Source organism: Agelaius phoeniceus, chromosome 13 (assembly GCF_051311805.1).
Source record: "Agelaius phoeniceus isolate bAgePho1 chromosome 13, bAgePho1.hap1, whole genome shotgun sequence".
In the NCBI taxonomy this organism is placed as follows: Eukaryota; Metazoa; Chordata; class Aves; order Passeriformes; family Icteridae; genus Agelaius; species Agelaius phoeniceus.
Window position 1 is genome coordinate 8,005,158 of NC_135277.1, and position 68,098 is coordinate 8,073,255.

The following is a 68,098-nucleotide window of genomic DNA, read 5'->3' on the forward strand; positions in this document are numbered from 1 at the left end:
AAAACCCTGCTTAAAGCAGCTTAGAGAAAAGAGAAGAGCAGAACCAGAGTTCCTTTTATCATGGACATTTCAGACAATTCTGCTGCTGCCTGGAGATGTTCTTCTTGTGTCAATTTAATGTAGGAGGCCTTCTAGATGTGGCTAGGACTACTTAAAACAGATATTTAAACATTAGGCCAAAATGTGACAGCAGCTGACTTCCCATGCAGTGAGATTTAAACAACTCCTGTCCTACATACCCAGAGTAAATGGTCCTTCTGACAAGTCACCATTTCATAAAACTCAGTCTGCTTTATTAGAAAAGTTATAGTAGAAATGTAAAAAACCCAAAGTTACTACAAAAATCTATGTACAAATTCTGCAGGACTGCAGAGCATCTCCCTCCGAGGCTGCCAGGGCTGAGCAAGCTCTTCAGCTGAGAATTCCACATTGTAAACAAGTTTTTAGTGTTAAGAGGCCTGGAAGCAAAGTGTCTCCTGCTTCACAGTGTTCAAGCTGCTGAGGGAGCAGAGCTTCCTGTCAGTGCTGCCTCAACTGGCAGCAACATGGAGAATGTAGGCTGGTGCTTCCACACCTTACACACTCATGGCAACAAATCACATCTTTCTCTTCCTCAGACCTCTGAAACGTAACAGGGTTGCAGCCAGGCTGCCTTGTGGGGCAGGAGGGCTCTCAAGCTCAGCTCAGCAATACTGCTCCCTGCCCTGAGTCAGGTGAGCCTTAAGCCTGGCTCTAGAGCTGGTTTTTCCTCACATTTATCATGGCTGGGTAATGAGGCACTGGGCTGACATTGAGGCTGGCTCTAGAGTGGGTTTTTCCTCACTGGGCTGACATTAAGCCTGGCTCTAGAGCGGGTTTTTCCTCATGTCTATCAGGGCTGGGTGATGAGGCACTGGGCTGACATTAAGCCTGGCTCTAGAGTGGGTTTTTCCTCATGTCTATCAATCATGGCTGGGTGATGAGGCACTGGGCTGACGTTGAGGCTGGCTCTAGAGCGGGTTTTTCCTCACGTCTATCATGGCTGCGTGATGAGGCACTGGGCTGATGTTAAGGCTGGCTCTAGAGTGGGTTTTTCCTCACTGGGCTGACATTAGGCCTGGCTCTAGAGCGGGTTTTTCCTCACGTCTATCATGGCTGGGTGATGAGGCACTGGGCTGACATTGAGGCTGGCTCTAGAGTGGGTTTTTCCTCACGTCTATCATGGCTGCGTGATGAGGCACTGGGCTGACGTTGAGGCTGGCTCTAGAGCGGGTTTTTCCTCACATCTATCATGGCTGGGTGATGAGGCACTGGGCTGACGTTGAGGCTGGCCCTGCGCAGCTCCCGGCGGGCTTTGGGAGCAGCAGCAGCAGCCAGGCTCCATGGGGGCAGCAGCTCGTGGGGCTGCCCTGCTCTCAGCAGGGAGTGCTCCGTGTCCCTCTGCCGGGGGTCGCCGGGGCTGTCGCTGGGCAGCGAGGAACGCCTCCATGTCGAGGGCAAAGGGGCGTGCACCAGGTCCCTGCTCTCATCCCTGGCCCGAGGGCTCTCTTCAGAGGCAGCTGGAGGCACGGGCTGCTCCCTGAGGCTGAATTCCTCACAGGGGCCAAGCTCAGGGGCAGCTCTGTCCCCAGCCCCATAAATGCTTCTCTCCATCCCTGCTGGGAAAAATTGAGGGTACAGTGAGGAGAGTATCAGGACTTTCATCATCAAAATTAGTGCCTGTACAGCAGTTGCTGAAGGACCTGCACATGCACTGCTCTGGACTGCTCCCAGCTGTCACTGCCAGTTGTGGGAATTGAGCCTCCCTTTTAACTTGGCAGGAACAGCAAAGCCCGTGCCTGGGTCTCCTCTCACCTTTGGTCTGTCCAGGATGGAGGTTCATGTTACTCAGTCTCTGGTTCAGCTCCTGGTTTGCCCACATGTAACGGCTCAGCTCCTTTTCCAGCGCTTGAATCCTCGCCTCATACTGCAGCTTGCTGCTGGCCAGCCCCTCATCCATGTGCTCTACAAACAAAAACAAGGCTATTTCAGCCTGGGAGCTCTGAGAAAGACAAAAGCAGTAGCACTGCTGCCCATCTGGAGAGCTGGGGGTTACCACGGCTCTGCTGCAGCAGTAACTGCATGTTCTGCTCGTGCTCCTTCTGCTGCAGGGTGAGCTGGCGGTCCATCTCCAGCCGCTGCCGCTCCACGGCCGCCTCCAGCCAGTACACCAGCTGCTGCTGCTCCTCCAGCTGCATCTCCAGCTCTGAGAAGGCAATGTGCTGCCTGTGCTGGTCCTCTCGCAGTGTCACCACCTGGCCAGGGCCCAAGAGCAAGGAACTCTTCAGCTCCTTCATGCCTGGGAAGATTTCCAGCTCCACCGAGCCCCAGTCATGTTAGTTTGGTGGTACAGCCTACAAAGGTTAGTAGTGCTGGGATGTCAGAGCTGCCTTGTGGAGGGAAGAGCAAGGTGTGGCTGCACTGATGTGGCAGAGCCACTGCAGGGATCCATGCATCCTATAACTACTTAGCCCCTCTCCCAGCTAGGGTCATGGTGCTGTGGCTCTGTGGCCTTACTTTACAAGAATATGATGCAAAGAGAAAGCTTGAAACTGAGGAAAACAGGAGTGTGGTCAGGTCATCATTTCTGTTAACAAGTACATTCAAGCTGTGTTATGTTTATTATGTGCTCTGGGTGGCTAATAATGCAATCACTAACAGCCAGTAAGTGAAATACAACTGCCACCAGCACAGAGGGCAGTTGTGTCCCACCTTGTCAAAGTACTTGCAGAGCAGAGCTCGTGTCTCAGAGGAGGAGAGGTAGCTGAGCTTGGCCATGAGGTTCATCTCACACTGCGACAGCAAGCTGGCCGAGGCCCGCAGGACTCGCTGCCTGCACGTGATGGACTCATTCTTGTACTCAATGGCTGCATCCAGAGCCTCAATTGCCTCATCCAGCTGGAACAAGATCCGTTCTTCCTGCCAGGGCAGAGCTGTAGTTACCAGGGAGCAAAGGGTTTGCTCTGTCTCACCCTGCCCTAGCCTTGCTTGTCATGTCAACAGTGCCGGTGAGAGCTGGGACATGCACGGTTTGGGATGTGGGGGAGCATCTGCCAACAACCTCATGCTCAATCTTTACTTCTCTCCTACAGGCTCCTGCTCCCCAGCCCCAGCAGAGGTACCTCTGGGGACAGCAGCGTGCCCTGGCGCAGCTTGTTGTCCAGCTCCAGCCTCTGTTTGAGCAGCTGGTCCTTCTCCTGGCGCAGGCTGTTGATCTCCTGGCGGATCTGCTGCTGGTCCTGCGCGCTGCCGTGGCGCAGCTGCCCGTTCTTCTCGCTCAGCTCCTTCTCCAGGTGCTCCAGGCGGCTGGACACGCGCACTATGTCATCTGTCAGGGCCTGCAGCAGAGCATGCTCGAGGGGATCTGCTCCCAAGGCAAGTCAGGCCCTCAGCCCTGTTCTACTCCCTCTCTAGGTCAAGCGACCCCCCAAGCAGACCAAGGGCTACCAAACCAATAAGCTCAGACTCTTTCAGAGAGACAAGACTTCCTACCCACTTCCCAACAGCCGCTCATCCTGGCCTGCAGCCAGACCCAGGATGGCACCCAGGTCTTCCAGCCTCCACCTCTGCTGGAAATCAAGCAAAGGGTTGAGGTGTCACACTCTTGTCTTACCTGGCTGGAGCGCAGCCTTTTGCTCTCCAGGCCATTCTTCTCCTGCAGCAGGGCTTCCTTTTTGGCCACAATAGCTTCCCGCTTCCTCAGTTCATCTTCCAGCTCATCCAGGGCCTGGCGCTGCTCGAGAACTTTATCCATCTCCATGTCCAGCCACTTCTTCTGTTCTTCAATTTTCTGATGGAGGGAGAAGCAAAAGGTGTGTGTGCAGACAGCAGCAGCAGTGCCCAGGACTGCTGGACTAAAGAGGAGAAGGGTTGAGATCTGAACAAGGGTCCTTATTCCATCTCTGCTAACCCCCACAGCCCAGACTTTGCTGGTTTTATCCTTCCAGCTCCTCCAAGAGGCAGAGCTAAACTAAATTCCCAGCTGTCAGGGAGTTCTTAGAGGGCACATCTCTCACCACCCTTCTGCAAACAGACAAAACTTCTTTACCAATGCTGGGATTTAGATCAGATCCTGTTTCTGGGGTAAGAAAAGATCTTAAGCCCTCTGCTACTAGATGCAAATGACATTATGGATTGTCCTTCTCAAGGGCAGGATGGGCTCAGGTCTCTGTTTTCAGATGTCTCCCATCAGCTTGCAGTCTGCCAAGCATCCCCACTGAACAGGGAAGCAGAGGCAGGCTTGCTGTCTGTACCTGCTGCTGCTCCAGGCTGATCACAGAACCGTTGCTGCCGCTCCGCCGCTTCCTCTGGAAAGCTGCAATTTCCTCTGTTTTGATGCGCAGGATTTTTTGGTGCTGCTCATGCTTCAGTTCCAGTTCCTGCGTGTGAAAGAGCAGCCCTGAGCATGGAAGGAGTGGGATGTGTTTGCCCAGGTGCTGAGGAAGAGATTATGTTCTCCTCTAGCTCTTTGGATAGAGCTGTCTCCATGCTCTCCAAGACAACCACAGACCACATCAGAGCCCAGCCAGCATCACCCTCACAAACCCCACAGCAGCACAACTGCTCCTGCCCTCTCCTACCTTGACTCGGTGCTGTCCCTTGTTCACCTCTGTCTCCAGCCGCCGTTTCTGCTCGCTCTCCTCGCGCAGCCGCCGCTGCAGCTGCCCCTGCTGCCGCCGCATCAGCTGGATGTTCCTCTCCAGCTCCTGCACGCGCTTCTCGCTCTGCGCCGACAGCGACACCAGCCTCTCTGTCGCCTGCTTCTTCTTGCACAGAACCTGCCACGGGGTGAAACCCACCCTTGGCATCTCCTCTCTTTGCAGAGATGCCCCCAGCTCTGCCCTGCTCAGCCTCTCCCCCTCACCTGTGCCTTGCTCCGCACGGCCGCCAGGCGTGTGCGGTACTCCTGCAGCTTGCGCTTCTCCCCAGGGTCCCACGGCTCTTTGGCCTCCAGCTCCTGGAGCTGCTTCTGGCTGTCGCTCAGCTCTGCCCGCACCTGCTCTGCTTCCTGCTCCAGCTCACTGATCTTCTGGCTGTACTGCTTGTTCAGAGCCTGGGCATCCTTGCCTGCAACATAGCCCCCTCTCTCACAGCCAGGATCCTGACCCTTCCTCCCTCTCCCCAAGTATTTTTGGCCACAGAGACTGAATGTTCCCTTTCCCTCAGCCACTGTAGGGAAGGAACAAACCAGTGGGTTGGGTTTCTGTCAGCTGGAGGGATGGAGAAACAAGGCCCTGCTGCTTTTAGGAGAAGAGACTGAGCACAAGCAACACAGGCAGAGAAGATGAGGATGGAAGGAGAGACTAAGCACCACAACTAGGAGGAGGTTTCATGGGAAATGGGTGCATATTCCTGCCAGTAGCTCTGTACCTGTCTTAATGAGCTCCGTGATCAGCTCCTCCTTCATGCGGATGTTGATCGCCAGCTCTCGGATCTTCTGCTGTGCTTGCACCAGCCTCCACTCAGAGCCCTTCCCTGGCAGGCGCTCCCGGCAGCCAAGCAGTGACTCCCGCTTCCCATAGACCTCTGGAACACAGATTCTCAGGTCAGAAAAGTCCTATCTTAGCAGATGGGTGACAGAAGGACAATCTGATCTTGGATCTGTAGGCAGAGTCTGGCACAGCATTGCCCAGAGTCACCTGAAGGTTCCACCATAACATACACCCTTGCCAGACCCTAAGAGTTCAAGTTTCTCCCTAACAAAAGCAGCTAGGTTCCATTTTTGCTCCATTTTTGTCCTCTGGGCACATCCAGGTGGGACACCAAGATCTCCCAGTGAAGCACCACCAGCCCATGGAAGATTATCCAACAACCTACGGTTGCTACTTGCCTTTTGACAGCTCCAGCTGCTCCTCCTGAATTGAGAGGGCATTGCCTCCACTTGCCTCCTCGCTCAACTTGAAAATCTCTTTCTTGCTCCAATTTTGGATCCCATTTCTAGAAGGAGAAGCAAATTAATCAGCTTGGTCTGGGTACTCCTAAAGCTGTTCCCAGTAAGGACCCTCATGATCCACAGGCTTTAGAAGCAGATGGAAACAACAGGTGTGGTCAGGAATGATGGTAATGAGCTCCCCAGGGAGCAGTAAGGTGTATCAGCAGCATCACTGACCCCACAGGCAGCATTTGCCCTACATCAGACACGAGAGCTGAGCTGCAGAGGTGGGACAGCCAGGTGACAGCCAGGGACAGGGATATGGCACAGGGACAGCTGGCTGGGACAGCCCCAACTCACCGGCACTGGGACAGGGACCGTTTCTGTTCCCATTCCTCCATCTCCTCTCCTGAGGACAGTTCTGATGGCTTCTCTGAGTCCTGGCTGAGCTCCCTCCTCAGCACCACCTCTCTGACCTCAGGATCACCAGTTGGGTGCTGTGCATGGTTCGGGTGCCAGCCTGCCAGTTCCTCTTTCTGCAAGGAGGAGCTGCTGCTGAGCTTCTGGGCACAGAATTGGAAAGAGAGGAAACAAGCTGTGTGAGAGCCAGTGTTGGAAAAAGCAGCTCCCAGCTGAACATCACTGCTAGACATAAAAGCAACAAAATGGATTGAGTGTATTTTCAGGAGAACCAGTGTATTGCCAGACCCAGCTGCCTGTGCTTCTGCTCAAACACTGAACAATTCTGGGACTCACCCACAACATGAAAGCAAAAGCCTCAGTTTTGAAGCTGGGCTGTTTTTGCCAGAGTTGTAAAACTCTGGATTTGAACACTGAGCACAGTCCTCTGAACTACACCTCTGATAAGATCACATTGAACAGCAGGGCAGAAGCTCTCCTACAGTGGAGAGCAGCCAAGTGAAGAGGCAGCAGTTCTTCAGTGGCACAGCCTTATGCCCTCACCTTCTTGCAGAGTGCTCTTCCACTCTGCTCAGGAAGCAGCCCTGAGGGAACCCCACCAAAGCCATGGGATGGGGCAGCATCCAGTGGGGCTGTATGAGGTCTCTGGCTGGCAGTGACCAGGTGAAGATTTTCCAGCAGTCCTGGCACACACAGGTTTGGCATTGCCATCTCCAAGCGCACGTGCAGCTCTGAGATCTTATCCTGCTGCTCCTGCAGTTTGTCACTCTAGGAAACAATGAGAAAAATGTGGTTACATACATGTTGATCTGAGACCCACTGCAGAAAGTTAGGCTGAGCACCCCTGGGCAGGAAGGAGAGGAGTGGGACAGGTCCCGACAAAGAGAGCAGAGCCCAGAAATACCTGCAGCTTATACTGTTCCATAGCATCCTCCAGGGCAGCCAGGAAATCACGGTTCTCCTCCTCCAGGCGTTCCACTTGCCTCTGTAGCTTGGCCACCTGCTCATCTTTGATGGACTCACACTTCTCAGTGCTCACCTGCTCTCCAAAATAAAAGAGAGGCAGCCTCAGCATTTGTCCTTCTCTTCCTATCTCTGCAAGGACTCAACAGCTCTGCAGACCCAGATTCTTCCTATGTAATAAATCTCTCAGCTGCACCTGAGAGTCCTAGTCCTAGTTTTTCCCTGCCTGCTGTGAGGACCATGTCCTTCTGCCTCCCTAGAGCCTCTTGGACAGGTTACTTCTCCTCCTCTCACCCTCCTGACCCTTCCATCATGCTATGCTGGGGCTGCTGTGGCCACGAGACGAACCCCACCTCAGAGAGCTGTAACACCCCACTATTACCTGGCCTTTTGCCACTTTTGACCCTTGTGCCTCCTGTCCCTGGTCCTCCATGGAGGTGCTCTCAATGCCGCTGTCCAGGCCGGCCGAGGTCAGCTCGCTCCTCTGGCTCTCCACGGCGCACAGCCACTCCTTGACGCGCAGGATCTGCTCCAGGCTGAGGTTGCTGTCCTCCTGGAGCTCGGAGAGCAGGCGGTGCGCGGCGTCGGTGCAGGTGCGGTAATGGGCGCACTCGGCCTGCAGCCGGGCCGTGGCGTCGGGCGCGCCGCGCTTGGCGCTGCCCGAGCGGTGGATGGTGCGCGTCTCCGAGCGCTGCCGCTGCTCCAGCGCCTTCTGCAGGCTCTTGATCTGCAGGTGCAGCTCCTCGATGTGCTCCGTCTCCCTGCGGCAGTTCACCACCGCCTTGTTCTGGATGTTCTGAGCCCGGCTGGCATAGTTCAGCGTGTTGAGGCTCTCGTCGAAGTCAGAGGATGAGGGGCTGACGCAGGCTATCATCACGGTCTGGGCGTTCCCCCCCAGGGAGTCTTTCAGGATCCTAAGGAAGAGCACAGGGATTAAAATGGCAGAAATACAAAGGAAACAGGTTTTCAACCCTTTTCAGAGGTTGAGCCCAAGGAAAATAATGTCCTTGCTCTGTAGCTGGTTTGGCATCAGTGAGGTGAACGGAATCATTAAGCAGAGGATTAACAGTTTGCACCATGGCAAGTCTCCATCCAAATAACTCCTGAGGTTGGGAGCTCCCTGACTCTGTGATCACTGCTACATATATGCTGCCAGGGGTGCTGCTGGAGATTGCAAAGGCCACGTGCTCAAGCTAAGAACTAACTGTGGACCATTAAACAAGCTTACTGGGAGTACTTTTTATTCCCTGACTGGCAAGAAGAGCAGGGTAACCCACAGCAACACCTCATCTCAGCTTTAGCAGCATAACTCATGCAAGCCTCACTGTCTGTAACACTGCAACGACCTAGGCCTGCATTCCTATCCTGGCCTCATTGCTCCTTGAGATTCTCTACATGATGACCTGCAGAGAGGTCAGACCTGGAAGCTGAGCCCGTGAGACGTGGGGGGTCCTGCTCCCAGTGGTACCTGGTGATTTTGGAGTCCCTGTATGGGATGTGGGTGGTCTTTCTCCGAGGATCTCCCAAGGCACTGATGACGTTGCCCAAGGCCAGGAGGCCGCAGTTGATCTGGATACTCTCCTTCAGCCTCTCCCCTGTGTTTCCCGTCTTCACAATCCGCTCTGAGCCCGCCAGGTCCACGAAGTGGAACTTGGAGACCAGGACCTGTCCGGGGGCGGGCACGGCGGGGGGCTGGCGGTGCAGGGGCAGGCGGCCGGCGCCGCGCCGCTGCTCCATGGTCACCGTGAAGATGGTGTGCGAGCGGCTCGACTGCCTGTTGATGTGCGTGGCTCCCGTGTGCTTGGCTGTGTTCCCCATCTCCAGCAGGCTCAGCACCTCGTCCAGCCCTTCCACTTCTGACTCCTTCACCCCGCACAGCACTGCAAAGCAAAGGCAGCTGTGGGTGGGTATTGTAAAAGCAGGTGACCCCCGTCGAAGGGAAGAATGATGCATCTGACTCCACTGATATCAGAAGGCTAATTAATTACTTTATTATACTCTATTATTCTATTACACTATATTACACTACATCTAAACTGAAACTGCACAAGCACTCAACTCAACTGAACAAAGTCTTGTGACTGTCTCCTGACCAACAGTCAGGACACATGCTTGGCCCTGACAGGCCAAGGAAACAAAACACCATCACTCTGGGTAAACAATCTCCACACTGCATTCTACTTTGGCACAACACAGGAGCAGCCAATGAGATAAGAATTGTTTTGATCATTCTTTTCTCTGCTCCTCTCATTGCTCCTCTCAGATTCAGAGAATGTGGGGAGGGATGGGCTGCCTGAGGATGCAGCTCCTCTGCAGAGCCTGGTGCTGTCACCCTGCCTGTACTGGGCTTTGCCCAGACCAGCTTTCCAGATTAAGCACAGCAAACTGCTGCAGAAGACAAGGGGATGGAGGGGGAAGACCTGGCTCTGCCTTCATGGACAGATAACCCAGCTCTGGCCTCCAACATGAGGAGAAAAAGAGCCTGTGCACAGGTACACATACCAATGTTCCCCTTGTCATCCTCCCGGATCTGGATGTCTTTGCTGGCTGTATCCACCTGCAGCAAGTCCCGGAACTCCTCCTTGTACACTTCCAGGTAGGACACTCGGACCGTGTAGTCGATCAGGTCATTCTCATCGATGAGCCTGAAGGTCTCAGCCATGGCTCGTGGGATGATGCCCTGCTCATCCTCATTGATGGAAGCTAGCAAAGAGAGGCACACACCCATGGAGCATCCAGGGAGCCCACGCTGGCTGGGGACAGAGCTGAGGTCAGAAGCCTGCCTGCAACACACATCAGCTGGAAAGGAGCAGCCTCACAACTGTCCCAGAGCTCAGCCCTCGCAGCCTGGGTTAAACATGCCACGAGACCTCTGGGCAAATCCTACCCCACTGCTGTGCTGGATTCCAGCCCTTCCTCAAGAAGGAAAAAGCACCTCAGCATTTCAGTGAGTATCAGACACCATGCCTGCAGCTGCAGTGTGCTGTCCTTTGAAGCCAGCATGACTCCACAACTTTTCCCAACTGCGAGAAGCTTTTCTTTTTCTTTTTTTTTTTTTTTTTTTTTGCATTTGTAGCTTGCTTGTATCTGGCCACAGCACTCTACTGAATTTTAAATGTTTTTCCTTTTGTCTCCAACAGCCATGTAAAATGGCAATTCTCAAATTTGGTGCAATGATAGCCTGAACTGGGAGACTGAAAACAGATGTACATTAAAAGTATGAAACAATTTAGAGTTTACAAATGATGCAATTAACTAAAGATGACTGAAATGTTTACAGCACATCCTCTGTTAGAAATCACAATGCCATTAAGCCAGAATGAAAAAGTTGTCTTTTTCTTCATTTCCTCCATATAAAGAAACAAACAGGATTGACACTTGCAAACCTCCCTGTCCTTCAGGTTTATTTCAGGATCTAGGACTATCACCACCACCTCCAGAGCTGGTGGAGGACCAGATCCTGCCACTTGTCCTGCAGTGAAAGAGGAGAAACCTAGACACTGTGATCTCAAGGGTGTGGAGACACACCTCTGGGGGGTGGCTACAGCAACATACGTAGGGGGAAAGGAAAGGCTGCTGAGGGTGGGATGGTGGGGGGAGGCTGGCTTGAGCTGGAGGGGCTGGCAGGGTGGAAGGGCTGTTTGGGAGTGAAACTGGAAGTGATGGAGACGATGATGATGCAGTTGGGTTTGGGTAAAGCAAGGATGCTGGCAGAGAAGGGATGCTGGCAGGACAGGGATGCTGGAGGAGCAGGGATGCTGGAGGAGCAGGGATGGTGGTGGGACAAGGATGCTGGTGGAGCAAGGATGCTGGTGGAGCAAGGGTGCTGGCGGGACAGGGATGCTGGTGGAGTAAGGATGCTGTCGGAGCAGGGATGCTGGTGGAGCAGGGATGCTGTCGGAGCAGGGATGCTGGCGGGCACGGAGCCGCCGGTCCCGGCGAGACTCACCGACGCTGGCCTCCCCGATGGTGTAGGTCTTGCCGGAGCCGGTCTGTCCGTAGGCGAAGACGGTGGCGTTGAAGCCGCGGAAGAAGGCGCGCAGCAGCGGCTGGACGCAGGCCCGGTACACGGCCGCCTGCCCCGCCGCCTCGGGCAGCACGGCGGCGAAGCGGAACCGGCGGCGGCCCAGCTCCACCTCGCCGGTGGCGGCATCGCTCCGCAGGCAGGGCCGGTGTCCCCGCAGCGCCTCCCGGGGCAGCAGCGGCCGCACCCGCACCGCCACCCGCACCACCGCCGCCTCCGCCGCCATGGCCGCGCCCGGCGCGCCGCGATGGCGTCAGCGGCTCCTCCCGGCGGGCCGGGCAGGGCAGGGAGGAGGATGCGGGCCCGGGAGGGGATGCGGTCGGTCGGGAGGATGCGGAGGGTCGGGGAGGGAGGACGATGCGGTCGGTCGGGAAGGGAGGATGCGGCCGGTCCTCGCCGCAGCCCGGGGAGAGCAGCCGGGGGGAGCGGGAGACGCCCGCGGCTGCAGGAGTTGCGCGGCGGCTCCCCGGTACTCCAGAGAAGCTCCATCACTCTTGGGATGTTTCATCACTCACTCACTCGCAGGGGATTCCGTCCCTCGTGAGATGCTTCGTCACATGCGAGGCAGCGCTCCGTTAATCGTGAAGTGTTCCATCGCTGGTGAAATAAAGTTCGGCCACCCATGAGATGCTCCGCCAGCCGCACGGGACTCTCATCAGCCGCTTCATCCCTGACGAGACAGCCCAGCAGCGGTGACACTCCCGGGTGACATTCCCACGATCACCTTGGGGAAGGGACAAGGGGCTGCGTGGCCCTGCCGAGGCACAAAGTGCTTTGGGGTGGGGCCGTGGGTCCCTCCTGGGATGCGGTTTGGGAGCAGCTGGTGCCGACAGCTGGTGCTTCCCGGCCGCCCGCCGCGCTGGGGGCTGGCAGGGCCGGCTCAGCCACTGACGTATGTTCAGGACACTCTGAACGATGACAAAGTTTTTCATCCGGCTGCCTGCAGTTCCCTGTGCACCGCCCCTGCGGCTGCGGGGAGGGGTATGGGCCTCGTGGGTCCCCCGGGTGCCGTGGGAAGCGCTGGGCTGTCGGCTGTGCCGAGCCGGGCTGTACACACGGCTGGGACCGTGCGAGGGCTCGGCCACGCTCGGCATGGGGCTCCGGCTCCCGCTGCGCCGCAGCACCAGCTTCACCCCCGACCACCCTGCCCTCATGGAGGTGCCTGGCCCCGCTGCCCTGAAGATGGAAGCAAACGTCCTTGTCATGGGAGCAGACAACGTAGGGAAATCAGGTGAGAACTGACCGTGAACTGTGGCAGGCTGAAAACTGCAGCAGTGTTTGGAGGAACAGTAGCAGGGAGCAGCCCTTGGTGAGATGGGGCTGAGCCCTGGGGTGCAGCTGTGATTCAAGGTGGGGAAGCTGAGCACAACCTCGTAGCCAGCCGGGGAATGGCAAGGGAAGGTATTTTCCACTGAGATGCAGTTTGCTGATGCTCCGGATCGTGCAGATGCTTTGGTTCCTGCTGTGCCTCTGCTGCACTCACAGACCTGCTGGTGGCTGGGGAGACTCAGAGGTCGTTGCTGCTGGTAGGAGTTTACAAGGGCATGGTGCCTGACTCTGCTCTGGATTTAGAAAGGAGAATCCTCCAGGTTTGGGGTTATTCTGATGATTCCTGTCCTTCCGCCTGCAGCTCTGACCGTGCGTTTCCTGACCCGGCGCTTTATTGGAGAGTACGGAGACATGGGTGAGTGCCAGGCCAGGCCAGGCCAGTTCTCAGCAGGGACTGGGATCCAGAGACAACCCTGCTTCTGCCTGTGGGATTTCATTGCAGCCCATCCTCTCCTGCCTTTCTCCAGAGCATCTGCCTGCTCCCAGGGGCTCAGTGTTGTATTTGTTCAGTGATCTCTTTGCTCCAGAGCTGCTTCTCTGGGGTGCGAAAGGTCCAGGGTGGCAGCTGGTGACACCATGAAGATGACGATTTTTCTTTCTTTTTGGGGGCACAGAATTCATCTACAGCCACAACCTGACTGTGGATGGCCGAGAGATTCTCTTACACATCTGGGACGTCCCCAATTCCCAGGTGAGAGAGCTCCACTCCTAGCACCCCTTTCTACCCCAGGGACAAAAACCCCTTTACTGGAAGTTACCTATGGGGAATCACAGGCTGGGAGGTCCAGTTGAGCAAGAGTTTCAAATCAGAGGGTTCATAAGTGACTGAACTCTTTTCAGCTGCCAAGCACAGGACAGCAATGCTGCTGACAGGGTAGCAATACTTACCATTGCCCATGGCCCTCTGGCTGAGAACACTGGAGCTGAAGCACTGATGGGAGTACAGGGCTATGGTAAAGAAATAGAGGTGCTGCTCTGAGGTCCCCACAGTGTTATCACCTACAGCTTGCAGTGCTTGGCAGCTGGGTGAGGGTTAGGATTAGGGTGTGATGCTGAAAGCTGAATCGTCCCCCCTCGGTTAGTTCTGCCAGGTGCTGCTCTGCCCTCCTCAGTACTCCTCTTTCTCTCTGCCCTTTTGCTGTTCTCTAGCTGTCCCTGTCCTGACAGGCTCAGGATTGCCCTCTTCCATCAGGCAGGCCTGGAGGGAGGGAGCCCAATAAAACAACCCTTCCTTTTCTCTTTCCCCACAGGAGCAGGCAGAGGATGGCTCCTCAGAGGAGAAGCGAATCCAGTGGGCAGACAGCTTTGTCCTGGTCTACAGTATCTGTGACCGTGCCAGCTTCAACATCCTGCCCCTCAAAGTGCAGTTCATCAAGGCTGCCAAGGAGGGGCAGAGCCAGGAGAAGGTGCCCATTGTCATTGTGGGCAACAAGCGGGACCTGCACCACCAGCGGGTGGTGTCCAGCGAGGAGGGCCGGCTCCTGGCCCTCTCTTTAGACTGCGGTTTCTATGAGGTCTCTGCCGCTGAGGCTTATCACGGGGCCCTCATGGTCTTCCATGGACTGGCCAAGCTCATCCCAGACACCAAGCTGGCCATGAAGAAGGGCACAGGGATCCGGGGCATCGTCAAGACCATGTCGGCTGTGTTTGCCCGAAAGCGAACAGACTCCCTCTGAGTCCTGCACGGCTGTTGCTGCTCTCTGTGCTGCCCAGCTGGGCCAGGCCTCCTCGCTGGGTGCCCATGGACATGGTGTGTGGCTTTCCATAAGTATGACAGTTCCTTGCTGTCCTCCTCGTGTCAGGGTCTGCGTGTCCTGCCTCGCACAGCCAGTGCAGCTGAGGACTGTAGTGGGCTCCTCTTGGCTCTGCCGTGGGACAGTCTCATCTCTTTGCTCTACCAGCTCTTTAGGTGCCTCCTGCTTTCTCCTTCCATCCTCCAACACTGGAAACCACCGGGGGGATTTTGCCAAAGCTCCAGGCAGCAGCATCCCTAGCTCCTGCAGCAGGAGCTGCCCAAGCTGTCAGCAATTAGGGAGAACATCCTGCTCTTGTACAGCACACGACTCTCTGTCTCTCCACTCCTACTCTGGGATCCTTATTCCTGTTTAACCCTCATCAGGATCCTCTTCAGTAACCCTGGAGCACCCATGAGCTGGAGAGGTGGGGCTTTCTGCACTGGGGAGGCACTGGCAGTTCCCGTGTGTGTATCAGAGCCCAGGGCACCGTCGATCCTGGAGAATTTGGTGAGGGCTGGTGCCTCCCATCCCCCGTGCCGTGCTTTTGAACAGCCGTGCTCACAGCCCTCTCCCCCACAGCCTTTCAGCCATCCCAGCCGTTTGTTTCTCTTGTGCGGGCGGGCGCTGTACAGGCTGTGCCTGGGAAAAGCCAAGCGCGGGGCTCGTTCCCAGGATGGGAATTGCACCATGAGCCTTCCCAAGCCACTCCTTCTGTAGGGCTGCCTGTCCCCGGGGAGGAAAGGAGCTGGGGAAAGGGGCTCGCTGACCCCTCTGCTGCTGGGAGGCTTTTCCCTGCCTCTCCCAAACCCTTCTCTTTGTGCCCTGGGAAAGCAGTGTATTGGGAGAGGGTTTGTGCGTGCTGTAGGGACACTGATTTCTCTGCTGTGTTCTTCTGGAAATGCAATAAATTGTCTTTGGCAGGAAGCCCCGGCTCCTTGGAGCTGTGAATTTGTACTTGGGGCATGGGAAGAGACACGTACTGTGCTGGGCACGAGCACCCACTCTCCCAGTGGCAGCTACCCACAGGGAATGTAACAGGATGTTTCCTGCACCCATTCCCTTGGCCCTGAGTTGGGGGTCTCACCCCACCGTGTTCCCTTGGTTTAGTGTCTCACTGCCACAAAGGAGCTGAGCAGATGGGGTGAGTGGCAGGTGGTTTATTATTGCAGGTTTATTATTGCAGCAGATACAACAAGGTGTTGTGGGAAGCCAGGTGATCCTGTGGGAGAGGGGCTCCAGGAGCTCCACCTGTTCTTTTTCCTGACCCCACCATCCATCCCACCACCAGCTGGGAGAGAAGTGCCCAGGGCTTCCCACTCATGAATCCTGCTGGTTGGTGGGGATCTTCAGCCCCTCCATGGAGGAGCAATCTGTGCATAGGGATGTGCCCTGCAAGGGGGGATGGAGGGAGGAAGGATGGGGAAGCAGGCTTGCTATGGTGATATTTGACAGCTTTGCCATCCTCCCCTCTCTCTCTCTCAATGTGTAGCCCATCTAAGTTCACCCTGTCTGCTGAGCAGGGTCCAAGGAAGCCCAGTGCCAGCCCTGGGTGATCCCTTCTCCTGCTCTCATCCCTCTTTCCACATCTCCTTCACCTTCCTAGTCCCACCTTCCCCTACCTTCTCCTTCTGGCAGCAGGGCTTTTGTTTGCCTTTATTCCCCCATCCTGGCCTTGATGCACTCCAGAATAAACTATCCCATGGCCTGTCTACCACTTGAAGCTCCTGTCCTGGAACAGGGGTGTGTGTGGGAAGCTGGCAGGGGCCCAGGCAAAGCGTGCTGAGGGGATTGGAGAGGGGCTGGGATGCTTGTCCTGCCTGCTAGCTCAGTCCTTCTTGTAGACAGGGCTGTAGAGGCTGCCATAGTAGGCCCGGCTGTACACGGACTCGGGGCTGAAGCGGTAGGAGCCCTCGCTCACCCTCCTGTTGTAGGGGGAGAAGGCGGATTTCCGCGGGAACGGGTACTCGGCCTCCAGGGCAGGGCTGCGGTAGTAACCGTGCCGCAGGAACAGGGGGTCCTCGAGCCCCAGGAAGGACAGGGGGTGATGGCCACGGTACAGCCGCCAGTCACTCCTCAGCTGGGATTTCTCCTCGGTGGAGGGGGCAGCAGACTTGGTCTCCTCCTCGTCCTCCTTCTCCTTCTTCTCTTTCTTCTCCGTGTTGGTCTTGCTGGCCCTGGATGCTTCTTCTTCCTTCACCGACTGCCTGCGGAGCTGAGAGGTGGGGTGAGCACCCAGCCAGGTGGAGCCACCTGCCAGCCCTGCTCCACCTGTGCTACACAGCCCCCCCCTTAAACTGGGAGAACCTCAGGAGAAGCCAGTTTGCCCCCAGAGTGGAGAGGAGTGAGTGGCTTGCAGTCCTTGAGCAGCTGTGGTGGAGAAATGCTCCCAGGGGAACAACAGGCTGAGGTAAAGGAGAGAGAACAGGGTCTCAGCCTGAACTTTCCCCTTCCCGGGAATGTGGTCACACCTTGGCTTGGGCATGAACTGTGTGAAGGCGTCACCACTGTGTGACCCATTTGTTCTGTTGGGGGATGCACTGTCATGGCTATGGGAGTGCTCAAGAGGAGGGTGGCACTGAGGTGTCTTCATGGCATCTCCCCAGTCTGACATTGCCTGCAGCTGTGGGGTGCTCATGGCAGGAGATTGAGCAGAATGGGCTCTGCTGGAGATGAACAGGGCCTGGCTGGGGGCAAACTCACCGGCACATAGCTGTACAGGGTGCCCAGCAGATGCTTAGGGGCACTGACGAGGGTCCCCCCGAGAGCATCCACAGTCTCCATGGCCCTGGACAGCCTGCGGGGGGTGAAGAGGATCAAGCCCTCTGCCGCATCCCAGGCCACGGCTGGCACCTTCTTCACGCTGGAGATGCCCGAGGCGCAGGCGCTTTGCAGGTTGTGAGCCACGCTGCCCACGAGCCCGGGCTCCTGTCCCGCCTGCCCAGAGAAACCAGCTCAGCTCCTGGACCTGCCCCACCTCCAGGCAGGACAGGACAGGGGTGGCCCTGGTTTCCCCATCCCCTTTGCAGCTCTAAGCCTGAGAGATTTCAGCTGGCTGCTCTGCAAAAGCCACCGCAGCTCTTTGCAGCAGGGTCTCTCCCTGTCCCTGCCAGCTCCCCCACTCGGGGTCCCGGGGGACCCTCTGCTCGAGGCTGTGCTTCCGCTGCAGGCAGAGGCAAAGGGCACTGACCCCAACCTGCTGCTTCCCGTCCCCAGCTCCCAGTGGAGCCGATGCAGGAGCCTGTTCCCAGCCCCACCGGCTCAGACTGCCCCTCCCTGCTGGGACTACGGCAGGGGATTTCTCAGGGGTGTCAGAGGTTCAGCAGGGAGTTCAGTGCTGGCATCCCACAGCTCCAAAGGAGTTTTGAACATACAAGCCAGGGTGATTTTGCCTGGCACAGAGGCAGCCCACAGTTCCCAGCTTTGGGGAAAGGGAAGGGGTCTCCTGGGACTGCCCCACTGCCACTCCCCTCTTGCATCCTCCAAGCTGCATTTCAGGATTGAGCAGGGATAGGGGTCTGTCCCCAAAGGTATGGGGGAACAGCCTCCATGGTCCATGGGTAGGAGGATGCTTTGGAGCATTCCCAGCTCACTGCTCTGCTTTTCTCCATACCTTGGCGTGGTTGGTGTCTTTCTTGCCTGCCTTCTCCTGCTTCTGCTCGGGTGCCTTGCTGTGGCGCCGGGTCTGCCAGCCCGCGCTGCCCTGCCCATCACTGCGGGCCTGGGGGGCTGCAGGGGCACTCGGCTTGGCCAGGCTTCCCTGCCAGGGGAGCAAAAAGGCACCACTCAGAGGGAGCTGGCTGGTCCCACTCCGTCCTTTTAGCCTGAGGTACACAGGGGTGCACAGGGAATTCATTTGTGCATCTGGGGAGAAATCCTGAGGGCAGATGGGAGCTCTGGGATTTTGGCACAGGCCAGGGAAGTTGTTCCCACTGAAGCACATGGTAGGAAAAACACCTCCTTCTCCCCATCCCCTCTGGGTCTCTGCAAGGGCTTTTTGCTTTAGGAAGGATGTTATGGCAAGGCCATAAATCAACAATTACATGCTGGGAACCTGCTAAAAATAACTTGTCCCGCTAATGTGGTGCATGGTTATGTGTGAACATCACGCAGGAACCGCCAGCCCCAGCTTGTCCTGCTGAGCAGGGGAAGCGAACTCTGCTCAGATTTGCTCCAAGGAGCCTGAAACATCCTGTCTGAAAGCAAAATCAGCTCAAAAGAGGATATGGGGGAGCAGGAACCCAGCAGGTGGGTCCTGGCACTCACCAGGATGGGGATCCAGGAGGCCAGCTCCTGCCCTTTGGTTTTGGCACGCTGGAGGCTTTGGGTGGTTTGCTGGTAAGCGCGGTGGGACACGGTGCTGACCAAAGCACCAATCCGGCCCAGGGTGCTGGGAGCACTGGGAGCACTGGGAGCACTGGGAGTGCTGGAAGTGCTGGGAGTGCTGGGTGTGCTGCATGCACTGTATGCCCTGGGAGCACTGGGAGCACTGGGAGCCCTGGTAGCACTGGGAGTGCTGGGAGTGGTGGTGGTAGTGCTGGGCTGCTGCTGGGACACCTTTGGTGTTGACAGACGTTTCTTTTTGGGCTTCTTATCTAAAGGTAGAAGAGTACAGGCAGAAGAATGGTGGGAAGGTTACATTCTGGTGGGACAACCCTCCTAGGCAGCCTTCTGCCAAAATCCAGGGGCCGCCTGCTGCCCCATGCACCCCACAAACTGAGGAGCCACCCAGCCAGCTGTCACCAGCCTCCCTCAGAGGGGATTTGGGCATCAGGACTACCTGCTTCTTCATCCTCCTCTGGCAGCAGGTATTCCATCAGCTTCTCCAGCCCTCCCAGGGCTGTGTCGACCCCTGCAGCTGCCATCTGGGTCACTGAGTTCTTCCTTGTGTACTTGGCTGTTGTTTCCACTGTGCTCTTGGTGGCCTCATAGCCCTCTGCCGCCAGCTCGATGATCTTATCCATGGAGCTGCCAATGGTGCTTTTGGCACTTTGGAGGGGGCAGGAGATGGTGTCCTTCAGTTCAGATGCAAGCTGTGGGCAGAGAGATGGAGAACAGCCCCTCTGGTGTGCTTGGGGTGGCATAGAACAGCCAGAGGGACTGCAGGGACCCCAGCCATGTCCATGCCAGCAAGAGGGGCACAACAGCTCTCTCCAAACTGGGCTGGAGGTAGTTGGCTGGAGGTAGTTGGCAACAGGACATTGCTGACTTGTATTTGGGAGCCCCAGCCATCGTTTAGGCTGCAGAGGCCCTTGGAGGAGCCCTCACTTGGAGATGCTGCCTTGTTTCCCAGCCAGCAGCCTGTCACCATCAGAAGCAAGACTAGAGGAGATGTACTGTGGGCTTTTCAGAGGGGCTGGGGGGTCCCAGATTGTCCTGTGTGGATGCCATGGGACAGAGAGAGAGAAACAGCAAGCGTTTCTCATGGTGGCTTATGAGAACTTTTAGGGAGTTGTAAGGATGTGATAACTTTTTAAGTATAAACAATCTACAGGTGGTGTTTTTCTACTTCATCTTTCTGTTCTTCTCAAGGACGGTGTATGAGGAAAGTGTTTTTGTTAGTTAGCCAATCAAATAGAATGTATGGTATCACTCTATAAAAACTGCATGGTTCTCTTGAATAAAGCCTTCTTTGCTCTTTCTACAATACTGCCTCCTGTACTGCCTCCTGCCTGTTCCTGTGTCATTCTCAGTGCAAGAGTGGCTGTCCTGCCTGTGACTTACCTTGTCAACAGGGTACTGCAGAGCAGGGATCTTCTCCTCCAGGTGGTCCAAGCCCCGGCAAGCCAGGTTGTTGGCCACAGCGACTGCCATGGGCAAAAGTATGGTGAGAAAATCCCCCGGGCTGTGCCAGGCTCGTGCTTGTGCCAGCGCTGTCCCAGCAGGGGAAGCCCTGCTGGGCCCCCCTGCCACGTCCCCCCCAGCAGACGGACTCACACTGGGGCTCCAGGCGGCGCACCACGGGCTCCATGCCCCACATGGCCAGGGCGCCGGCGCCCTGCACGCCCCGCTCGTACACCTCGCACACCGAGGCCATCAGCGGGTGCGACTCCTTGGTGCTGCTGTACTTGCGCTGCAGCGTCTGGCACGTCGAGCTCACCACGGGCAGCTGCAGCACCCTCTGCAGAACGTTCTCCTGTGCATGGCGGGGGGACACGGGTGAGCCAACAGCAATTCCCTGAGGAGCGCCCCGTTCCCCGCACAGCGCTGGCTCTCGGTGGGTGGAGTGAGCAGAGATCACTGCTTTGTAGAGGATCAATGCTTTGTAGAGGAACAAATGCCCTCCTTGACCAGCCAGCAGTGCCCTCACTAGAATGCTGCTCTTCCATGGCCTCAGTGCACAGGAGACACACTGAGGACTCACACTTTGGCTTGCATGGGAAGAGATGGAGAGTATTTCTCTAGCCCCACTGAGGATCTCCCAAGTATGCTGAGTAAGGACAAGCAGGCTGGCTGCTGCCACTGAGGGAGCAGGGACACTGCAGGCAGTATCTGAGGGGGTTGGTCTTCACTCCTCCAAGATCCCAAGCCCAGCTGTTTAGATGCTCCCTCTGGCTTTCCACCCTGTAGAAACCTCCATGCTGGAGATCTGGGGACTAAATGGGGCACAGATGAAGGACAGGCACAGTTGGCAGCTATCACTTAGTGCTTACATCAACTCAAGGTTAACTTTTTTGAATCTGAACTATTTAATTTCAAGCAAGCAAAAAAGGTTTGCCCTTTGCCTTTGATGATGCTCCATACTACTGCAGGTAAAGATCCATATGAAGAGAACATGGGACATGTGAGACAGCATGAGGTGTGGCTGGTATTCATCCAGCACAGTCAGCACACACTACCTGGCCCCCTTGGCACATCTCTGCCCTTTTCTCTTTCCCTTTCCCTGCACCCACCTTGGCATTTCCATCCTGCAGAGCCTGAGCCTTCTTCACCGTCATTGTGGCACACCCACCTGCAAAGCAAAGTTGGGAACCGCAGACTCTGCCTGAAAGCAGGGCTGGGCTTGGGCTCCCCCCTCACTCCTGCACCCCCAAGCACAGCAGCTGGGCTGACACACACCTCCCGTGGGTGCAATGGATGTGGCATTGCCCAACATTTGACTTTTTACCAGTTAAATGTAAAACCAAAGCCTCCATGCAGCCCTGCCCTGCTTGTGTGCCTTAACACCCAAAGATCCAAAAAAATTAGTTGAAAGGCATGTAGTTTAGAGAAGTTATGGTAAGAGCAGGATAAAATATGCTGGAAAAGCAAACCCAGAGCAACTAGGATGCTAACAGATGTGCATGAGAGTAGACTCTGGCTGAGAAGGGATAGGAAGGCAGGACAGGAGCAGATAGAAAAGCAGTGGGTAGGGATATGGTGAGATGTCCAGCTGAGGTCAGCATCCCCCTTGCACATATCTGCTGCTCAAAATGCCAGCACTCATCCTTGTGAAAACACAGCTCCAGCCCCAGCACAGACCCCTTTTTCTTAGCAGCAGATGAAATTCTGGAAATCTAGAGAGAATGGGTGATTCCTGCTCTCACTCCCTGGAACCACTGAAGCTGTCCTGGAGCACCCAGTGGGCACAGACTACTCACCGAGGGCCAGCCTGTCCCCAGCAGAGCAGGAGCAGAGAGTGGTGTCTGCACTGTCCCCTCAGCCTGGTCCAGTGAGGGTGAGGCACCGTGCTCTGGCCACTACCACCACCACCAGGCCCCACCTCCCTGTTGCGTGGGCTCGGGAGCTGAGGGATTGTGGTGGAAACGGGCCAAGGAGCTCCCTGAAACCACCGTAACTGGGAACAGATGATGGCAGAAAATCCCCTTTGCTGCCTTCCCTGCAGAGTGCAGGAGCTGCAGCACAGCTGAACGTTCCAGGGTTTAACACCACTCCTTCCACAGAAGAGGAGGAGATGCCCTGGGACCTCACCACCTCGAAAGCAACAGATCATGAGCAGGCAGGGAGAAGGTGAAGAGTCAGGGTTTCCTAAGAGATTAAAACCTTCCTGTGTTTCTGTAAGCCCTGCTATGCCTCCTGATGGACCAGGGTATGATCCTGCTGGGAAACCTAACAGAGATCAAGAAAGTGGCTTCTCCCCAGGAGAGTTTACTGAGCACAAGGAGCAGAAGGCAGATGTGGGGGACATATTCTGCTTGAAGCAATCTGGTTTGGGCAGGTCTGCAATTTCTAAGATGATTCATGAGGCTTTTGGTGAGGAGGCTCTAGCTGTGGGTCAGAGCAGACACTGCATTAGGAAAGCTTTAGGCATTTGGGCTAGATGGAGAAAAGATCAGTTTGGAAATGATCTCTGAAGATCACTTCATTCAACTCTTGCTCAAAGCAGGGCTACCCTCAAAGTCAGATAAGGCTGCTCTTGGTCTTGTCCAGTTTTAAAAACTTTCAGTGAGAGGATTCCCCTCTCTCTGGGGCCCAGTTCCTGTGCTAACCATACTAATGGTTAAACTATTTTTTCCTAATGTCCAGCTGGAATTTTCTTTGTTGTACCTGACATCTCCTATCATTGCTTTGTGCACCTCTGAGCAGAGTTTGTGCCCCATTCAGTGCTGGTGCAGCCCGTGTTCCATGCCCCTGAATGCCTTGCCCTCTCATGAAAGACTATTCAAGATGTCTCCTGTGATGGTGGGACCAAAACAAGACATGGTTCCCCAAATGTGGATTCACAAATGCTTTGTAGAGGAACAACTGCCCTCCTTGATCAGCCAGCAGTGCCCTCACTAGAATGCTGCTCTTCCATGGCCTCAGTGCACAGGAGGCACACTGAGGACTCACACCACTGTTAACAAATCCATGTGTGGTACTGATTGAAAAGAAGACCACACCACCTGTATGGGACCATGGCAAGTTTTGGTTATTGACTACAGATGTGCCACAGTGATGAGACGAAGACAGTGTGGTGGAGAGAGGACAAATGCCTGAGGACAAGGCAATAATCAGGGAGATCAGTGCAGATGAGAGGTCCAGGGCTGCTGTGTGTCCCTTGGCATGTGGCTCACAATGCCCACAGCTGCCCAGCACTCCCATTCAGCACATGGAAGTGAGCACCCAGCACGGCTCCATGGCTCCCTGCTTGTGGCTGCACAGCTCCTGCATGGGGGTGGGAGGCTTCCCTGGGGCATGGGAAAGCCACAGATGGAAAGAAAATGCCCCCTTTGCTTCCCAAAGAGCCCAGAGTTTGCTCCCAGCCCAGGGGTGTGCCTGCCTTGCTGGCTGGGTACAGAGGCACATGAGTATGCTGGGCTGCCTCCAGCTGGTGCTGGGGTCAGCCACTGCCCTTCAGACAGAGGGACAAAGGGCACCAGCCTGCTTCAAAGTTTGCTCTCTTGGCACTCAGACTTTTTCCAGCCCTGCTGGCATGGCTGAAAGTGCAGAGGGCACAGCAACCTCCTCCCTGCCTTGGCTGGAGTCAGGAGCCAACACAGCCCTTGCCCTACTAATGCCTGTGCTCATCCCCTCCCCTTCCTCTGGGCCAAAGGCTGTGCCAGCCCTGGCTCTGCAGGGCAAAGGCACCACAGCTTCCCTGCCCCACCACTCCAGCACCAGAAACACTCCCTGTGCTCCTGCAGGCAATGTTGAGAGCTCACAGACCCACAGGGTGCAGGGAAGCAGTTTCACACCCCTGTCCCTGCAGTCTGCTCCACATTCAGTAATACACCACGGTGAGGGGATGAGCCCCATCCCCAAAACCCTGCAAGGCACCTTTATCCTTTGGTCTGGGAAGGGGCTGGAGAAGTATCTGATTCATTTCCATGCAGGATCAGCAACCCCATAACCACTGCTGATATATATCTGCCCAGTTTCTTTTTAAGGATGCCCTCCTAGGCAAGCTATTTAGATTTTTTATTTTACTTTCAGTTCAAAAAAAGGTGTGATTAATTCTTTGTGGCAATATAAAAGTATTATCTCCCGGATCTGGAGACTGATTCATTGCCTTACTCTTGGCAGAAAAGCTTTTAGACACTTGGAAGACTACTCACACCCTCCCCTAGTGACACTTCCTCTACAGAACTGGTTTATTTGGTATCTCCTTGGAGATGTTGGTTTTTAACCTTTGCCTGCTCTTAATGCTCACCTGGGAATCCCCATTGGCTCACATATTCCTTGAAATGTCAGGCCCAGCACAGTGTTAATGTTAGGAAGGCCCTGTCTGTAAGCAGAAGAGAAGATGACCACTCTCCTACTGTTTCCATTACAAAATGTGTCTGAGGCCACTAATCCAAAAGGAAACTCTTGCTAAAGCACTCCTGAATGCCATGCTTTATACATTGTTCAGGAGCTGACATTTGGGAGCTTCCAAGTTTGCAAGGCTCTCACTGCAGGGGGTAGGAGCTAACAGTGAGCTCAGTTCAATGGTTATCCTGGCTCCATCCCTTGCCACCTCTGCCAGAGATGTCAGCCTTTGTTCCCTCCCTGACCTGGCATTTGTCATTAAACCATGACCATCCAAATGAAAAGCTGATTATAAGATACTGAAATGCAGGTGCCCTTGGCTCTTTCACCAAAGCTGTGCCTACAATGGCCACAAGGCTCCAGCCCTCACTGCTGGTACTCAAAGGCAGCTGATGGCAATTCCCAAAACACCTCCTTGTTTCGGGGCACTCTAAGGATGCAGTTTCACCTGATACTCACACATCTCTTAATGGTTTTGCAGCTGAAATTGTGATTTAAATTAGCTAGATGAATCTAGCTGCCAATTGGCTACTGCAAAAGGAAAGCTCTAGAACCCACTCATAATGTCTCTTTAAAAGTGTCACCCTTCATAAAATTCAGAGATGGGAGAAATTCTCCCTCTTTACACCACCTTCCAAGTGATACACAGACACAGTGTCACACTCATCACAGTTTATTGCTTATGTTCAAACATCTTGTTCTTCAACTGCTGTATTAGAAACAGATACAAAAAAAGGCACTAAAAGGATTTTCTCCATGTGATCACAATCATATAGCTTCAGTCACATTATTTTAAGGTACCTTAAATCACCAGCCTCCAGCTGGGGAGCAGAAGGCAAATATTAGTGCTTAATATCCAGTAAACAGAGGTACTCCTGTGTGTTCCAGCCTACATCATGGAGAATGGCAGGGCTGAGACAGGCTGAAAACTCACCCCCGTTTCCCTCAATAAGGCTGCACAAGCTAATCCACACCAGGCCCTATGGGAGAAACATCAAAGCCTGGCTCAGGGCTTTGCACAGTGTTTGCCTGCAGGGCACAGGGAGGGAGACTGGGCTCTATCAATGGCTTTCCCTGAAAAGTGTAAGAGAGAAAGAGAAAGCAATTGGCAAACCAGTGAAAGTATTTTGTGAAGTATTTTGCATCTGAGAGCTCCCCTGAGTGGGACTGAAAGCACATTTTTAGCAATAAGATGGAATTCTGTAGACAAAAGCTGGTCAAATCTCCACTGTCAGATGATCAAGACTCCTCTTCCTTTCTTCCAGGGGTTGCTACACACTGGGGTAATGATCAACTCTGACTAAGGTTGATATGGCTTCCACATTGCCAGGAGATGAAACACAAATGGAGAAAGAAACAAACAAAAAGTCCAGTTTTATAAAGGAGAGAAAGCCTAGAATATAGCCTATAATATATATCCCACACACATTGCTCCATTTTGGCCTGAACTACCAGTATGCTTCTACTTTTAGTGCTACTCATTTCCATATTGAAAAGAAGAGCTCCTGAAGGCCACATCTGATCTTCAAACACACTTAATTATCCTGCCCAGCAACCTTTTTCTTTTCAAACACTTCACTGGCAGGCTATCACTTCACATGCAAACTGGAAGTAATTCCAAGCCCAACCACAACTTCAGGTAAACTGGAGCACTGCCTCACCTGCTTACTTAATTCCACATCCTTTGCCTTTTAATAAAGGAGACCCACACCTTTTAATTTTCTGGTTTTAGATAGCATCAGAAATAATAAGAGAGAACTTTGGTCCAGGTTAGTCTGTTCACATCTCCTTGACAGATTAAACAAGGACTTCTTACACCAGGAAGCAGCAGAACACACAGGCCTAAGTCTGATGAAGAAAAATGTTACATTTATCTCCTGTATAATGTGCAATTTTGTCTCAGATGGAGTCAGACTGGTACTCTGCAAAGTCAGGAGCAGCAAAAACTGCATGCCCTGCTAGAGAGCTGGACACAGCATTTCTCTTTTAACCCAGTTACACTGCCAGCCATCACTGCCAGTGAGGCAGTGCCAGTGATAACACAGCTGCAGGGCAACAAAATGAGGCATTTTCAATTGGCTGAACCCATTCAGCCAGCGAGGGAACACACAGGCAATCGTGGTCATGAGCAGGGAGGAGAGGGAGCACCAGATAGGAAAGTCTAAACCATGAATGCCCAAATCCAGTAAAAAGCTTTTTTCCACACGGGATTCTGATGTTATCATGACAAACTCCATTCTCTCCCCTCCTGGAGCTTACACAACTAGAAACATGTCCTTGCAGCTTTTGTGACTCAACGAGCTCTGAGCCAGGCTTCTCTCCTTAACTGCATGTTCCAAACTCCTTATTACACTGGAATTTTTCATGTAAATTTAAAGAGAAAAACAAGCTCCTTATCACAATATCATTAATGGAAAATAATTGTGCTTGCAGTTACAGGGGTTTGGGAGTTAATATGCTGTCCTGCACCAAAGCCCTCAGCTGTGGCCTGCTGGAGCAGTCAGAGTCACTGGCCAACAGTCCCTGGCTCACAGTATCAAAGGAAACAAAGAAAGTGCAGATTTTTTGGGACAGGAGTTGGCACTCACTAGACTGCAGCTCCAGCACCACCAGGGCACACACCACAGAGACCATTTACAGGTACCACCATAGTGTGCTCAGTGCCTGCAGGGCACAGGATCCACCACCCAAACCCATCAGAATACTCATCCCTGACTTCAGCCTGCTCTAACTGCAGCTCCTAACCCACCTTAGCCCACTCTAGACAATCTGACTGCAGGGACCTTGGATTAGTGAATTGAAACTTTCCAGTGTAAACATGGTTAGTGTAGTCATGAATCATGTACCTATTACAGTTGCCTATGCAGTTATTTCACAACCCTGTATTAAAATAAAGGAATATTTTCTTATCTAGCAGCCAAGTTCCAAGTCCTCTTTCAGTTTGTGAAATATTACTTGGCCTTTTCTTCTCTCCACCCCATCAGTGAGTGTGTCATGGCACTAAACTCATCTGCAAAGGCACAGGGAAGGAAAAGTGGCAGAATCCACTTCTTCAGAGGACAAAATTAATCTTGAGATTATTTTAAGACATGTTCATTCGAAAGTGCTGTATGAAGATAAAAATCTGTCAGAGGATCAAAGCTGCAGCCTCATACTGTGCAGCTCCTTTTATGTCACTGTTTCAGCTTCAGATGTGGGCTTGCTAATGTGAGAATCCCCACCAGGGAGGAGAGCACACCACAGAAACCAATCACTCCTGGGTTGGTCTTGTAGATTCCCAGCGTATCCAAAGGGCCTGAGAGATCACAGAGGTTCTTCACCAAGTCCAGCAGCAAAGGAGGATTCCTTTTCAGTATCTGAAAGAGCTGGCAGAGAAAACCGTGCAAACCATCGCTCTTCACGCCGTTTAGCTCCTTGCCGTCTTCCTGCCAGACAGAATTCTCCTTGGCCTTTTCTTCCAGCGCAGCTTGTTCCAGCCTCCAGGAGATCTCATACCAGTCCCTGGCCAGGTTCATCAGCAGGGAGCAGTAGTAGCACTTGGTGGCCCAGGTGTGCCACTTGGGTTTGTCGAGGTTTGGCTGGAGGCCGACGCTGCGGAGCCAGAGCGCAGCGTCGCACACAAAGTACAGGGCCCGGCTGAGGTGGGAGCCCGTGAGGCACAGGCGAGGCACCACCTCTGGCAGCTCTGCAGCTCTCCTGGCTGCCACCAAGGCGTGCACCACATTGCCCAGCCTGAACACTGCAAGAGAGCCCACACAGGTTAGCACGGCCCGGCCTCGCGCAGAGCTCAGCCTGTCATGGTCTGCGTGTGTTTGTACAAAACTTGGAGGGCTTTGGGCATTTGTGTGCTTGAGAACTTGCTAGAATTAGTGAGGAAAGGGGTGTAAACATCTCAGTGCTGTGTAAGCATCACCAGCCCAGGACATACACACGTCTGGTCAACAGCCAGGACTTGCAGCCTCTCTTGCCACTCCGTTCTTGCACCCCTCTGGACCAATATCACCCTCGGCTCTGCAGGAGTCAGTGCCAGCAAATAAAGAACACAAACAGAGTCTCTAATTTCAGCTGTACATTGCACTGCATTTTGCCTCACTTTGTGGACAGGAGATGTGTCTGCATTAATCCTGTTGCAGCCATGAGATACTGGTGGCCTCTGTGCCTGTGAAAGCTGGTGATTCACGTGCCGAGCACAGGGACCAAAGTCCCTCCTCAGCCATGAATCTGCCACAGGCACACGTAGCTCTTTGGAAACTGTGTGGAACACTGTATTCCATTTCAAACTACAACATATGGCAAACCTGATTTCACCTGCTGCACTGTTTGGGTTTTGGCCCCTGCATGTTAATACAATATTATTGAAAACACGTTTTACACCCTGCTGCCTTGTCACAGTGACAGATGTTGACAGCACCCAAGCCTGGTGGAACTACAAGAGCCCTGAATTTAGGCCTGGTATCTATTAGTGATTTATTTAGCAGAAGCAGAATTATGGCTATGCTGAAAAACCAATAGGCCTCCCCACTAGAAATTACCTCTGAAGCTAATGGAATAATAAACAAATCCATGGCAATATGATAGACTAGAATATTTGTTTCGTGTTGCAGTTGTTCTAGGATTGAGCAATTGACAAGTGGGTGCAAGATCAAGCTGAAAACAAGTGATACACACATAGTAACAGTGTAATCATCGTGGATGCAACCATGACACAGAAGGGAGTGATGCAAATGGTCAGGCTGTAAGCATGGAAGGGTATGTCAATTAGTAGGGTAGAAATGCTAAAGAGATTAATATGTTAAGTAGGGTATAAAAGCCAGATTGAAGGATGTCCTTCAGAGGTGATCTTGTGGGATGATGATCTTTCAGCACTGGGCTGTCTCAACCCATCAGCTGGAAGGACTAATGTGCATATAGTGAGCCAGCCTTGCCTCATAACCCTGGTCTGTCCTTGAACAGAGGTGACAGTTCGGCCTCTACAGCAGCAACAGCTGACTCTTAACTTGTTTGTTAACTTATTCCTCTCATCCATCCAGCAGTAATTCCAATTGTCTAACTGAAGAGGAGGCTGAGGAAGTTAAAAAAAAAATCTATTTAGCCTTACCTAGCCTGGCAAGCCATGGCAGGGATAAGGTCTATTGACAGTTCTATAAAAATACTAAAAGAAGTTTTGTGGCTCAAGGTAGGTTAACTACAGGAAACACAAGGCCAGGAACTGTTTTACTGGAAGGAGCAAGTGAAGAAGTTCTTATCCCTCTAGATACCGGGTACTTACTTTTCCGGCCAGAGCTCATGCTAGATTCCAACTGCTTGAGTTTCATTACCAGCTTCTTTTTATCGGCTTTATTCTCTATTAAATAGCTGAGCAACATGCATGTGTACTGAGTGGCTCTGGAAGGGAAAAGACGAGGAGAGGGCGAGACACAGGTGAGACACGGACAATCACAGGATGGCAGCAGCAGGACAGGTTTATTCCACAGACTCAGAACTGTCAGGCTCGGAAGGAGACTATGCAGTACAACCCCACTGTCAAGGCAGGATCCCCTGGAGCAGGTGACACAGTGACAAGGGAGGTTTGGGATGTCCCCAGACAGGGACGCTCCAGGCTCTCCCAGGGCAGCTGCTCAGCGCTCCGCCACCCGCAATGTATAAAAGTTCCTCCTCACGCTGAGGAGGAGGAAAAAAAAAAACCAAACTTGTGTTTTAGTTTAGGGCCACTGCTCCTCGTCCTGTCGCTGGGCACGGCGGAGGAGGCTCGGTACCATCCTCGGGCAGGGCAGGAGGTGCCCGGGGCCCGCGGCGGGGCCGGGCTGCCTGAGGGGCCGGGCGGGACGGGCACGGCCGCGAGGCGGCTGACGGTCCCTGGCTCTGTGCCGGGGCTCCCGGGGAGCACGCCTGTCCCCAGACTCACCGGAAGAGCTGGTCGCGGCCCTGACAGCGGTTGGTGAAGCTCACGAAGCCCTCCATGGCTCGGCGGCACGGCGGGAGCAGCGCGGGGGCCGCGGCCGCTCCGCCCCGCCGCGGCCGGGCCCCGCCCCGCCGCGGAATGCTCCGCTGCGCGCCGCGTTCCCGGCCGGGCTGCGGCACCGAGGGGCCGTTACCATGGCAAGGTCAACGACGGAGCAGCGGCGGTGTCACCGCTAAAGGCTTCCCCCGCCCCGGAGCCGCCGGCTGATCTGCGGCGGATCCTCCTGGGAAAGCCGGAGGAACCCGGCACGGCCCCTCGGCCCCCGGCCCCGCTCCGAGGTCAGGTGCGCCCGTGTGCGTATGGCCCCGCTGCAGAGGTGAAGCTCGAAAGCACCCGGTGTCTTGGAAATGAAGTGTATAAAACTCCCAGTGAGAGCATCTGCTCTCAGACTTAATCGTTGGGATTTTACCCAGGCCGAATAAATCCTGAGTAATTAAAGAAGAATAAGATAATATTTTTGGATATTTCTGAATGCTTTGCCATAATTCTTATACATGCTTGTGACAAAGTTTTTGGGCTCTCTTTACCTGCAAATCCCTGTGTGGCTGAGATGCCCAGAGCAGGACAAAACCCCCGGGAAACAGAGGTGATACAAGGAGAATTGAGCTGTGCAGAGCAGGGTTGCTCTGGCTATCAATACTGAAGGGAAACCCTCTTAGACATCATTAATCAAAATTTCCCCCATTACCTCATGCAAGAAAGTATTGAAGGACTCTTTGTTCTTCTGCATCCAGGGTGGTTCTTGCATCCGTGGTGCGTTTTGCATCTGCAAAGGGAGAACCATGGCAGTGAATAGCCGGCAGCATCCCCTGGAGATTCCCCCACCATCTGGAAAGGACTGGCCAAAGGAAGAGGAGGAAAATTTCTTCCTGCTGGATCCCGATCGAAAGCGTGATGTGCTGCCACAGCCCTTCAGGATGATCCACAAACTGGTGATGCAGGTTTTTGAGAGTGCTGTGGAAATCATTGAAGAAAGGGAGATGCTCCGAGAAGCACAAAAACGAAAGGTCCAGCCCATAAAATGCTTTCCTACAGCTGAATTCCAGGTACAGAGCCAGCATTAACCACCACAGCAGATCTTGTCATTCTTCTGCTCATCACCTTCCCCAGAATGAGCCACCATCTCACTGGCTCAGTTTAAAAGCCTGCAGCTTCCCAGCTTGTCTGGCAGGTTCTGCTTCCCACCCAATCATCACACCTCTCTAGGTATTAAACACTAAATTCACCTTCTGCTTCCCAGGCTGGCTCCACCCTTGTTTGCTGGGGAGAAGGTGATTAGTCAGTGGCACACAAGTGGGCAAGCTCAGCTCTGTGAGCTCTGCTGAATGCTCCACTGGGAGCAGAATGACACTGCTGCCTTCCCCATGAGGATGTGGGGTGTCCAGGAGGACACTCTGGTGTCTGTGATTGCCTGGGGGAGTTCAGTATCCATCACAGCTCTGCACTGGAATGGAAGGGCTCAATGCTCCTGAGTTCTTGGCCTTTAAAGCCCCTTCTGTTTGTGGAAAGGGGAAAGATGGGACAAAACTTTCTCATTCCTAACACAGACCAATCTCTGTGATAGAGATGAGAGACCCTCCCTTGCTCTTGTGGGGGAAGAATGTGTCAAAAGGTTTCCCTTGTGGAATAGATCAGCATTTTCTGGTGAAAAGGCTGAAAAGGAATACATCATTAACATAGCTGGTGAGAATGCAGTTGGGTACACTCATCTTTTCCCTTTTTTGCTAGGTAACTGAAAGAGCCAATTGCCTTGCAGTGTCTGGAAAATACATCTTTGTGGGTCTGTCCGTGGGTCTGGCTGCCTTCAGCAGGTGTGACTTCAAGGATGTCTGTGCTTGGGATGCAGCCCAGACAGAGATCTGTGCCATCCATGCCTCGGCTCTGGGCAGTGAGTGCCACGTCCTGCTTGCTGTGGATGAAATGGGTCAGTGTGCCCTGGCTGGGGATGAGCTGTGCTCTGGGGCTGAAGTGGCAGTGCCACAGAGCACTGCTGGCTCAGGAGCAGCATTAGGGAGGCTGAGAATGTTCCTAGAAAGCCCTGCAGAGAGGGCGTTGGACAGCTAGCAGATTGCAGGGTGGCAGAGTGGCCCTGGGGCCTTGTGATTAGCAGGGCTGTGGGTTTGGTGGCCTTTGGGGCACAGCAGGGGCAGGTGCAGAGCTGAGGGTGAAGCACAGTGAAGTTTAGGAGCATCTTGGGCTGGGCAGAAAGAACTCTTGCTCAGTATGGCCTGCACCTGAACGAGTTTGTTGGTCAATCTGAAAGTTGTCAGCTCTGGTGGAGACACTTCAGACTGGCTTATCCATCTCTGTGCACAACCAAAGGTTTACTGGTGCTTGCATAAGGAAACCAGCAAAAGTTTAGTGCTGGAAAGAGTGGGATGCTGTTCCTTGGGCCCAGGGAGTAATGTAATCCTGCTCACTCTCCTGCACATGTTGTAACAGCCATCTCCCAAGAGCATGGCTAACATTCATTCACTTTCCTCTCCCTCCTCCTGCTGCTTCTGTATTTCTATTTCAGGGCTTGCCTGGCTCTTCTGCTTTCACAAGGAAAGCTTCCTGCTCATTAAAACCCTGAATGAAGTGGTAAGTGCTGAGCTAATTCCATGCACAGGCTGGGAAGTAATCAATCATGAGGAGCACCAGTTGCCCTCAGAAATTTATTCATAGACAGTAGTGCTCCAAGACTGCTGCCCAATATTTACTTTCGTTCTTCCAGCAGTCTAGCTGGCCTTCAGCCTGTTGAGAATGGTGTGAGAGCTCTCTGAATCAGTGACCTGGCTTTGATCAGCCTGTTTTTCCTTGGCAGGAGGACATCAGCCAGCGAAGCCCTTGTGTGGAGGTGGTGCTGTCCCGAGGAGGTGATTATGCAGGAATCCTGCTGCAAGGCAAGTGCAGCAACGCGCTGTGTTTGGAGACTCTTGTGTTCCAACACAGGGGCAGCAGCAATGTTTTTAGAATGCTGCAAGTGGTCTGGGTAGCCAGGGATTGTGTTTTAATCCTCCCAGTTCCTCCTCTGGCTTAAGGAGCAGCCCCTGCCACTCCCTGTCCCTTCCAAAACGCTCAGTGTGCACAGGGCTGGTCCCAAAAGTGAGCTGTCTGGAGCTGGTCACTGCAGTCCCCAGCTCTCAGTGAAAGCAGTTTTCCTCTCTCCAGAAGTACCAAACTCAGTTCTTCCTCTGCTTTGCTATGGCTCTCTTTTACATGGGAAGAATTTTCTCTGTAGATACAGGCCAGAGAGCAAAGAGAACCTCTAAAAACACTCCAAGAAACTCCTTGTTACCATGTTCTTCTGTTTCATGGCAGCTGAATCCGTGGCAGGCAGGTTTTCTGGACCTGTGTTTGAGGGGATCTGCCTGGGCACATGCTGAGAATGAGACATGTAGCAGAGAATTAATGTGAGACGATGCCTCACTTTCTACTTTCTACTCCATTACTCAGAGGCTACAAGTCAGGTTCTTGACTGAGTAGCTTAATGGAATTTCTTTGATGGGTGTGGGACCTTGAGGATTGAGCTGGAGGCTGAGATGTCAGTCTCAATCAAGCATGTCAAGCCTTAAGTGAGAGGAGAGGAGGGCTGCATGCAGTTCACAGAGATTTTATATTTCAAAAAATACACTGATCTTTTTATAAAGGATAAAAGATAACAGAGGCTGCTTGCCTGAAAGACCTTTCCTCCTCATTTCCAATTGCTTAACATGGTTTCCCCATGCAGACAGCACAGAAGCTTGGCTGGAGATCTACCAATTGCCTAAGGACTCCTGGCTGACAGAGATGGAAGAGAACTCAGGAGCTGCAGAAGAGCTGGCTTGGAGTGAGAGGAGGTCGAGCTCCTCATCTGTGGTATAAAACAGTTCCATCTTCCTCTGTGATGTTTTTTTAAGACCTTTTTGCCCACAGCTTTTCCCCCAAGCCTTGCTGCTGCAGACAGAGACAGCCTGACCCAGCCTGAACCCTCGTGCTGGCCCAAGGGGATGGTGTGTGTGTGTGTGTCTGCAGCTGCTGCAGCTGCCCATCCCACATTTCATAAGCCTTTGTGCCACTGGGAGGTGTTTACTCTCCCAAGACAGGCTTTCCAAAGAGATTCCCTTGGTCCCAGGGCTCGTGTTCCTGCTGCCCCTCCCTGAAACTGGCAGCTCATTTCTCAGCAGCATTGCTCCATCTGAGGGAGCCCTGGGTAAGGGCATTCCCACAGGGCTTCTCCCTTGTGTTACTGGGGGAAGGAGGAGTGGGAACCAGGCAGGATGCCTCTGTTTGGGAGTCTGAAGCAAGGTTTGTGTTTTAGATTCCATACAAGAAGAGCCTGGTGGGGTCCCAGCCTCACCCACCTGAGCAGGGCAGAGTCTCTGCCTGTGTGCACTAATCACAGTCAGCTCTGTTCTTTGGCAGAAAACTGAGGAGCTGCATGGACACAGCTCTGCAGAGATGGTCACTGGCCTAGGGACTGTCCTGAGCTGCCATGGGAATTTTAAGTGCTGGGTCAGTGCTTAACCCTCCCCCTTATCACTTTCACCCTGCAGGATTTCACCTCTCAGCACACAGACATCTCCTTCCCAGCACCCTGAGCTAACCCTCTGTCATAGCAGCCTCCCAACTCTTTCCTCTTTCCTCTTCCTTCAGCAAAGACTTTCCTGGACATTTAAGAGGGAACTGTTCCTCAGCCTTGTCCTCAGGGCAAACACCCTGCTTAACTTAGTGAAGCCAAAACCAAACACTCAAGCATTCTCTCTTTGTTGATTCTGTGCAAAGTGTCCAAGTTCCTGCCCCTTCCTGCTCAGACTGGCTGATTATTAAGCCAGACCTTTTCTGTTTAGCCCAGTGTGAATGTGTGTGGAATGATGTGATGGGAACACACTGGTGTTGTCCCCCTGTTACAATTTTCTGTTCCCAGCCAAGCATATATGTGACCTCCTCGAGTCTTGGGCTCTGTGAAGTAAAATCTGGTTCTTGCTTTCAGGAAACACCCTTCAACCTTTAGTCCTGCTTATTTTTTTTTTTTTTTTAATTTTTATTTTTTCCCCTTTATTTTCTGAGCATTGCTGTGACTCACACAGGCCTGTGCTGCAATAGGAATAATTGAGAGATGGCACAAAGACAGGAGTCTGGGCAGGACATCCTTGCCATGTAGTTGAGAAAGTAGTGATGCCCTGAAGCTTCTGTGTCTTGGCCTGAAGAATGAGCCCAAACCCAGTATCTCCCAGACAGTGCCAGCCATCCTTTGCATACACAAAAGAGTTTTCCCTAAATTCTTTAGGGAGCACTTGATTCCCATGAACAGGTGAAAACTCATCAGTGTAGCACACACCACAGTTCTCAGGTGGGCACTTTTCTGTTGCAGGAGCTTCCTGTGCCTGCAATCCATGATGATATAAAGCTGGATCCCCCAGAGCTGCTGCTGACAGTGAGGCCACCCAAACCCATTACAGGTCAGGACTGAGTCTGTGTGTGCAGCCTGGTTCAGGGGGCAAAGGCAGCATGGCCTCTGTAAAGACAGAACAGGTCAGAAAGTCTCAGTAACACAATCCCTGGTCCTTTCCTGACCTGTCTAGTTACATGTGATCCTGTAGTGGGAGCTGCTTCCTCCCAGACCATCTCACCTGTCACCTTTGCCAGCACAAAGTGCTTTGGAGGGTCTCAGATGGGTGTCACTGGAGAGGGAGGAGGCTGCTTCCTAGATCTAGCAGCACTCCTGTTCATCACTCTGAGCCCTGGAGTTATAGAGAAATGCCAAGGATGAGGAGGGGGCAGGCTTTATGTTGGAAAATGCCACAGAGAGGCAAGGTGAGTGGGGTCTTCAGAAGTCTTGCCCTAATCCCTGCATTCAAATACTGGAAAATGAACTTGTGATAGGGAAAGTCCCATACATGATAAAGTGTTTTCTGCCTCAAGACCATGCCATCCCCAAATGCCTTCATGCTGTTTGCTTCATGGTTTCTGCTTCTCCAGGACTGTGCTTTTTCCCCTTGTGTTCCCAACCCAGGCACTAGTTTTAAAGGCCCTTTGGATGCCTTGAAGGAAGTGGGTGATGGCAGCACGCTTGGCTTGGGGTACAACCACCTAATCAAGGATTCCCAGTGGGAGCTGCAGGAAGCAATCTTCTGTAGCACTTACCAGGAGTATCTGGAGGCTGAGGGTGTGACCAAGGAGGAGATCCCCAGGTGAGTGGCATCACCAGCCAGGATTCAGTCCATGAGTCACCCACACAGGGCACTGGGCTGTGTAGATGGAAGCCTCTGTCTTTGCTTTGCTTCCTTCATCCCAAGGCTTCAGGGCAGGGGGCTGGAGCCGTTCCAGGTCTTGTCATAGTGCTGTCTACTTATCAAAGCCTTTCTTTTACATATATCTCTTCCTTTTTTCAGATATGCTACCTTTCATTTCCTCCTTCCTAGCCGGATCCTGATGGGACCAGAAATGGAAGTAGAGCCAGGTAATCCAAATGGACAAAAAGCTGTTAATCTGTGGAGCACAGTCATTGCATGACATTGAGCTCCAGTGAGAGCTCAGTGGGCCTGGCTTGCATCCACTCTAAGTTCCATCTCCAAGGATGTAAATCTGGGTAAAACTGTCAGCTCTAGGACTTATAAGTCAGTTACAGGCATGGAGTAAAAAAAAACTTATCTTTATATTTTAAATGAATTCCACAACCTTCTCCCTGAAAAAAAAACCAAAAACCCAAATCAAAACAATCCCCCAAAAAAATGAAAAAGGAGACATATAGTCAAGATTAAAAAAACCCAACCAAACAAACCAAAAACCAACAAAGGGAGAGTTTGTTCTGGTTTAGTTTCTGTGTGAGCAGAATTTCTATCAGGAGTAGCATGAAAGCTCTAATGAAAGCTTTCTAATGGTGTTTTGGTGTCCTGGATTGTTCCTTTCTTTGTCCCCAGTCTTCTTCTCTTTTTGCCATCCCCTTCTCTGTACCAGATATTCCAGTTGGCATTGGTGTGCATTGGTATGGAAACCACAATTTCTGCTTGTACTTACTCAACCCTTCACTCAAGGACAAAGCAGGTAAGAAAGTTTTGCTTTCTCTAGCAGAGCACTCTGTGGGGAGTGGGAGTGTTCTGTGACCAGGGGCTCTCACTCTGCCAGGTCTTCATGATTCAGGGAAATGAGGAATTGGCAGGAAAGCTGACTCGTATCTTGTGGGTTAGGCTGGTATTTGGGTTGTGGGGCTCTGTGTTGCACAGACTGGCAGGGTTTTTATGAAGCCACTCTGGCAGGAGGCAGCAGAATGGTGCATGTTTGATGAGAAAAATGGATGCTAGTACAATGTGAGAGAATGTTCTGCACCTTCTTACAGTTGTCTCTCTTCATGCCATTCTATTTAGGCTCTGATCTGAAACCTGATGTTGTGTGGCCATGTGCAGCTCCAATTGCATGCTCAGCTGTCAGTTCCTGCTCCAGGTACCTGGCACTGGCAGGTGAAGATGCAACAATAACTATTTGGGATAAGCACCTAGGTGAGCCTGCCCTTAGGGATTGTGTATTGGGATCACTGTGGGTATATCGCACCTTTGCCTAGGAGTTTGAAGCTCAGACTTAGTGTGAATAAAGGGCTGGTGGTGAGTTTACAAGGAAATCTGAAAATAGTTTTGATTCAGTCATCTATTGGGTGCTTGGCCAGCACGACTGCCCTGGCCCCTGCAGAACCATCCCCATGCAGGGCAATGCAGGGGCTGGAACTGCTGCAGCGAGGACTGATCAGTCCTGCCCTGAGGCTTGAGACAGTGCCAGTCACTGCTTTGCCACTGCACTCTAAGGTCACTTTTGAGACTGTTGTGGCACCACAGTTCAGGCTGCCATCAGTGCTAGTGTCATCCTGCCATGATGCAGGCACTCTCCTGGCACAAGAATCTTCTTCTGCCATCTGCTTGTTCTCCCTCTGAGTGGGCCACACTCCAAACTAAGCTTTGCTTGGATAAATGACCAGTTCCTTTTTTCTCCCTCCCTTCCTCAGGATACCCACTGTCTGTGACTGCCATTCTAGAGGAACGTTTCATCCGTAGCATCCACTTTCTGTATGGTTCTGCCAGTGATGAGACACGTGGTGCAGATCCTGTCTATTGTGCTGCAGATCCTGTCTGTGCCATCATACAGCTCCTAGTGCTGTGTACAGACAGCTCTTTCTATTTGGTGAGAGCACCCAAGGCTGGCAAGTCCAGCATCACACTCCTGGCAGACAGGTGAGGCAGACTCATGGTTTTAGTGGTCCAGTCTGACAGGGAACCCCAGATTTCTGTGGAGTAGAGAACTTCCTGCTGTTTTCACCCAGATGGCTCTGCCATGCTGCTGTCAGCAGCAAGTGTGGTTTTGGTAGTGCTAAAATTCAGTGGTTTGCCAGAATTTGGGGTGTTTCTGGGTTCTTCTGTGCACCAGAACACAAATACTTCTAGCACAACTCCAGGGCTGATGCTGAACTATTTGTGTCTCTGCTGGATACCCAGGGGAATTTTTTCTTCCCTCTTCTGCCCTTAACAGAACACCATCCCCTAGAAGCCAGAGTAAACATTTATTGCCATCTTTCTATCATTTTTGTGTTCACTTATCCCCCTGCTCTGATGACTCTGGGTTCATGCCTCCCTGGCAGGCAGGGATTTGTATGTCCAATGTAGTTCCCAGGCAGGTTTGCACAGGGATGGGCCCCAGGGGTTCCTGCCCAGGAGGAGACAGGCTTTGTCTCCTGGCAGGGACTATTTGCCAGTCAGTGTGCCACAAATTGCCACTGTCATTATCACAGCCTCTCAGTACGTGCCAGGTACATGCAACAACACAGCAGCATAAACCTGTCTCTCTCACAGGCCTGAAAATCCAAATCTTACTGTCAGTGCAGTGATGCCTGTCCTGGCCTTCCCCAGTGCAGTGAGTATTACTGCCAGCCCTCTTAACTCTGGGTGGGAACTCATGTCCAGCTGTGCTGGGACCTTGTTTCCAGCAAGGGCAGTAACTGGGTACCTAGAGATAATGAGCAGGGCAATCAGATCTTCACATCCTTTCCAGCTTCCAAATATTTTTTGGTGTGAAGACTTCCTGCACCATCTCCAGGTCTGTGTGTAGCTGGTAATGTTCCAAGGATTTCTCTTCCATAATCTTACTCTGTACCCCTGGCACTTGTGCCCTCTAACTGGCCACTGAGGTGCACACAGACAGGTGAAGGTGGGAGGGTTCAGCCATGAAGCCTCAGGCATCAGGGTCAAATATGAGGGGGCATCCTGGGGAGGAAGGTACAAACACAACCTGACAAGTGGCCTCAGAAAATTTACAGGCATGGGGAGGAAAGGACTGATAGCCACTCACCATAGCAGTCCTGCAGAATGCTGGATCCACCTCATTTCTAATGTGCCCTGTTGCCCTTTTCCAATCCAAACCTCCAGCAGTTTTGGTCCAAGTTCCCTGCAAGGGCTGTTCTTCATCTCTGTCACCCTATGACCATTGGGCAGGCAAAGAAAACAGCATCATAGTTGGGGATGCGAAGTCTTGGATGTCACCTCAAGTCCTTTATACTGAAAATGTTTTTCACTTGTTTTACACCGACTTGTCAATATTGCTGCTTCAGGTGCTGATCTTCTGCTGGGATGGCACAGTGTCCCTGATGAACACTGACACATCACAGACTGTTTACTGCTTCTGCACCCCACCTTCTCATGCTGTAGCACCTGCCTGGCAGCCAGTGTTCACAGTGGATAGTGCCAACTGCTGCTTGCTGCTCCGAGGTGGGTGACACCTTGGGGTGGTCATAGGTACACCATCACTGGGTGCTTTCAGCTGTGCACTGGTCCATGATTGTTCTTGTTGGGAGATTCCTGAACAGTAGCTCACTGTTCTTGTCTCTGTCTAGGAGATGAGCACCAGCATGTGGATGAATTTTTCCAGACCAAAGCAACTCAAAGCACCATCTTCCTTTTTGACTTCAACTCCTACCCACTGAAGGAGGCTTTCCCAAAGAAACCAGATTTGCATCTCAAACCCATGCAGGAACTGCAGTGGATTGAGAGATGTAACATTTTCTTACGTGATAGGTTTCGCTTTCTGCCTGAGAGGTAAGTGCACCTTACCTGCATTATTGTCAGCTGTGGTGCTGCTGAGTTCATGCAAGGGCTCACCCTGGAGCTTCTGGGTTATTCTGTGTGCTGTGAGACATTTGTGTCTGAGAAAGGTTGGTGTTCAGGCAGCTGGATTCCTGACAGCCACCCAGAACCCTTCCTCCTCTCCCTTCTGTCCTTGCTAGAACAGGTTCAGCTGTAAGTCAGGATGCAAGTTCTGATGTGATTTTGTGCAGCACAGTTTGTACAGGCTTGCCAGGGAGTATGATCCTCACGTGTTTGTGTCCTCCTTTAGACCCCACAGCCAGGCAGAGCTGGGATCTGTTTGTGCCTCTCTCACCCCCGCATTCCGGGGTCCATGTGATGTTTAAGTGGTTGGTGTTGGGGGTTCCTCGGTTGGAGGAGGTCCCAGCAGCCTCGGGGCTGGAGCATCGCGCCGCTGCCGTCATTAGATGGCACTGTGACATCTCTTTTTGGGCTCCTTTGCCTTGAATTCTGCTGGGAACCTGGAGCTAGACCCGTGTCAGTATTTTGTATCTTTTCTCTATGCTTTAATTTTCCAATTCGAAACGAAACAGATGCGACATTACAGCACATATTTATTACCTGGTAGCCTTCCCTAATTCCTTGTCTCCAGGGTGAATGCTGGAGTTGTCTGGCTAGTTAAGTGCTAGTTAAGTGCAGAAAAGTTCCAACCTATGCTACCAGCCACAAGTTGTGTCCCTCCTTCTCAAAGTCCTGGAGAGGAGACTCTTGTCTGCCTTACACCACAGAACTGGGGAGTCCCCACCTCCAGGGATATCTTGCTCCCTGGGAACTGAGAGCTGAAGCCAGAGCTGTGCAAATACAACTGCAGTGGGACCTGTGTCCACAGAGATCTAGAGACAACAGAAATTCAGAGGTCCTTGCTGTCAGGAGCAAGGAGCATTGATTGGCATGAGGGAATCACTGAGATTTTTGGGCACAGGGAGTAGAACTACTTAACCAGTAGTGAGCCCCAGTGGCCCTTGGGGATGTTGTCTGAGCACTGGGGGAATGTCAGGGACTGTTTTTGTTTTAACAACCCTTTCCACACATTTGTAGGCAGGAGATACTGCTGGAAATGGAGAACCAGGAATACTGGGATTGTCTGCAGGCACGGGCAGCTGCCATGGACAAGGAGAGAGAGAAAGTGAAGGGAGAGAAGAAGCAGTAGCCAGCCTTGGATCCTGAGGGCCAGGCTCATGATCCAGCACTGACATTTTGATAGACACTCTATTGCAATCATCTCTCTCCCAGAGATGTGGAGCATCAGAGCAATCTGGTATGTCACAATAATAGGGTGCACCTTAATAAAGCCTTTCCTCCATTAAAATTCTCTTGCTTTTCACAGGATTAGCATTTTGTCAGACTCTGATTTTCTGTCCTTGTGTTGCTGGAGCTCACCAGTGGGTGTCATCTTCTGTTCCTACCCACATGGACAGCCATCAACATCCTTGTGCTTAACCAGAAACCTTGTCCTATCAAAGGAGGCAGCAAATTGCTGTGGAGGTGTCTTCCCTCAAAGCATGGCAGTGCTAAGCAGCAGTGACACTGCAGAGTGTGACAGGCCTGGCAGAGGATGTTCTGCAGTTGTTTCTCTTGACTTCAAAGCAGGCAGTTTTGGGATAAGACTACTTAGGAATTGCAGCCTGGGAGGCCCATGAAAAAGCTTCAGTCTTTTTACAACTGATCATGCTTCTGGATGACTGCCTAACCCACAAAGAATGTGACAAATCTCCCAGGAACAGCTCCAGTCTGTGTGCACAGGGAACATCTTTTTGTCCTCCCAGGTCTCCCTCTAGTGCCCCCCACAAAGGTTCAGGAGAGCATCAATGCAGGGTTGCCAGGAATTCAGCACAGACTGTGCTGTGTAGATGCTCTCATGCCAAGGTCCCATTTCAGTTTTTCATAGCAAGTTGTCTTGTTTTGGGCTGAGTTTTGATGAGATGTTTCAGCTCATCCTCTGGAAATGAATCAGTCAGCCAAGCTGTTGGGGAGGTAGGAAAAGGGAGAAGCATTCCATTTGTTTCACAGCCTCAGATGCCTGGTTTTGCTCTGGAGAAGGACAAGCTATTTGAATTAAACCTTCCTGTTTGCTACCTTTGTGAAGGCTCTGAGGCCTGTAGTAAAAGCTTTTGTGCTGTCATTTTCCATCTGCCACAGATTACAGCTTCACAGCTCATCTGATTGTCACGGATATTGGGCCTGGGCTGTGTGAGCTCTTGCCATCTGCCTCAGTGCAAAGCTGGGAGGGTGAGCCCACACCACCCTCAGTGCCTGTTTAAACCCAGCCACCTGGGTCAGCACTGAGTGAACAAGGAGCACTCCTTGATCCTTCCTTCTGTTCTTGCTGTGGTGGCCATTGAGCTTAATTATTTTGTTTCTATGGTACTTTCAGAAACAACAGACCTTCTGCCATAGCCAGGCATTGGGGATTACTCAGGGCAGGAATTCCTATTCCTACATTGCTTCCCATGCTGCAGAAAGCCAGCACAACAAATACATGGCCCCTTGAGCAGCACTGTGGGTCTAGTTCTTGCTATTTGTGCAAATATAAAGGGCCTGGGGATCTGTGCCATTAATCCTGCCCCATCTGCTTTTCATCCAGAAGAGGAGCAGGGCTTACCTGGCATCAGAAGAGGCAGGACAGGATCTGCTGAACAGTTAGATGTGTACTGTGCATCCACCAGTTTGTGTGTATTCCTCTCAAGATGTACTTGTTTGTTTGCAGTTAGAATTTGCTCTAAGATTCTAATCATGTGCTTGGCCAAGATAACTAGGAGCTGGCAGGCTCCACAGAGAAAGGAAAACAACAAGCAGCTGCAGGAGGCTGATGAAGAGCCTTTGTTTTAACTCATGATTTCAGCAGGGGACCATTTGTTTCCTGCTTCTTTGAGGGATACAGAAAAATTGACATGCTCAGTGTGTTGACATGTGTGTGTTAGTGATGGAGCTCTGTGCTGAGCTCCACAACATGTTCTGGAGACAAGCACAGGCACCTGATTGCTCCTTCAAACAAAATGCCCTTGGCAGCCACGCTTCTATTCCTGGTCACTATGAGCCCTAGGCAGCTGTGGGTCTGCTCCAATTTCAGCTGTTCTGCTGCTGGAAACTACAGAAAGGCCTTGAGTAGTATCATATATGTGTATCTCACCATCAAAAGATGAAATTGTGAATTCTGGCTGGGCCAGCTCCTAGCTCAGTGCCAAGTTCAGTGAACTCAGAGGTGCTCACGGTATAATAGGAGCAATTTGGCTCTGTATTTTGAAAAAGCAAAGGACAGTTAAAAGATCAGTTGGTGGCTGGAGAAGGCTGTAAGGGAGGAAGAGGAGCTCAGATCCACAGGGAGGCGCTCGAGCAGCATCATTCAGCAGGGACAGATCGGAGATGGTTTCGCTACACGAGAAGGGAGACGAGGCTGTCGTTTAATCTCGCCAAATTATCTGCTGCTCTCTGCAAGAAGCCAAATGTCATCTTACTTCTTTGCATACTTGTGCTGTGAAGGCAGGGGAAATCAGAGGTTGATCCGATCTGATTCCCCTGCTCCTGGGGCCAGCAAAAGTTTGGGCTGTTTGGGTAAGGCACATCTGTGTCTGTTGGAAGGAGTGTGGGCCTCGGAAGAGCTGAAGTGCTGTGTGCTCTGGGATCTGCCCTCCTTCTTACCTGTGTTGCCAATTTTAGTGCAACAATCCACGTATCCTGTAGTGTCTCAGCACACAAACCTGAAGCCATTCTGAGGAAGAAGATGAAATGACCTCTGTGTCCTACCTGGGGGAAATAAAGTCCCTGCAGGGATATGGGATATGCAGTGATGCCTGGGGCAGGACAGTCCCAGCAAGTGCTTGCTTGGTTTGCTCTGGAAGTAGCAAGGGAAGGTCAAGCTGCCTCCCCTGCTCTATTAATTTGTGTCTAGATATAGGTAGACTATGTACTGCATCCCATTCCCAATTTCTGAAATAGCTCTCATTGTCCAAACTAGTGTCGCCTCATTACCTCTAATGCCAGTTCCCTGTACCAGGGTGCAGTTTCTCATCATCCTCTGAGCCCAGGCTGTTGCTGTTGGATTGTGCTCTTCAGCCAAGCCATGCAGATCCACTCTTTTAATCTTCCCTAATGCATTGTGCCAGGCACCTCAGTCTGGTTTAATTCTGGGCTTCTGCAAACCCTCCCAGTTTGTCCCTGTTTCTGTTCCAGTTTGATGGTGTACAGTGCCTCTTGTGCTGGTCTGTCTAGGACCTTGTGCATATTCACATGTGGTCTCACGTGGGGAGCCAGGTTCTGCTGGCCTTGATACCAGATTTTGCAAGAGCAGGACAATTGGCTGGGATGAGAAACGAGCCACGTTTTTGAGGCCAAGATACAGGATGAGGTTGGCTGAGCTTAGCTGAGGGTGCTGCAGAGATAAGAGGTTTGCACGGTGACGGGGGCGATGCTGTGTTCTGGCTCTTGGCCCGTGGGTTTACAGGCACTCCATGCAGCTCAAGGCAGACAGTGCTCTGAGGAGCTCACACCCTGCACAAGCCAAATGCTGGGCCTGGGGTGAGGAGGAGCAGACTGGTTGTGCTGTAGGGGGGACTTGTCCTGGCAGGAGCCGGGTGCTCACGTGGCACACCTCTGTGCAGGGCCCAGGAAAGTCCATGGTCTAAGAGAAGGGGAAGGAGAATGACTCATGTCACTGCAGGGCTGCAGATCAGACAGGAGGGAAATGTACAGTGTCTGAGTAGTGAATTGGCTGTGCTGCCAAGTTTGAAACACTTCCACTGCCTCAAGCCTGTCAGACTAAACAGCTTGTTTTGTTAAAAGCTTCAGATCACCCTGCTTGGGCAAACTGCAGCTCTTCTGCATGTGAAGGCCTGGATTGTCAGAGGGAGAGGGGATAAATTTGTGTTGTTGAGAGGATGTTCATAGAAAAAGCAGATGTGTAGGGGGAAAACAAGTCCTGCACTGAGCAATGAGGAACATACGCTAATTAGGCAAGGAAGAGGAACCTGCTAGGTTGCAATCCTGACCTAACAACCAATTATGGGATAATATAGCACAGCAATACAGGGTAAACACTAAATGAAGGATGCTTCTGCATTAATTCCTTCTTGAAACACAGCCATCATTTAAAAACATCCGGCATCCTAATTTTGAAGTGCCCATGGCTGATGCCAGCACAGCCTGTGGTCAGTTGTCACAGCTGTTAAACTACCTGTGCTGTTTTAATTTGCACCCTGTTTCTGGTCTGAATAGGTCACACTCCAGCCTCCAGCTTGCTGGGTCTCTGGGAGATGGAAGAGCCCACCAGGAAAAAGTGTGGGATTTGTGGAGGGACTTAGAAGCCATGTGTGTGTGTGTGTAAAGCAGATGTAGGGGACTAAACAGCTCCAGTGTCCATGGAGGACCTTAGCAGTGGGTTCAGGTTAGAGGTGAGGGGAAATTTGCACTGGCTGTGGAGGCAACATAAGTGCAGATTTCTGGAGAGTCATGCAGCATCTATCAGTGGAGGGATTCTCCTGGCCTGGGAGATTCAGTAGGACAGAGGGTACTCTTGAATTCTTTCTTGCCCAGATTCTCTGTGATTCTCAGTTTCTAGAAATGAAATGGACTGTGTTCCTGAAGTGTTTCCCACACATTCTGCATTTGGGTCCTTTCTCTCTTTGAAGGCTATAACATAGAGAAGGAAATGAGAAAAGCATTTCACACAATTCCTGGGACAGTGCAGAGAGGCACCAGGAGCAGGGCTGCAAACCAGGAAAAAATATTTGCAATTGTCCAAATGGGGATGGAATGTTCAGTTCCATCACTAGTAGCTTTTGCTCTTTATGGATCTCCCCCAAGACAGAGTCCTGGCAGAGACTGGGGCAGCGATGGTGAAGGAGACAGGACTAAACAGATCTGCCAGGCTGTACTTCCCTCCTGGTTCAGTAACTTGTATCCTTCATGCTTCCCAGTGAGCAGGCAGTGCCTATCATGGTTTTGTCATTTTTTTTTTCTCCCGGTCCTGTCTCTGTGGAAGTTCATGTTTTAGCAATTCATTTTGTTAAAATTATTTCTGCTAAAAGCATTGCCAGAAGGTCCCTTGGCACTGGCAAATGTTTGGAAAGGCTGAATTGTGTTGATCAGCATTGCAGACAAGCCCCCTTCCAGCAGATTAAATCAGAGTCAGTGCTGCTGAGTGGAGTAACAAGGGGTAAGGCAGGTAGAGTGATAAAAGGAGGAAGCCGAGAGTTATTTGGCTTTGCTATGATCACTTTAATCAGTGGTTTTCAGAAACAAGTTGTATTTTTCTTCAGTGCACATTACCAGTTGTAAATCATCATTCCTCAGGGATCAGAGAGGCTGAAGTTATTTACTTGTTGGAACCAGAATGAACAGATAGAGACCTACACATTTCCTTTACAAAATGAATCTGAATCAGAAGCTTTCCTCTCTATATTCTCCACCTCTTGAGGCAAAACCTGAAATCCTGATCTGGATTTTACACTTGCATCTATCACATCATTTTACACTTGCTATGATCACACTAATCCTAATCTTCCAGACTGGGGAAGAAACTATAAAGCCTAGCTGCCATTTATGCTACCTGTTCTGCTTTTGTACTTCCATTTAGTCAGCCTTAACAGCAGTTTTTCTTTTGGAACACATTAAGACAGTCTCATTACAGCATAATTATTTTGTGGAAAGACATGCATCTTGTTGCCTCATACCAGAGCTTCTGGAGGAAAAAATACTAATGCAGCCTGCAGTTTGATTATCATTGTGGTGACAGTTGTTTTCCCATTTAATTTTGACTTTGCTTTCATTCTCTGGGAACAGAGTGATGGCTGGAGCCCCTCTCCCTCTTTTCAAAGATGCCATGCTGCAGCTAGGAAACATTCAGCAAGGCACTGGGGCAACACAACAGGAACATAAAAGGCACGTAATGAAATACAATGAATTGTTGGTGAAAAGATCAGCCAATTAATGCTTTCAGCTGTTGCAGCACAAAAACCCCCATATTCCCTCCCCCAAAGGTAGATCAAGTGCTGCTATGAATTCCTAAAGCCTCTTTAGAGAATTTAAATGCATCCTCCAGCTCTAAGCTGTGGACTCACGTAGCATTCTAGCAATATTGTTTTCCCAAGGATGAACTGTTCCTGAGCAGAATGGCCACTGAAGTGCATTTCAGATATAAGGGATTTCAAGTTAGCAGGAGCTTATGGTTCTATAAGTAAGGTTTGTATCATCTATCAGAAAGCTAAACATTTCCCCAAGAAGTTTGTGAAGAACCCTGTGGGTTTCAAATTTTGAATCCAACTCCTGTGTTTTTTTACTTGTCTTTATTATCTAATTACACACACAGAGTGAAAAAGGAATAAGAACTGTAAGGAAGAAGGTTTATTTTTTTTTATTTTTCTCAAAGGAGAAAACACTGCTGCATTTTGTTTCATTAGTTTAAAAAATGACAATCCTTTTCACTGAAATGGTCTTTTGAGCAAAACTTCTTTCAGTGTTTTCATACACACCCTCAGTACTGTAGGAAAGAAGAGATGTGGTTTGCAAAAGAAATTAATGATTTTGGATACCTTTACCTCACGTACTCAACTAGAGTTTCCTCAAATGGACTGTTTTCACTGTCCCCCAAAGACCTCCTTCAAATAAAATCAGAATGTCTTGAGACTTTCAGATGAACCTAAGATATCTCTCTAGAAAATGCACTGAAGATTTGGCTGTCATGCATGTGAAGAAACAATTAAATTTTCCACTGGCCCTTAAAATAGCACTGGGCTGAAGCTGCAAGGGCCATCGGGCAGTGTCATTGGCCACCTGAGTCTGTGGCATGAACTGCCCTGGGTCAAATTCACTCCTTCTGTGCCTTCCTTGAATGTGCTGACTTCAGTGCATTTACACCATGGAAAAAAAAATATTATTTCCTATGCAGATCAACAGGAGGGAACTTGAGTTAATTGCAGCCATGCTGAGGGTTTGTAGGTGAGCAGAAGGCAGGTGCCCCCACACATCCCTCAGGCATTGCATCAGGGGGGTGTTTGCAGAGCCATTTGGCTTCACTGCTTCAGAGCAAGGATGATAACCTGCCATGTGTGATCACCTGCCATCCTCTCTGCACCCCCAGCCCAAGGAGAGCCTCATGTCCTTCCACCAAATCCCCTTTCTGCAGTGCCACAGCCACCCCAGCTCTGAATTGCAGCAAAGCAGAGGTTCTGTCTGTCAGCCTGCCCAAACATCAGAGTTCTCTGAGCTGAGCCCTGCGTCTGCTGCAGCCCCTTGGGCAGAGCCCAGGGCCTGGACCAGAAGAGCTGAATGGAGCTCAAATTGTGGGCACATCTGCAGTGACTGAGCCCAGAGCCCTCCCTGCAGCAGCTCTGGGCTGGTGTGAGTGAGACTGGCAGAGACAGTGCAGCCAGAGCCCAGGCAGGGGCAGGAGCCTGGCAATGGCCTCCCACTGGCAGCAGGTTGCTGAGATGGTATGGGGGGGTTGAACTAAATCTGCTGGAAATTCAGGGGCCTTCTGGGAAGGATGCTGATGAGGGCAGGGAGCTGCAGGGTGTCTCTTTTTCACGAGGAAATGCGTTTTATGCAATCATTTTAGACCCCCCTCTTGGCTTCAGTGCCCTCCCCACAACAGTGAGCTGATTATTTGTGCTAATGTCCTCATCTCTGGTGAACAATATTGCTGCTATATTTAATATGAGAGAGGGTTATTACAGTATTATCTAGAATGAGCCATAACCATTATAGGTTGCTCTGTGTCTCAAAGCTAGTTTTAATTAAAACTGCCAATAACTTTTGAGGTGTTTGACACTTCTGGAGTTGAGACAAAGGAAGATGCTCAGGTGGTTTCATTTGGTTGTGAATGAATTATTAGAAGGGTGGAATCAGGTTCACTGGCAGCTGAGCCCTGCACTTTCCGTGATGTCTGTGAGAGTCCATAGAGCCTGACTGGCCTTTCCCAACATGTGTATATGTTTGGGAGCAGGTTACCATTTCCTACAAGCCCATGGAAGGAGATATTATCCTCCCTCACACCACTCAACTTGATTTTATTATGAGACAAACCATCAAGGGGGACTTCATGTTGCCTGGGATGCCATTTGAACAAACTCCCTGCTAGCCAGAAATAAAGAAGTGGGTCCTCAGAAGTTGCTTGGTTTGAAGCAAATTCAAGAGATTTTTCCAGCTCCCTCCCAAGCATCAGCAAGTCTGGACATCCCATCTGCTCCATTAGCAGGTGTGATGGAATACGAGGTCATGTCTCCCTTTACCTGCAGCAAGTAGAAATTCACTCACAAGTGTGCTATTAAAAGACTGAAATGAACATGCAATTAGAGATCAGAGGAGCCTTCTGCAGGAAAGTGCTAATTACTCCAATCAGAGATTTCTATGTCTCTCTTTACCTGTGCACATCAGAGTTCAAGATTTGATAGTCACAGCAAACTTAGAAAATCCATTTATATCCACAGCTGATGGCTGGTGTAAGTGACAGAATCGATCTGCTTTGCTGAGACCTTTGCCCATGTCCTGCACAACACCAATATGCAAACACAGCAGAGGTGAGCTCGGGGCTGAATTCAGGCAGTTTGCAGTTGGATGCATTCTATGGTTTGGAACAATTTCCCCTTTACCATGGGCCTCCACCACCCTCTCACCCTGTGAGACTGTGGCTGTGCCTGATAAGTTACAGGGCACATGCCTAGGAGGAAAAGGGAAAAGGATCCAGGATTTTGTGCACTTCAATGTAATTTTGTGAGGAGGGGACCTCTTCAATCCTAGAATCAAAAGAAATAATGAAGAATCAAATAACCTTTCCCTCCCACTTCCTCTGCCTGTGCTTTTTCTCCTCTCTATCACATGGTATGTGACAAGTTTTCTTCCCTGATGGGGAATTTCCTACCTCAAGTACTGATGGGTGCCCTTCCATGCACTAATACTGTAATCACTACCTCCAGGACAAAAATCATCTCAGGTTTACCCTTACAGGAGTTTTACCCTCAGGTTTACAGCCTGTCCCTTTCCTTGGAGTGCAGGGACAATACTCCACCATTACACAGTTTGAATAATCTAGAATCCTACCAATTCATCTATCTCATTGCTGAAAAAATATCATTAGAGGCCTTTGTAAGAAAGAGTAGGAACTTTGGCTTTATTTTGGTATCTAATCAGCACACATTGAATCAGAATTAGCACCATAATATGAGGAAAAAGAGCATATTTGTTTGGGAAAAAGGCAGGCAGGCAATGGTGGTAGGTGTGAGGGATATTCTTTCTTAGCTGTGCCATGAAACCATTATTTCTGAGCCTGAAACTTCAGTCTCGATTTCCTTAATAGCCAATTCTTTCATTTTGTTCTCCTTGTTCAGCCTTAAAAGTTATTTACAAGGTACTTCTAAAAGCATGTGATTTAGGCTGCTCTAATGCTTCGTTTGTTTTTGTCTCCTCAAATTGCCTGCTGACCTGCAAGTAGTGGCCAAATCAGACTGAAATTAAAAAGGTGGTGGAATATGCCCCAGTCTCTCCTCAATCAATACCAGCCTAAATTACTGCAAACCTGGAGCCATGGTGCATGTAATACATCATTTTGTAACCCCATAAATTGCTTTTAGCCAGTCTCTTCTGATTCCTCTGTAATGGCCTTTCAGCTGAGATCAAGTGTAGCATCAGTTCTGCATCAGCTGTGCACCCTACCCTGGGACTGGCTCACACTGGCACAGGGATGAGCTCAGCCAAATGGTGAGAACCCCTCCAGTGTTGGTCATTTGGAAGCTGCTCTGAGATGCCTCCCCTCTGACAATCAGAGAGCCCATACATGCCTGACACTGACTGTGAAATCCTGCCCAGGGCTGGGTTCTTAGCTCATCTTTTTTCTAAGAAAGTGAGGCAGAGAGGTGGAGAGATAATACTGGAATTTGTTGTTTAACCCCTGGATTACATGGCCCCACAGCACTAGCCCTTGCCATGATTTCTTCTGAGTAAATGGAGCAGTTTCAAGTCCCAGTGGGGCCCTCCAAAAGCCATGGCCCTGTAGAGCTCTTGCCATGGCCCCAGCATCCACAGCTGCAGGAAGCACCCTGGGCAGTGCTTGTGGCTCATGCCTTGGCTTGCACAGAGCCATGTGTGACTGGGAGAGCAGGTGTCCAGCCTCCCCTCCTCCTGAGAGAGCCCTGCAGCTTCTGCTGGGATGGAAGATCCTCACCATCTGCCAGTGCTGCTGGCCTGGCCATGCCACTCCCTTCCCAGCAGGATTGTGCCTGTGTCACAAATCCCTCTGCAAGAGAGGCCCTGCCCTGCCTGCAGAGCAGCCACCTCTGCAGCTGAGCTGAGAGGGTGATGGGCTCTGAGACAGCAGCTTGGTCCCTCCAACAGGCTGTGTCCACAGAGTCGTTTTCAAATAACTTCAGAGAGAGAGGGGTTAAGCCCAAAGGTTGAAGCAGGACCACCACTGCATCTCTTCAGGCAAGACTCTTGCTTTGGATGCTTTTCCCATCCTTGGCCCCTTTTCTGTGGTTGCTTGCACGATGGTCCTTGTTCAGGGGAGTTTCCAGGTTCAGGGGAGGAGACACTTTCTCATTTCCCATGAGATGTGTTACAGAGAGACATCGGGTCCTGCACCTACCCATGCCCCCTCCCTGGGACACCCACAAGCTCCCACTCACTTTGATCAGGATCAGGCCTAGAGGGATTGTTTTATCTGACCAAAATGTGAAGATGGTTAACTAACACTCTATATGAAGTTTAGAGTTATACCCTAAAGGAGTACAGAATTTGAAAAACATAAAAGCTAAAATCCTAAGGCATCAGCTTCTAGGGTGACCCACTGGGGACTTGCAGGTTCCTTATTCCAGAAAATACAGTATAAGTATATATAATACTTATAATATAGTGTATATTTATAATATATATAGATATAATATAGTATATATATATGTTATATACATACTTATAGTGTGTGTATAAATATATATGTATATATTTATATAATATATAATATACCGTATTGGACAGATTTTACAGAGTTCCACTGAAAATAAATATTCTTACAAGAAAACTTCAAGAAGAAAAAGTTTAACTTTTGGCAAAGAAAAACGTGTCTGTGTGTTCCTGCTGAACTGCCAAATATGCTTGGCACAGAGAGCAGCTCCTCTTCTCGTGGCTCTTCTGTTCCACTTTTCCCTGGCAATTGTCTTAAAGAACTCTTGGAAGAACTGTGGAAGATGCTGTAACTAAAGTACAGCCTTGGTCTGTGTTGGTGCAATGTGCAAGTGAAGTGATTCCCTGGGCTGGGAGAGATTCTATGAACTGAATTACTCATCAGATGCCTGAAATGTGTTGACTTGATCTGTGCAACTTCCAACACTCTGAAATGTCAATGTAGGCTGCAAAGAGCTCAAAACACTTTCAGATGTTCAGAGATGGTCAGAGATCAGCTTTCCCTATCAGAAGTATCAAACACCCCCTCCTTCTACCAAAACACAATCTTTTTATAAACATCTTAATAGGAACAACATGCCTGCTATTGGAGGGTAAAAATAAAAATGTCCAATTTCAAGCTGGCGTTTTAAAATGAAATGAAAATTTCCATTTTGGTTTGTTTTCAGTTTTCCCAAGAGGAACATCATCATTTTCCCACTGGAACAGCAGCCTTCCTTTCAAATGATTTTTACTCTGGAAGAAAACTAATTTTTCTCTTGGGACGGTAGCTACAGGGTCAGTCTCAAAGAAAACAAAACACTTCTGCAACTGGGAGAAAATGCCACGTTCCCCTCTGTGTTCCAATGCCCCTTTTGCTGCATAAGCCACATGTGCATAAAGAAAGACACAAAGGGCAGTGCTTGTGTTGGGGCAAGATTCATGCAAGCAGTGCCAGAGCAGGCCATGAGTAACTGGCCTTTATTTTTTTAGGAACTTAAAACCAGATGCAACCCAAATCAAGTCAGGGTGGGATTTCCCAGCTCTGGCTGCTGAGGAAGAGAGCAGTGTAAACACTTAGAGGCTGCTTTGAGGCTTGCTGTGCTTCTTCTGCCTTTCATCAGGAGAGTCGATGGAGGCTTCAAGGTGACACAGAGAGGCCATTCTTGTGGCCTTTTTCTCTTGATGGACTTCAAGTGGATTAAAAGCTGCCCAGAAGTCTCTGCACTTTGCAAGCAACACAGTCCTGGATGCAGGGATGTTGCTGGTGGCTTCAGGGGAGGGTGCTACTTGTCGCTGTTAGTCACTGCAGGGAGCCCAAAAGCTCCTCAGATCTCCTGTAACTGAATAAAACACACTTACAGCTACAAAACCAATTCATTTTCCTTTCTCTCTGCATTTCAGGAGCAGCATGCTATAAGGTGGGTAAGGCCTAATGCTTTTTTATGTATCTTTATTTGAAACTGCAGAATTTAAAACTTTCTGTTAATAAGAATAAAGAGGCCTCTTAATTAATAGACCTTGTAATAGCCACAGCGGCATACAGAGCAAAATTTGACAAGAGAAATTATTTCTGCAGAAACATTATAATGAACTTGTGTGCAGATCACAGTACTGATAGACATAATGTACTGCATCTGGTTTCAATTTGCAGCTCTGACCTTTCACCGAAAATGAATTTTAATAGGCAATTGACTTAAATAATTCGTCTGTGCTCAAATCAATACTGGAATGTGATGGTTAAGTGGTTAAAATAATTGAAGTGTATGAAAGGGGGTTTTTAAAGGGTTTCAGGCTCTGATCAGAAGGCTGGTGTTTGTGGAGGTCAGAGCTCAGGTCTGTGGCTGTGCCATCGCTAACGCGCTGTGTGCGGCTGTGGCTCCAGCAAAACTGCTGTGGTACCTCTGGAGCCCTCCCAGCCCCACTCTGCTCCCTCCTCCTGCTCTTGAACAAGCAGGAGGGAGGAGCTGAGGAGGATGCTGTGCTCCCTGGGTTGCTATGGGAGGGAGAATCCAGGTGCACATCTGTGACCGTGTTCACAGGGGTCTGAGGATGAGGGAAGAGATGAGGATCTGACTCCATGTTTCAGAAGGCTTGATTTATTATTTTATGATATATATGATATTAAAACTATACTAAAAGAATAGAAGAAAGGATTTCATTAGAAGGCTAGCTAAGAATAGAAAAAGAAAGAATGAATAACAAAGATTTGTGTCTCTGAGCCAGCTGACTGTGATTGGCCATTAATTAGAAACAACTTTTTGAGGCCAGTCACAGATCCACTGTTGCATTCCAGCAGATAATCAATGTTTACATTTTGTTCCTGAGATCTCTCAGCTCCTCAGGAGAAAAACTCCTAAGGAAAGGATTTTTCATAGAAGATGTCTGTGACATACATCCACGCTGAGCACACATCCCATCCCACCCTGCTGCCCCGAGCTGGCCACACGCCGGGGTTTCGAGGCTCTGAGTGAGCTCATCTTCTGCATGTGCAAAGAAAAAACATGTTTTGCAGAGAATCATGTCTGCAGTGGTCCACAAGAAGGTTCCCTTTGGCTGTACAGCCCAGCTGTTACTCTCAATTTCATTCATGATATGTGGATAAGAGTAGGGGATGCCACGTTGTACCCAGCAGCGAGTGCTCTCAGCTGTGTCATGCTGGGGACCTGCTCTTGCTTCTGAGGCCAGTGCAAAGAATTTAATCCTGTGTACTGAAAACTGGCTGAAAAGTGAAGGTCAAGACAGCACACCATAGTCTGAGGCCTCATTCTCACAGGTTGTGGCTGCAAACCTGCCCTGCTGGCCCCTGCACTGAGTGGCAGCACCAAGCCCTGCCCTTCCTGCCACCCCAAGCCTGGCTGCAGTGACAGTGTTTAGCACAGGACAATTGTGCCAGTGATTTTTGAGGCAAGAGGAGTCCAGGGGTTTTCCACTGCTGACAGCAGAGCAAGACTCTGATGCTTTTATTATATCTGTACAAACATATTTTTTTTAGTGCAAGATGTGAGCTTTGCTGCTGATTTGACCTCTAACACTTTCACACTTCTTCTGCATAGAAAAGGGGTTTTTTATCCATAAAGAGGGAAAAAAAAAAACAAAACAAAAACCAAACTAACAAACTTGCATTTGTGCCATCCCTTTCCTCTAGGTTGACCTCTCTTCTGTCCCCTGTGAAGGAACACAAACGTTTTGTCACAAAACTCACACATTTCCTCCCAGGGCAATCCAGGAGAGTGGGGTAAAAGATTTCAGGTGGGGAAGATGAGGTTTTTTGGTGCATTGAATCCAGACCACCTGACAAATCATTAAGGGCCATGAGTATAAAAGACTTTCCCAGCTCAGGGTGGAAGTTTGCAGGATGAAGTTCCTTTGGAAAGGAAGAGCATGGCTGTGGGAAATGGAGCTGCTTGGGAGCTTGGATGGTAAGTTAAAGTGGTGTCTGCTCTGTTTTTTCTTGGGTTTGGAAAAGCTGCTTTTGTTTAAGGCTCAATTGCTTGTTGAGGGGTGCTGAGGAGCAGCAGAGGGCTTGTATTCAGGCAGAGCAAGTGAGAAATTAAACCTCCTTGTATATGGTGAGCTTCTCTGGTGCCTCAGGGAGCAAGTTTAGGTGGAGGGGGTAGTTCAAGCAGCTTTCAGTAGAGCTGCTTTGCTTGATGCTGGGAGGGTAAAATGTTGACTTGAATTTGAAGTGAGTGCTCAGGAGAATTTTTTTCTGGTGTAAAGTGCAGTCCTGACTCTGGTAGGTGGCAAATATGTTCTGGATCCTGGCACAATTTCCCTTCTGCTGTACATTTCTGTCAGGAAGAGGAGGCTGAGTGGCAGAGCTGGTTAATGTGCTTGACTCAGGTTGAGGGAGAGAAGGGAAGGGGCTGTGGGCTCTGGCTTTTGCATTTATAACAAACTTTACCTTTTCTGTGTTTTACCTGTCTGGTTCTTTTTGGCAACAGAGAGATGGAATATATGCATGCATGTTTCAGCTTGTAAAAAATTACAAACCCCCAAATCTTTACTGTTGCCTAAGGATTTATGGTAATGCTGCCTGGTACCTCAAGTACCTGACCTTGCACTGCTTCTTTTCCATCTGGTGAGGCTGTGCCTGGTGGGGACTGCCCAGGGAGGGCACCACAGGCTGTGCATGATGCTGGTGGGTCCCAGGGCAGCACAGAGAAACCCCAGCACATCTCGGGGAGGAGCTGAGTGTGCTGGGTGGGGCACCCATGCCAGGAGGCATCTCGCTCCCAGCCTCAATCAAGGAGAGTTGTGCTGCAGACTCTGAAGCTAAATTTAAGAGTTCATTTGCAAGGAGTTGCCTCTTTTTTTAGCCCAGATCAGTTCCTCAGTCTGCTTTTGCTGTGCCAGCTGCATGTACAGCTGTAGTTGGGTGATGGAGGGAACAGCACAGGGCTGAGGACAGGGAAGGATCAGCAGGGCTGTGTGTTGGCTGTGCTCAGTTCATGTGGGGGCACTGAGCTCCCCTTGCATTTGAAATGGAAGGGTAATGATGCTGGTTTGCTGCTGCAGTTCATGGCCCTGGGGGTCTTCTGCTGTCCCTGTAGCTGGCACCAGTATCTGCTCACCCCAAACTGGGCAAGGCTCAGCCACACCTGGGAAACCAGTAAGTGCAAGGTGACTGAGTGCTGGAGTGAAAACTTGGCTGGACATGCAGCAAGCTGGGGCTGAGCATCAGCTGACTCCAAATGAGATTTCTCTCCTCTTTCATCTGTTCTTGATCTCAGAGCTGGATTAATAGGTAGACTAAATAGTGACAGCAACATCATTGTCTCCATTTTAGCAAATGCTCCATACTTAGCAGACCCTTCATCAGAAGGGGTGGGCAGGAGCTGGATGACAGTGAGGAGAGATGTGTTTTGCACTTTTTTAAGGGTGGGAAATTCTGCAAAATAGAAAATCTTTTTAGCTATATTCGCTGTCACAATTGAACAGCTGCCAGCTCAAATATTTTTGTGGTGCCTCTGTAAATAAGGTTTGCAGGTATGACTGATCCAGCAGTCTGTCATTGTGCTAAGGAGCTGTTCCTCTCTGCAACTGCAATTTGATCCCTATGCAGAAGAACCCCTTCAATGTATAGGGGAATAATCACAGATTGTTTTCCCAGGATATCCCTTCTCTGGGAAGATAAAGAAATGAAATCTTTCCATCAAATTATGTTTCATCCTACTTAATACATGCGCAGACCCTTTCATGGAGTTGTTCCCAGGAATAACAAAGGTGAACCGAGCAGTGGAAGGCAGATGGGTCTGACACAGAAAAGGAGCAGGGGGAGAAATTTTCCCTTTTCTTTCTGAGTAAGTGGGCATCTTCAGCAGTGCATCTGTCATAATGCTGCCCAGATGATCTATCTGCTGCAGCCTGAAATCTGATAGGATTTGAGACTGACAGTCTGGCAAATAGAACCTGTCTTGGCACTGGGCAGGCTGGCAGGGGAACCTCTTCCTGGGGGTGGGATTGACAGCGTGGCAAAACCAATTACCCTGGGCTGGGCTCACTGGGGCTGTGCCTGTGCAGACAACACCTGATTGTGATGGCTCTGCTGGTGCTCAGGTGAGCAGCTGCCATATGCTGAGGGCTGCAGCTTTCAGGGGCTCTGTGGTCCTGAACTGCTCTGTGGAACTCGTGCTTAAAAACTGCTTTTTGCAGCTCTGCGTTATGTACTCCAACTGTGCTCCAGTGTTAGAGGAATGCCTGGAGGAACACTGCCTTCTGGAAACATCACTTCACTCCTATATCTTCTGGAAAGTTCATTGCTGCCTTGGCAAAATTCAGTTTTTATTTAAAATGATGAATGTCTATGAATTTAATCAAGGCGTGCTCACCCAGCGGTGGCTCTGCTATAATGGCTGGGTTTTTAACAGCTTGTGTCCTGATGCGTGAGGTGTGTGATATTATTTGACAGCAGTGACATTTATATTTGTAATTACTAAATGGTGACAATCCATTGGAAAGCCTGCCCCACTCGAGGGAAGGAAATGGATGGAAATGCAGGGCACTGAAAAGCACAGTGTGTCACAATACATCAGTGCATCCCCAGATTAAAAAAGCCATGGATGATGTTCTCCTGCTAACAAAAGCACATATGTGTTCCCAAATAAATTGCTGAGTTTTAATTATTTCTCTTGTATTCTTGAAATATTCTCTTCTTGCTTATTGCCTGGCACAGTTACCTCTTTAGTTCATAGCACAGGAGCATCTTGAAAAGCAGAAGATGTCATGCCCAAGAGTCATGGGCCTCTCGGGGTTTGATTACAGAATGCTGAAATATTGGGCAAGTCAAGCTGGAGCAGAGAACCCAAATCTGATATAAATCTTGATAAATTGGTCAGGGGAAAGTGTTTGGAGCTGCTGTTTGTGAAGTGCTGAGATATAGGATAAACTTATCAGCTGGTAGAAGCTACTTTGAAAGTGGCTTTAGACCATTAACACTTTGCAGATAGGATCCCTCCCCCTGCAAGAGGAAACTCGGTATTTATCAAAGCACTCAAGAGTGGGCTGGCAGTGAAAGGAGATATCCTCGGGCCTGCAGGTAATTAATGGTACTTATCTCCTCGTTAAGAGACGCTCTCTGACAGACCAGTATCTGGGTTTTGCAGGTGTAGTAAGAACAAGGAGCTCTAAATGAAATTCATAACTTGGATGGTTTATGTGACCTGCTGGGGTGCCTGGTGACACTGGGCTGTGCTTGTCCTTGACACCAATTTCCTTCTCTCATCTGCTTGGTCTAGTAAAACTTTTCCTGCCCACTCCTGGCTGCACAGCAATGCATGGGGAAAATGGACTCTGTTGTTCCTACAGAACAGCTTTGGTTTTGTTTTGTTTTTTCTTTGTAAAACTCCAGTTGCTGAAGAGGTCTAGCTGTAAATAACAACCTTGTGACTTCCTCAAGTTCATGTTGCAGCTGGAATTTTTCTGATAGTCATAATAGATATTTTCTTTCCTTGTGCATTGGATTTATCCTTTGCAGGTGCCAATTTATACTGATTGCAGCTCATCAGTCTTGCATCTTATCTGCCACGGGGTTTCTTAGGCTTCCTGATTTCCTGAAGGAAATGTGTATTGACAGCTCTCAGTGAATCCCACAGCACAAGGGGGTGCATGTGGTGCCAAAGCCTTGCAGAGTCTGACAATGCCTCATGGTTTTAGACTCAACCAAAGTTTTAATAATATTAATCCAACAATGGCTAAATAGCACAAGACTTCTGATAGTCTTTTTTTTTTTTTTTGCCAGAATAAAAACTCTATCAAAAATAAGTGACCTATCATCTTAGAGGCTCTTCAGTAGGTGGCAAAAACTGTCCTTCAAATAAGACTGAAGTCCTCTTCCTCAAGTGGTTTTCTAGTTTTTTAATCAAACTTTCCTTTTGAGAATGATCTATAAACTCTATCAGTACTTATGAAAAAGATGTTCATAATTCAAAATGAAGAAATGAAATATTTAGGCAAGATTAATCCTGAAAACATCACTGCTTTAGCTGCATAGTCATTCATCTTATGACATGGACATATTTGCTTGGCTACAAACTTTTCCTTTGAAAAAAATCTAGTTCCATTGCAGCTTAAAATATTAAAGTGGGGAGAAAGGACAAGTTTTGGAAAGGAACAATATGGGAATAGAAGCTGATGGCATTTAAACTGAAGGTAAAATGCCATATGTCTGGCACAGGAGCAAGAATAATTAAAGCTGCTGTGTTTTGAAGGTGGTCCCTGACCATATGTACCACTCAGTACAGCTCTACAGGTTGCTGTCTGAGATATCCTTGCAGAGGACAGAGTAGCTGAGTTGTTTTTCTCAGCCTGGGGAAGATGCCCCAATGGTATTTTTCATCCTGGGATGGGTTAGGAGCTGTAAGAGCTGCCTGAAGGGAATCCTTGCAGCAAAGAAATTGCTGATGTCTCCAGGGTACCCTTTGGTGCCCTCCTCCCCTGTGTTCCTGTGTCCTTTTGGGATGAGGCCGCTGCAGAGCTCCCCCAGGTCCCATCCCCACCTCCAGTGCATCTCAGCTCTGTGGGATGGAATTGGATCTCCAGCATCTTGAGGCTGGGAGCTTTTTTTGCTCTCTTGTTTATAGCAGTGCCTGAACTAAAGCCTGATTGCTGTTGTGGCAACCTTGAACTTTTGCAGTTTCTCGTCTTCCAGCTAAAATGATTCAGTCTGGCAGGAGTCTGCTGAGGCTCTGAGCTGCTTATGAATGCACAGCTTGTACCAATAAGGGAAATTAATAATTCCTCAAAACCATGCAACAGTTTAGTCAGCTGTTCATTTTCTTGTTGGCTTTTTAAAGTTGAAACTGCCTTAAAAGGCACTGTGGCAATTTTCCCCTGCCTGTTTTGGGGGGATTGGTGCCCAGCCTGAGCTTGGGCAGGGGTCACTGCTCCTTCAAGTGCAAGGTCCTGTGAAACAGATATGGAGTAGGAAGGTGTCACTGAGCAACTTTGTGAAATCAAAATCCACCCAGGTCTCAGGCAGGTGGAGCCACACAGATCCTCCAGAACTTGCTGAGTTCCCATCTTGGGGCAATCAGCTCAAAACAGGGCTTCAAATGAGTGTGGGGGCAAGGGCTAATGTGGAGCAGCTGGCACATTCAGCTCAGGCAACTGTGCAATACATCTTTAGCCCAGAAGATGCACAGAATCTCTGTCACAGCTCCCTGTAGGCCTGAGGACTAGAGTACAGCATGTTTTGCAGGCTATGCAAGCAGCAGCACTATCTGCTCTGTCTGCTGGGGTCAGCTGTGGCAACTGCTGGGTACACAGCCCTGCCTTTTTACAAATTATTTGGGGCTGATCTGAGGAAGCTGCCTAAATCCTGAGGATGGATCCTGGCTTTGGAGAGAGGAAAGCTGTTCTCCTGTCCTCTTGATAAGCAGCAACCACAGAAGCTCTGAATTATCCTTGTGGTGGAGGCCAAGCCCAGCTGAGACTCCCCCATCCTTGTTTTGCACAGTTTTATGGCCACTTTTGAGAGTGAAACAGTTGTGCAGAACATGAAAGCAAGAGAGCTCTCAGGTGCTGTGCTTGTCTCTGATTTATCCTTAGAAAAGAGCATCCTGGTGCCACTCCCATGGGGGAAGCAGCTGAAGGCAGTTGCTGTATTTACAGCTTGTGGTGCTCCTCAGCCTGACCTCTGCTCTGTGGCAAAACCCTTTCATGATGCAGGATGGTGCTGGAGGGGAGGTAAATTAAAGGTCTGAGAGTTTTTTATTAGACCAAGTATGAATGACAAAATTGCACTGGCATCCCTGCAGTGGTATAATTTAACACAGGATTCAATTAGTTTTATCCTGCCCCTAAATTTTTAATTTTTCAGTATATTAAACTTGCTTCTCTCCATCCCTCTTCTTTCCTCATTCATGGAAATATTCAGTGGTGAGGAGATTAAAAACATGAGCAGCTCTGGAGATGCTGCTGGGGCTGTTGGTATCCTCTCAAATTGCTCTGTGGGGTCAGGCAAGAAGGGAAGTGGCTGGAAGTTTAATTCAGTGCCTTGGGCTCAGGGAAGGGATCAGAGAACCTGCAAGCAGGTGGGATCCTTTTAGTAAGGGGTGCTTATTTCTTCCTCTCCTATGGGAAAGCTTTTCCAGCTATGCCCTCATCTAGCACTTGGACATTTAACTAGCCAGTGTATTTGTGCTGGAAATTAAACGTAGAAATTCCTCTTGTGCCCCTACTGCTTTTTGTTTTGCACATTGTTGGTGGAGCCAAGGGTCACTCCAGCTCTCAGTGTAAAAATAGGCAGGGTCTGATGCTGGTAATCTCCCTGATCTATTCAAAGACTGCAATTGTGCCACTAGACTTTCATTTGCAAACTGAAATGAGTTATTTTTAATCTTCTCTTGTGAGATTAACTAAACATGTATGTCTCTTTGTACCTGTTTCAGTCTGAATGAGATCTTTCCTAAATTGGGATTCCTGGGCCTGAGAAATAACACTGATCTTCAGCTTCTCCTGAGCAGACCTTCTGTAATAACTGCAGAAACTCATTAGCCTCTCTTGTGGCCCAGTCACACCATCAGCTTGTTCTATCAACAAACACACAAAGGTTGTCATCTTCCCAGGCCATCTATTATAGTCAAACAGAAACTATTTTTTCCTCAGCGTTATTTTTTTTCCCTATTCTTGTTTCAACACTTTCCCTGAAATGAATAGCTGGTTGTTTCAGGATTTTATGGGTGTGTGGGAGATTGGCAGCCACCAGCTTGGTGTGCCTGAGCAGCAGCTCAGGGTGAAATACATGGGGCCAGCTTTGTCAGTGCTGCTCAGCAATCCTGGCAGCAAAGCAGAGCAGCTGTGAAGGGCAGGGCCCTGCCTGGGGAGGGATGGAAGCACAGCTCTGGGATGCTGGAAGGATGCCTCTGTGGAGCTGCTTTGCCCTCCCTGTGGGGGTATTTCTGCAGATCCTGCATGTGGCTGGAGAGAAGACTGGTGTGGGCTTGCCAGCCTTCTCCCTGCCTGGTTTAGGAGGTGGTGGAAGGGGGAATTGGGATGTGTGGAGGTGACAGGATGAGAGGAAATGGCCTCAGGCTGTGCTGGGGAGGTTTACAGGATAGATGGCAGGGAAGATTTCTGCACTGGAAGGGTGGCCAGGCAGTGGAACTGCTGCCCAGGGAAGTGGTGGAATCATGGCTCCTGGAAGAGCTCAAAATCAAGTGAATGTGGCACTTGAGGAATGTGACTTAGTGGTGAACATGGTGGTGCTGGAGTCAAAGATCTGTGAGGTTTTTTCCAGCCTTAGTGGATTCTGTGATTTTTAAAGTGATTTTATTTCTGATCTCTGACTACCCAGAGTCTGTGGTGTTGTCTTTTTGGGTAAAGAAATCAAGTGTTTGTCTCTCCTCCCAAGGAGGCTTTAGAGCAGGCGTTGTTGTGACCCCAGTGGCTCTGCTTGCATTGTCATGGTCCTGCTGCATTTCAAGCTGTCCCAATTTTAAGCTATTTAAATAATAACTATGGCAATTCTCCTGCAGAGTCAAATGCAGTTTGAGCAAGTGTGTTGTGCAGTCATTCTTAGACAGCAGTGGGTACTGAGGGATGCTTAAGGTCAGGTGGCCTCAAGTACCCAAAATTGGCCACTTGTAGCAAGCTACAGTTGATTTTTCTTCTTGCACTGGCTGAAGTAACACACAAAGTATTGTCTCTACCCATCAGGTTAATTCTTGTGGAAGAAAGTCTGATCAAACCCTTAATTTACCTTCAATGGATTAGATAGCACTGCCAGGTTGAGAAGAAACTTATAAAGACTACTTCAACCTTAATAAATTCCAAAGAAAAAGACAGTTTTTAATTTTCCAATTGGCTACATAGAATTTGTTGAAGCCACGTTCTGTGAAAATTGGCTCACCCTAGAGAGCTTCAAGTCTATCCCATTGTGCCTCCACAAAGGGCCTCAGTAAAGCCACAGATGAGTATCAAAGACTGGAATGACTGAGTGTGGTGGGTGGTTTAAAATTACATATTAAAGGAGTTGTCATTGCCCTTGTGAGTGGTACAGCTTTTAGAACTTTTGGTGATCTCAGAAAGGAGACCTTGGCATCAGGAGGAGGAAATACAAATTGATTCAGCCAGGACTGGTGATTTTTGAATCTGGAAGTTACTTTAACCCAGGTCAACTTATTCCTTTTGCTTTTCCTCTTGGAACCCAGACACCCAAAAATGCAATGGGGGCTGTGCAAAGGGCCTGGTGCTCCTCAAGGCTGTGAGGACCCACAGAACTGGCTCCCAATTTCCAGGGAGTCAGTCCCTGTGAGATGGACAAGGCTGTAATTTATGAATGAGACCCTTTGCACTGACTGGATGCTCTCAGTCCCTGAGGGAGCAGCTGCCTCACCAGCAGTGGGGATGTGTGTGCTCCTCAGGAGTTCCTTTGGTGCACGTCTTGCAATAAATGTTCTTTATTTTGCTATTGACTAAGCTGATACCCACAGAGGGGACTGTTAGGGCATAGCAAGGGTGCTGAGGAAGTGTTGAGCTCCTCCTGTCTGGGGGTGATGCATCCCCCTTCCAGCACTGCTCTGGGCACGGTTCTGCTGTTTGTAGAGCAAGCCTTTCAATATTTGGTAAAGCTATCTACAGTATTGGGTAGGGCTTCCTTTTTTGTTGGAATAGAGTTCCTGAATGTATGCAGAGAAATGTTTTCAGTAGGATTATTTTATAAAGCAGAAAATAAAACACAGCGTTCTCCAGCTTGAGAGACATGCTGGGCTTTTTTCTTGAATTCTACTGAATGTACACATTGAAGCTATTCTTAAAGAAAAAAGGTTTTTAGTTTTCTTTTGCAAGGCCAAGTCTGATCTTGGTGCCATTTTGGTTCCTAATTTGTAACCACAAACTTTCTGCTATGTGAGTTAGAAGTAATTAAAAATCTAAATGGGTTGTTTCTGGCTGAGGTCTAAGGAATTCAAATATTGTGGCTGCAGAATAGAACATCTTTTAATCAATTGATCTTTGCTCCTCTTTAGGACTTGGGGAAAGAGAATTCAGTAAAGAAAAAAATTTTAAAAAAAATCTTATTTTTGAGGGTAGATATTATAATTTTTACCCCCTTTTTTTTTGCTATCAGTGCTGCTCTTGGTGAATGAAGGCTGTTTGTGAGGAATGGGGTGGACCCACCAAAGTGGATTAGGAAACTGAATCTGTGATTTACTTTTCAATTCACCTGTGATGGCTTGAAAGTGAATCCAAGTAGAAAACTCAAGGTAAACTAAGCTCCTCTTGATCTAGTAGTTTAAAATCAGTGATGGGGAGGGCAGGTGAACACCAAAGGAGATCACTGCCTTGATGTGGACTGTGGCACTTCTGTCTCAGATAATTTTCTCCCATATGCATTTAGGAGATGAGCTCTGGCCAGAGCCTAGATTTCCATCCTTCCCCACCTTGAGCAATACATTCTCAAGGACAACTTGGAAGCACTGGAGCATTTTGCCTGTACTGCAAGTATCACAGTAATGAAAACTTCACTTCAAATCACTGCATAACTCCAGGGCAATTGGAGAGGGTTTTTTTCCATTTAGAGCAAGTAAATTTCTATCTCTTGTGGAGAGAAACCTTGAGCTAAGTATAGCCTAGAGCCTTTAAACAGACGGCAGATGAAAATAATGCAATGGTTGCAGCTTTTTTAATAATGACTCTTAGGGCTTAATTCATGACTTTAAAGCTCTTGGGGTTGGAAGTCTGAGGGCTCCTGAGGTCTGAGGCACATCAATAACAGTAATAGCCTGTCCCTGGATTGATGAGCTGGGCAGTGAAGGGAACCAGCTGTGTTCAGGAATGGTGGCAGATCCATCACAACCTCCTCTCTGCACACACCTGGGGTGTTTTACCTGTGAAACACAGGCCTGGACACATCACCTGGGGGCCTGACCTGATGGATGCAGTCCTCAATCCTCAGCTGAGTCAGATTTTGTCTCCACTGTGTGCATATTCCTAAGGAAAACAGGCCTCAGGGGTGGTTTCTTCCCAGTGCCCCCCACTCCCATGGTGGCCATTTGTGTAAATGGAAACTCTGGTCTTGGTCTGTGCCCTGGAACCTCCCCACATCAGAGCCATCACCTGGGGCTTGGCACAGCTCCTGCAGATCAAAGGGCTCTGCTGGGGTGCACAAAAGCAAAATCTCTGCACCTAGGTGATTAATGGTGGGGGTTGTAGCTGCAAAGCCCTGGATTTTGTTCTTAACAAGAGTGGTGAGGCAATATATCCTGGCTGTCAGGGTGCTGGTTCGGGCAGGGCTGCCACTGCTGGAGTGGAAAGCTGATCCTCTCCAGCAAATAGCTGTGTGAGATTCCAACTCCCTCCTCATCTGAATGGAGGGAAAAACCCCAACCCACCCTGTTTAGCAGGCAGGTCAGCTCTCCTGCAGCCTGATAAATCCTCCAGGCTTGATGGCCTTGCTTCCCCCAGAGCAGTGCTGGGAGCCATTTGCCAGCTGCTTGCTCTGGCCTCCAGTCACCAGTGGCTGTCCACACACTGATTTTCAGAGGTGGCAGTGTGAGATCTAGCAGCAATCAAGTAATCTGCACTGTTGTCTGAAGATCTATTGGGCAAAGCAAATGAGGCAAGAGCCAGAGCTGGAAATTTTCTTATGCTTCCAGTCTTAACAGCAAGAGGTTTAAAAAACAAGGGAAAAAAAGACATTCAAGTTGTATAAAACCACACTCATAATCCAGGCTGCCTATGAACAGCTTATATGAGAGCATCTATTTGTCCTAATGCTGATTTGATATAAATTAAAGTACAGGAGGGAAACAGCTCTTGAATGGGCTGTTTGTGCTTTGTGCACAGGGGCAGGATGACTGTGTGCTCCTCTGGCTAAACTGAATTTCAGGTTCTTTTCCCAGGTGAAATTAGTTTGGTTACCAGGAGCTCAAGGGCATGGATGAGTGCTCTGCAGCTCCTAGCTGCTCCTGGTCCCGTGCAGAGGGGTGGGTTGGTGCAGCAGATGTGTGTGTTTGAACCCCTGAGAGGTAACTCCTCTGTCCTGACAAAACTTCTGGGTAAAGACCTGTCTGTGGAAAGAAGCTGGAGCTGTGCTGAGTGTGTAGATTTTTATCACATCCCATAAATATTCTGCAGCAAATAGCAGTGGCTATAAAACAAAAATGTATATGATTTTGTTATCAGCAAAGCACTTGCTCTGTCACTTGAATTCTCAATCAGAAACTTTGCCAAACCAGCAATTTTTTTTCATTGTTTCAGCCGAGAAAGTTTCTTGGAAACAAAATCGCACTCCAGAATTAATAAATGCTGATCTGAAAGTTCCCTTTCAAGAGGATGGTTTGCTGGGCAGGAATTCAAGTTCTCCCGTTTGAACGAGGCAGCTTGTTCTCTTCTGGAGCGCTGTGAGGCAGCACCTGTGCCACCAAGGGTGGCTCCCTCTGGGCTCTGGGACAGCAGCTGCCACCAGGGCTGGGATGGCAGCACAAGGCTCAGGGTCCAGCTCTGCAAAGCACAGCTTGGTCTGGCTGCTGTTCACTCAGCATCTCCTGCAAGAAGGACACTCAGGTTCTCCCTGTCTTTGCCAACAGCTCTATACAGCCTAGGAGAGTGGATTTTTCTCTGCCTTCTTGCAATGTTTTTCTCTTTAGGTGGTTGGTTGGCATTGAAAGGTCTCTCTGTAAGGGCAGAGCAGGAAGGCAGCACAAACTGCACATGTGTTGGTGCAAAGTGTGCTGCTGCAACCCTGCTGGCCTGGCTCTTGGTTGGAATTTTTTCCCAGCTGCTTAGTGTGAAGAAGGTAGTAGAAGCCCAGTGTGCTCTTGGAGCCCAAAGCCTCTCTGAACATTTTCTTGCTGCCCCTCTGAGCTCCTTGCACTGTCCCCTTAACCCATCAGGTTGAGTGGCCTCTTAGGGCTGAAAAAGCCATTTTCTGTCTGAGTGTGCAGCTGGTGGCACGAGGCTGTCACAAGAAGCCAGAGCTGCTGCATGAGGAGAGGCATCTCCCAGCAAAGCTGGGACAGAGGTTTGTGACTGTGAACTCCCTGCTGTGTGTGCCTTGGCTCATCTCCTGCCTTTCCCTGCTCTCCCTGTGCTGTCCTTTCCTATATGAGCTCACAGGAAAATGCTCCTGCTTGCTTCCCACTCCCAGCTGTGCCCCAGCAGCCCTGTTGGGATCCTGACATGCAAAATAAACTGGTGATGCACCTGAAGAGA

The 68,098-nt window shown here is 50.2% G+C and overlaps 5 protein-coding genes across 5 annotated transcripts; 2 read left to right on the forward strand and 3 right to left on the reverse strand.

Moving 5' to 3' along the window:
- Positions 1–252: 252 nt before the first annotated feature.
- Positions 253–11,786, reverse strand: KIF7 (kinesin family member 7). Its single transcript, XM_054642140.2, is given in 19 exon segments — positions 253–1,637; positions 1,834–1,983; positions 2,075–2,273; positions 2,731–2,937; positions 3,141–3,356; positions 3,632–3,808; positions 4,272–4,397; positions 4,599–4,796; positions 4,883–5,085; positions 5,389–5,544; positions 5,849–5,955; positions 6,251–6,453; positions 6,854–7,078; positions 7,215–7,349; positions 7,656–8,187; positions 8,742–9,153; positions 9,776–9,976; positions 11,223–11,528; positions 11,531–11,786. Coding segments are annotated over 19 exon segments (4,404 nt in total). The 3' UTR covers positions 253–1,242.
- Positions 11,787–12,208: 422 nt separating this feature from the next.
- LOC129126430 (ras-related and estrogen-regulated growth inhibitor-like protein) lies at positions 12,209–20,006 on the forward strand. Its single transcript, XM_054642345.2, has 4 exons — positions 12,209–12,528; positions 12,928–12,981; positions 13,241–13,317; positions 13,877–20,006. The coding sequence occupies exons 1-4, from the start codon at positions 12,213–12,215 to the stop codon at positions 14,300–14,302; spliced, it is 873 nt and encodes a 290-aa protein (XP_054498320.2). The 5' UTR covers positions 12,209–12,212; the 3' UTR covers positions 14,303–20,006.
- On the reverse strand, positions 15,505–19,443 carry PLIN1 (perilipin 1). Its single transcript, XM_054642363.2, has 5 exons — positions 19,140–19,443; positions 18,626–18,954; positions 17,973–18,119; positions 17,063–17,296; positions 15,505–16,574 (listed from the first exon to the last, which is right to left on the reverse strand). The coding sequence occupies exons 1-5, from the start codon at positions 19,441–19,443 to the stop codon at positions 16,188–16,190; spliced, it is 1,401 nt and encodes a 466-aa protein (XP_054498338.2). The 3' UTR covers positions 15,505–16,187.
- A 5,180-nt stretch (positions 20,007–25,186) lies between the features above and the next one.
- PEX11A (peroxisomal biogenesis factor 11 alpha) lies at positions 25,187–30,578 on the reverse strand. The gene is made up of 3 exons (XM_054642119.2): positions 30,435–30,578; positions 29,799–29,914; positions 25,187–28,268 (listed from the first exon to the last, which is right to left on the reverse strand). The coding sequence occupies exons 1-3, from the start codon at positions 30,488–30,490 to the stop codon at positions 27,703–27,705; spliced, it is 738 nt and encodes a 245-aa protein (XP_054498094.1). The 5' UTR covers positions 30,491–30,578; the 3' UTR covers positions 25,187–27,702.
- On the forward strand, positions 30,531–41,885 carry WDR93 (WD repeat domain 93). The gene is made up of 16 exons (XM_054642118.2): positions 30,531–30,807; positions 31,226–31,537; positions 32,220–32,415; positions 33,010–33,074; positions 33,298–33,376; positions 34,204–34,331; positions 35,827–35,914; positions 36,469–36,646; positions 36,848–36,915; positions 37,413–37,499; positions 37,820–37,951; positions 38,449–38,674; positions 39,290–39,350; positions 40,045–40,201; positions 40,327–40,528; positions 41,615–41,885. The coding sequence occupies exons 2-16, from the start codon at positions 31,274–31,276 to the stop codon at positions 41,724–41,726; spliced, it is 2,043 nt and encodes a 680-aa protein (XP_054498093.2). The 5' UTR covers positions 30,531–30,807; positions 31,226–31,273; the 3' UTR covers positions 41,727–41,885.
- The last annotated feature ends 26,213 nt before the right edge of the window (positions 41,886–68,098 follow it).

Bases quoted from the DNA above. Each gene is read 5' to 3' on its own strand.
- LOC129126430 (XM_054642345.2), top strand. From the start codon at position 12,213: ATGACAAAGTTTTTCATCCGGCTGCCTGCAGTTCCCTGTGCACCGCCC. The intron at 12,529-12,927 runs GTGAGAACTGAC...TTCCGCCTGCAG, and splicing joins AGACAACGTAGGGAAATCAG to CTCTGACCGTGCGTTTCCTG. The intron at 12,982-13,240 runs GTGAGTGCCAGG...TTGGGGGCACAG, and splicing joins TGGAGAGTACGGAGACATGG to AATTCATCTACAGCCACAAC.
- PLIN1 (XM_054642363.2), bottom strand. From the start codon at position 19,443: ATGCCACCCCAAGCACACCAGAGGGGCTGTTCTCCATCTCTCTGCCCA. The intron at 18,955-19,139 runs GTAGTCCTGATG...TTCTACCTTTAG, and splicing joins AGAGGAGGATGAAGAAGCAG to ATAAGAAGCCCAAAAAGAAA. The intron at 18,120-18,625 runs GTGAGTGCCAGG...CTCCCCTGGCAG, and splicing joins CCTCCTGGATCCCCATCCTG to GGAAGCCTGGCCAAGCCGAG.
- PEX11A (XM_054642119.2), bottom strand. From the start codon at position 30,490: ATGGAGGGCTTCGTGAGCTTCACCAACCGCTGTCAGGGCCGCGACCAG. The intron at 29,915-30,434 runs GTGAGTCTGGGG...TTTCCCTTCCAG, and splicing joins GGCCGCGACCAGCTCTTCCG to AGCCACTCAGTACACATGCA. The intron at 28,269-29,798 runs GTAAGTACCCGG...GCTCTCTTGCAG, and splicing joins CATGAGCTCTGGCCGGAAAA to TGTTCAGGCTGGGCAATGTG.
- WDR93 (XM_054642118.2), top strand. From the start codon at position 31,274: ATGGCAGTGAATAGCCGGCAGCATCCCCTGGAGATTCCCCCACCATCT. The intron at 33,377-34,203 runs GCAAGTGCAGCA...TTCCCCATGCAG, and splicing joins TGCAGGAATCCTGCTGCAAG to ACAGCACAGAAGCTTGGCTG. The intron at 36,647-36,847 runs GTGAGTGGCATC...TCCTTTTTTCAG, and splicing joins ACCAAGGAGGAGATCCCCAG to ATATGCTACCTTTCATTTCC.